The sequence below is a fragment of the Solea solea genome, chromosome 7, assembly GCF_958295425.1.
Source record: "Solea solea chromosome 7, fSolSol10.1, whole genome shotgun sequence".
NCBI lineage: Eukaryota > Metazoa > Chordata > Actinopteri > Pleuronectiformes > Soleidae > Solea > Solea solea.
The window spans coordinates 1088337-1159792 of NC_081140.1; the positions used below are offsets into that span (position 1 = coordinate 1088337).

General features: G+C 40.9%; 5 protein-coding genes and 1 long non-coding RNA gene across 11 annotated transcripts in view; 4 read left to right on the forward strand and 2 right to left on the reverse strand.

Annotated features, from left to right (window-relative positions):
* Positions 1-3238: 3238 nt before the first annotated feature.
* On the forward strand, positions 3239-7684 carry dmac2 (distal membrane arm assembly component 2). Its single transcript, XM_058633247.1, has 6 exons — positions 3239-3305; positions 3908-4098; positions 4465-4545; positions 6110-6249; positions 6722-6884; positions 7213-7684. Exons 1-6 carry the CDS (start codon positions 3288-3290, stop codon positions 7418-7420), a joined length of 801 nt encoding a protein of 266 aa, XP_058489230.1. The 5' UTR covers positions 3239-3287; the 3' UTR covers positions 7421-7684.
* On the forward strand, positions 4564-5415 carry LOC131462219 (uncharacterized). The gene is made up of 2 exons (XR_009240857.1): positions 4564-5165; positions 5222-5415. It is a non-coding gene; the product is annotated as an uncharacterized LOC131462219 (long non-coding RNA).
* A 1363-nt stretch (positions 7685-9047) lies between the features above and the next one.
* Positions 9048-16406, forward strand: sirt2 (sirtuin 2 (silent mating type information regulation 2, homolog) 2 (S. cerevisiae)). The gene is made up of 16 exons (XM_058634866.1): positions 9048-9402; positions 9550-9596; positions 9786-9828; positions 10332-10442; positions 10517-10558; positions 10678-10784; positions 11731-11787; positions 11910-11978; positions 12044-12173; positions 12281-12340; positions 12452-12507; positions 12602-12678; positions 12776-12827; positions 12946-13013; positions 13876-13942; positions 14753-16406. The coding sequence occupies exons 1-16, from the start codon at positions 9387-9389 to the stop codon at positions 14891-14893; spliced, it is 1143 nt and encodes a 380-aa protein (XP_058490849.1). The 5' UTR covers positions 9048-9386; the 3' UTR covers positions 14894-16406.
* A 1833-nt stretch (positions 16407-18239) lies between these two features.
* Positions 18240-33079, forward strand: rinl (Ras and Rab interactor-like). Of its 5 annotated transcripts, XR_009240967.1 has the most exons (12): positions 18240-18521; positions 18708-18891; positions 25315-25429; positions 26296-26368; positions 26476-26564; positions 26646-26728; positions 28076-28298; positions 29380-30090; positions 30167-30484; positions 30839-30970; positions 31192-32167; positions 32225-33079. XR_009240967.1 is itself a non-coding variant. In XM_058635048.1 (11 exons), the coding sequence occupies exons 2-11, from the start codon at positions 18712-18714 to the stop codon at positions 31629-31631; spliced, it is 2364 nt and encodes a 787-aa protein (XP_058491031.1). In that variant the 5' UTR covers positions 18240-18521; positions 18708-18711; the 3' UTR covers positions 31632-33079. The 5 variants fall into 5 exon arrangements, 4 of the variants coding, with proteins under 4 accessions (XP_058491031.1, XP_058491032.1, XP_058491034.1 ...); XM_058635048.1 differs by having other exon boundaries at positions 31192-33079; XM_058635049.1 differs by having other exon boundaries at positions 18726-18891; positions 31192-33079.
* An 11166-nt stretch (positions 33080-44245) lies between these two features.
* meis3 (myeloid ecotropic viral integration site 3) lies at positions 44246-59053 on the reverse strand. Of its 2 annotated transcripts, none has more exons than XM_058634638.1 (13): positions 58472-59053; positions 58136-58223; positions 53838-53977; positions 53272-53446; positions 53135-53185; positions 53006-53056; positions 51092-51241; positions 50816-50924; positions 50255-50400; positions 48285-48361; positions 47212-47270; positions 46985-47071; positions 44246-45204 (listed from the first exon to the last, which is right to left on the reverse strand). In XM_058634638.1, exons 2-13 carry the CDS (start codon positions 58145-58147, stop codon positions 45005-45007), a joined length of 1257 nt encoding a protein of 418 aa, XP_058490621.1. In that variant the 5' UTR covers positions 58148-58223; positions 58472-59053; the 3' UTR covers positions 44246-45004. The 2 variants fall into 2 exon arrangements, with proteins under 2 accessions (XP_058490621.1, XP_058490620.1); XM_058634637.1 differs by having other exon boundaries at positions 58512-59052.
* A 10693-nt stretch (positions 59054-69746) lies between these two features.
* Positions 69747-71456, reverse strand: part of LOC131463080 (thymus-specific serine protease) — a 24563-nt gene continuing 22853 nt past the window's right edge. Inside the window, exons 11-13 of the mRNA XM_058634754.1 lie at positions 70695-70874; positions 70457-70611; positions 69747-70019 (exon numbers count right to left, since the gene is read on the reverse strand). Coding sequence (XP_058490737.1) covers positions 69948-70019; positions 70457-70611; positions 70695-70874 — 407 coding nt within the window. The 3' untranslated portion in view covers positions 69747-69947. The remainder of the gene's footprint in view (positions 70020-70456; positions 70612-70694; positions 70875-71456) is intronic.

Consider the following 71456-nt stretch of genomic DNA (forward strand, 5'->3'; position numbering starts at 1 on the left):
AGTAAGAGAAAAGCTACTGAGTGTCGGTTCCGATTTGACGTTGGATAAAGCAATAGACATTGTCAGGTCTCATGACATGGCACAAGCACAGCTTAAAGCTGTAGCTAGCGGCAACAGTGGCCTGCACGAGCAGACTGTCCATGCTATCAGTCGCCATTACTCAACGCACCAGGACAAGACAACAGGAAATATGGAGAGCACCTACAGACCTGATGGGGACAGAGAGCGTCATAAAACTTGTGGCTACTGCAGAAACAAGCCTCATGGAGCAAAAGACAGCTGTCCAGCAAAAGGTAAACAGTGCAAAATATGCAGCAAATGGAATCATTTTGCAAAAGTATGCCCCTCAAAGCAAAGTAAAGTGCATAGTAGAGTGCACACTGTAAGTGAAATTGACTCACACAGCAAGACAGACAATGAAGACTTGTTTATTGATGCAGTAACACAAGGCAGCAGTGACAAAAGAGAAACTGAACAGGCATATGCAGATGTATTGGTTGGACCAAGTAAAACTACTGTCACCTTTAAGCTAGACACTGGAGCCTCAGCTAATGTCATTCCCACTAATGTTTTCCAAAGGCTTGGGATACAGGACACACAACAACACACCCGCTCTATGGCTATGGGGGTGAGAGGCTACTGTCAGAGGAAAATGCAACATTAAATGCCAGTACAAAAACATTCATCTGACATTAAAGGTCCACATCGTTGAATACACAAGCTCCTCCAGTGCTAGGATTACAAGCTTGTTTGAACTTTGGACCCATTAAACTCATACTGTCTGTGCACAGCTAACCTGAGACATCGGTTATGGATGAGTTTGCTGATGTGTTCACAGGAATAGGACTGTTGAGTGGAGAGTGCACAATTCACATTAAACCCAATGCAGTACCTGTAGTTCACCCACCTAGGCGCATCCCTTTGGCCCTCCGTGACCGCCTCATGGAGGAATTACAAAACATGGGAAAAAAAAGACATTATTGTGAAAGTCACTGAACCAACTGAATGGGTTAATTCAATGGTAGCAGCAGAAAAACCATACACAGGAAAACTGAGAGTATATCTTGATCCAAAGGACCTAAATAAAGTCATCAAACGCCCGCACTACCCCTTACCTACCCTTGAGGACACCACATCCAAATTGGCAGGAGCCTGTTTCTTCAGTGTAATGGATGCAAGGTCAGGCTACTGGGCCGTTAAGCTCTCAGATGAGTCCTCAAAGCTGACAACCATCAACACTGTTTTTGGACGATACAGATTCCTCCGCTTACCTTTTGGATTGATCTCTGCTCAAGATGAGTTCAGTGTAACGTTGACGAGACTTATGAGGGTTTGCAGGGTGTCACGGCAATAGTTGATGATATCCTCATCTATGGCAAGACTAAAGAAGAACATGATACCAACCTCCGTGCCATGTTGCAGCGTTCCAGGGAGCGAGGAGTCTCCTCGCTCCTCCTCGCTAGATAAGAGTACAATCTGTGCCACTGAAGTCAGCTACTTTGGGCACAGAATCACCAAGGATGGAATCAAGCCTGATCCAGCTAAGATTGCAGGTGAGCTGGAAACAATCCTTGGCATGATTAACTATTTGTCCAAATTTGCCTCTGGACTGTCTGATGTCAATGCACCCATGCGTCACCTGTTAAAAGATTTGAGTGAATTCAGATGGGATGCACAGCAGGAGGAAGCATTCGAAAAATTAAAGAGCTGCTCACTCAGGAACCAGGTCCAGTGTTAAGAAACTTTGACCCGAGCAAGGAACTCAGACTCCAAGTTGACACATCAAAATATGGATTAGGGGTAGTACTGTTACAAGAAGGAAAGCCCATAGGCTATGCATCTAAGTCACTGACTGATTGTGAAGTCAATTATGCACAAATTGAGAAGGAGCTATATGCTATTCTGTTTGGATGCAAGCGCTTCCACCAGTACATCTGAATCCATTTTGCGGAAACCACTTGCAGCAGCGCCTCCAAGGTTACAAAGAATGATGCTTCAGCTACAGAGGTATAACTTCACCATCACCCACAGACCAGGCAAAGACATTCCTGTTCAAGGGGGGAAAAATCATCATATCCACCTGCGCACAGAGATGTTATCCCGTATCCATGCAGGTCACATGGGCATGGAAAAGTGCAAACAAAGAGCGTGTGACATCATCTTCTGGCCTGGGATGAACAAACTGATTGAGGAGTTAGTTGGGAAATGCCACATCTGTAATGAACATAAACCGTCAAACATAAATGTAAATGATGCATATGTTTTAATTGCTGGGTGTGTACTTGGGATTGGTGATTTATGTGACTGCTCTCACCAGTTCAGCGGACAAAGAGGGCGTGCGTCGATTGATTTAGAGGAACTTCCATCCCAACAGTCTGTATAAAATGATCAGGTTTGTTTGTTTATTTATACAAACATGATAAAAAATAAACAAAATTAAATATTATGTGTGCGCAGTGAAAAAGAAATATATCAAAAAAGATAAAACTGACAGACTAAATACAGACCTTTACCTTTTTGACCTGGCTGGGATTCAGCCACGTGTTCTTCCTGTTACAAGAGCGTTTTTGAAAAATATCTTGTAATGTTTCATTAGCCTTGATTTGTCTGTTAAGCCCTTCGTAACATTTGTTAGGCAATAAGCTATACAAATAAAGTGCATTATTATTCTTATTGTTCTTATTATTATTATGATTATTATTGTTGTTATCATTATCATTATTATTGGCAAAGGCTCGGTGTCTCAGGCTGCACGGTGGCTTGTATGGGTATATAGCTACGCATTGCTGATACGTAGCTAGGGGCCAAACGGATATGAGCTTTAAAAGTGATCAGTACAATCCTAAAATCAGTTCTAAAAAGAACAGGAAACCAGTGAATGGACTTCAGGACTGGGCTGATGTGAGATTAGGGGTCTGCAACCTCTAGAATCAAAAGAGCCATTTTTGTCCCCTCTCCACCCAAACATAATTCATCTGGAGCTGCATCATCTTTATATCTTTACATAGATAAAAATGAACTATAGTTTGTTGCATTTATGAAAGTTAAGAACAGTATACAATTAGAAAACTGCTGATTTTACCTGTTACAAAAACTGTAATGTGACTGTGCTTTGTTGAATTGGCACTTCTATCCACTATTTAAAATGTCAGGTTCAATCTGTACATAACGAGAGCTGTGCATTGAGCGCCATCCTGTGGGAGACAAGAAGAACAACAATATATTTAAAAACGCGAAGGCGAAAATGACCTTTTGTCCTTCACGACTTGCTGTTGACCTGCGCTGTGATGTCGGCTCACTTGATGGTACGTTGCCCTTCAAAAGTCTACTAATAACCACACTTACCAAACTAAAAGATAGTGATATTTATTTTTAAAAGAGCGAGAATACTGTTGCTCATGTTACAGGTTTGTAGCGGAAGCTTTCGTCAGTGTTTTGTTGGAGAACTGTTGTGACGCTGAATGTAGCTCATGTTAGCTAACACACAACACGTCTGTTTGTAAATGTAAATGTGAGACTTTTAGAATGTAGTTTACTCATACAAGTTACAATACAACTCTTCCCTCAATGACATCCAAATGAACAACTCTGTCTGTTATAATGTAAATGTAAGACTTTTAGAATGTAGTTTACTCATACAAGTTACAATTCAACTCTTCCCTCAATGACATCCAAATGAACAACTCTGTCTGTTAAAATGTAACTGTAAGACTTTTAGAGGGTAGTTTACTCATACAAGTTACAATACAACTCTTCCCTCAATGACATCCAAATGAACAACTCTGTCTGTTATAATGTAAATGTAAGACTTTTAGAATGTAGTTTACTCATACAAGTTACAATACAACTCTTTAAAACACTAGCTCTTCCCTCAATAACATCCAAATGAACAACTCTGTCTGTTAAGTCTCTACACAGATGCTGCCTGCGGTCAGCTCGCCTCCTTGTTGCTGGGCGACCATTGAGCTCCAGCTCCGTTTCTTCACCTCCTCTGCACACAAGGCTTCTCCTCTTTCTCACACAGCGTTTCTATGATGTGGAGATGCTCCTGAGGTGGAGGTCTCAGCAGGGCCAGAGGAGGGTTCAAAAGAAGAACGCGTAAGACGAGTTTTGGTTTTGGTACAGTGAAATAGAGAATATGTGTACTTTTTATTGCAGGTTTCTGTTTCAAAGTGATAGTTACGGTTTTTGTGAACTGTAGTTGTTTGTCATATGTAAAATAGGAAAAATGAAGTGCCAGCACTTATCCATATTCTCTCTGCAAGGCAAGAGCGCTAACCACTACATCACCGTGTGGACTGAAGTAACATTAGGAAATGGATTCTGTTTTGCTTTTATGACCATTCAATTGTTTCGCTTTGAAATAATGGTCAAATACTTTAGCCTCATCACGGTGAAGTTTATTAAGTTCCTTCTATTATGATGACCATTATGTGACGTTTTCTTCTGTACACACATTCACAGGTACTACAGCTACACTCAGCACTTTCATGGAGCAGACATAGCCGCAGCGTTTTATGTCTTGAGCCTTAAAGGTGGATTTAGGTAAGTACATTGTTGCCATGCCGTTGCTCATGTTAATTCTTTTTTATTTACTGTGTGGGTTTCTTAAGACAATCATTAAAAAGTTAGTCATGTGACCGCACAAAATATATATTAATTAATAATTACAGACATTATATTTTGTGAAGGTCACTGCAGTCTGAACCTGGTGAATCAAAGAAAGGTTTTTTTGGTATGAAATAAATTGTGTGTTTGTTTGTGGCAACATGGCATAGAGTGCCTGCTTAGCAATGGACAGCAATTGCTTTGTATTGCAAACAAAACGTTTGTTGTTCTTCTTCTTTTTCCTATTCCGCCCCAAATTTCACTGCAAAACTTAGTGTGCTATGACTTTTATAAGCATTTTGGGTAACCATGGCAACAACAATCGCAAAAAACTGAAGAATTTCACTTGTTCACCTAAATCATCATTTTGGTTCATATTATGGTTTTTAAACAATCGCAGTTTAAGTTTTGTCCTTTTTTTGGACGATTTTATAATGAGTGTGTATTGCATGGCTACAGTGGCACACTTAGCTGAGGAGGAGCAGGAATCACAAACATGTGTGTTGTTTTCATATGGCTTGAAGTTTTAAAGCTTGATTCCACAAAAATACTTCTTTGTCTGAATGCTTCAGGTTTTAAAGGTTCAATCCATCCAATCAGCAGCAAGAAGAAGCAGGCCTGGTCCAAGTTCTCTGTGGAATTTTCTAGTTTATTTAATAACTGATGAATGCTGATGGTTTGCTTAGTTAATTGATTTGTTAAATGTGAGAGCATTATAATGAAAATAAAACTTGATAGTTTCCTATAGCCTGGACAATTCTGCTGGTATATTAAAGCTGTAGTGTGTAACTTTTAACGTTTAACTATTTAAGAAACGTTGAGTTCACTGTTAGTGTCAGACTCTAGATTTGATAAGGCTGTTGAAAGGTTGCAGGCTTCTTTTTCATTTGACTTTGGTTCTGTGCTTGTTGTTGTATTATCTTGCATTATTAGTAAAGTCACACAAGCCTCAGCACACACACTACATCAGTCACATGGAAATAAAGATGGTTTAGAGCCAGAGGTGAAGACCTGCCCCTTCTCTGTCTTTGATTGGTTCTGACCACTTGGCATCCTTCCTTGCAGGTTCAGGCACATGTTCATAGAGAACGCCGGCTTTGATAGACATTAGGGAATACACAAGACAATTTTAGGTACACCAGTTCGACCTAAGTAAAAAAAATTATCTGCACTTGAAATATATTTGTCCACAGTCTAGAGCCGTGCCTGTTACCAGCATTCAAATAGTGTCACATCATTATCGTTCATGAAGACCAAACAGGCAGAATAATAACGTCAACAACAACAACAAATATCATCAAAGTTACCAACTGCAGCTTTAAAGTTAGTTAACATTTTCAACTCACCCATTGCTTTCCTCTGGCAGCTATAAACATAATATAACTAATAATAAGTATGCAGCATTATTGTTGTCATGCTGTGTCATAGCCGTGACCTTACACGGATCCAGATCCTGGATTCAGATCCAGTTTCCATGTGATCACCTGTGCTGTGTCCTCAGGTATGTCGGTCAGTCAGACTGGTTTCATACTGACAAGAGGGGTCAATTCAACTGGGACTTCTTAAATCACAAAGACACACCTCTGGAAGAAGTCGACATGAGCTACTCTCTCATCAGTTACTCAGGACTGGAGAACCTTGGTACGGAGCTTTTTCTTTTCCTTTCTAAACTCATTTTCTCATGGTGCTTTCCATTTGTAGTCAGACCTCAACACAACATTCTGTGCTGCTTCATAGAGCTCAATAGAGGCTGAGCTTCCACTGGTTTTAATTTGCCGTGCTGCTACGAGAATGTATGAGAAGAAAATCAGACAATTAGTGATAAACAGCTGATTCTAAACAAACTAGTCATGTAGTTGATCACGTTCCAGCACACTTTTAGTAAGGAAATGTAAATACATCAGTACATAATATGTTTCAAAATTAATATTTGACCATTTATTTATTTTAGAGGATCTTGGAGCAATCGTCTGTGTTTTAAACATGAATGCAACTTATGAGTTTCCAATGAACATTAAAGGCAGCATCAGTCGTACTCTGTCAAGGACATGTACTGTTGATTCATGGTCATAATGTGAGTTCAGTGTTTATAATTTGGTTTGTCTTCCCTCAGTGGGTCAGCAATCTCTAAGGACTCTGTCATTACAAGGGTGTCCTGAAGTAGATGACTGGTTCCTGGCCAGACTCCATGTGTTCCAGGACTCTTTGGAGGAGCTGGATATCTCTCACTGCCCACGCATCACCACAGGAGGCCTGACTGCACTGAGGAACCTCAAGTAATTATCCAAACACTCACAACATAGTTATTACTACACAAATACTGCAGTGTGTAATGTATGTCATTTCTTGTTTTTTTTAGGTTTTTATTTAGACTCTTTATTATTGCAGATGTCTTTAAAGCATAAGTCGGTTTTGATAGTTGGTGCTCAGGAAAACTGTATGTACAATGGGTGTAGTGGTGTAGTGGAGCAATGAATAGGTGCACATGCCGCTCTCTCTCTTTCTGATTTAGCCTGTGTTTTGATTGGTCAAAGCCCCCCTGTGTTAACAGGCTATGGGACATTAAAATGCCTCTTTTTTTTGTATATTGTGTGTGTTCTGCAGGGGGCTGCGGCGTCTGGACATGTCCTCCCTACCTGGGATTTCAAATCCTGGATTGGTCATCATCCTACTGGAGGAAATGTTACCACAGTGCCAAATCATTGCTAGTGGATATGACCTGAGTCTGAGTCAAGAGGGCGTAGAGGAAAGGATTGAACAGCATGAACAGGGACATGAATCAGATAAATCAGAAAAACAAGCAATCTACTGAGATGGATATTCTTTTACAGGAAGGGCAGCAGAGTAGTGTTCAAGGGAAACCAAATCTTTTGTTTATACAGCACTGCAGTAATCATGGCTTCTACCTTTAGATAAACCCTTGACTGATCCAGGAGTGTGAACCATGTATAGATACAAATTTGTATATAAATCACCTTTCACATCAAAAGTTATCCCATTCATATTGTAAATGTGGTGATGGTTTATTTATTGTTGATATGTAAATATAAAATAAAGATAGAATTGTTCAATGTCATCATTCTATGGTATTGTATTTACTAGATGTTTATGAGCCGCAGACAAAGTAAGAGATGCAGTCAATCTTCAGTGTTGCTGTATGTATTTATACAGTAATCTTCACTGTCCAAGCTTGTGTGAGGAAACTAAATCCTTTAATCTAGTGTGAGCCTTGTATATCTGAAGCAGTGTAGGAGCCTACAGTGGATTGAAGAAGACCCAAAAATTGGGAAGAATGGGAATAAGGTAAAATATAATGTTTGTTTTTTTGTTTCAGATGCAGATGTTTCTTTGTCTATCTATTATGGGTTTGTTGAACACATGCTTGTTAATGTGAGATTTAAAGGTACAGTGTGTAAAATATTTAGCAATATTTGAAGTTGAGTATCCTACACCTCACCCTTCCATTCCAACTTATGTAGCCTTCATTTAGCACAGAGGTCTCAAACCTGTGGGCCCCCAATCAATTTCATGTGGCCTGCCACTTAATATCAAGTTATGAGTTTTTTCTGTACGGTTTTTGCATCATAAATATATTTATATTGATATTGTGAACTATTTATCATTCCATATCAAAATGAAAAGTTTTATTTTGAAATGATCTGAACTATCATCAGAAATATTATTATTTAAATGTCTTCTCCTGAAAAAGTTGGACCTTTTCTAACTTGACCGACGCCTTACCAAACTAGACACTCAGTGGCCCCGAGGTCATTTGAGTTTGAGACCCCTGATTTGGCAGTTAGTTTTTCCTTGTGGGCTATTGTAAAGATTCAATATGGTGGCTTCCATAGAGCTACCATAGTTGTACCAGAAACCTGATGAACAAATAAGGTTTCTGATACAAATGGGGTAGTGACATATGTGCATAGAACAATATGCACATATGAAATAAGACTACGTCTTGGCAAATCTATTGAAAAAAAAAAATGTATGTTAACTGTTTGGTAGTAATTTGAAAAAAAGAAAATACATGTTTTTACTTTTAATTTAGTTTTAGTGGTGTATTCTTATTATCAGTTTATGTTATCTTTCGTTTTAGTATTTATTCTTAGAAAATAAAATACACATGTTTAAGTTGTCTGAACGGTCACGTGCACCTATTCTGTTACCAGCTGAACGGACTTTATTTTCTTAATACACTTCCTTTCAACCTGGCTTTAATACTAGCCACTGCTTTTTATACACTTCGTGTATAAAACTTTTGCCGTAAAAAAAACTTCACAAGAACAATAGCTTACAGTCGTTATCCTTATAAAATACTATAAACGTTTTATGTCATATTTAATTATTTTACTTAACTCTATTAAATAAGTGACACGTTTTTTGTCATCTTGTTTGTAGTCAGTCCAAAATGAGATAACAGGAAGTAAAACAAATCGGGTTTCCGGGAACAGGTCGGGTAGTGACACCTGGCTCCTGATGTAATTATAAAATGCTCATTCTGGGGTAATGAACAACGATGAACATACAATCAGGTGGTTGTAAACCGATACAAATGTGTGTTATTATTTTAGTTTATCTAAATTTTTCACACTTGAGGAAAAACATGTCGGAACTGCCTGTATCATATCAAACACGGACCTAGTTTAGGACGGACAATAACAAGACGGGGTAGCTGCGGCCTTGCTGTGTATAGATGATAAATGTATAGATAAATGTGTTAAATATTGGATTAAAACTCGTTGTCGTTCCTGTGGTCGGGGTCAGTAGACTGATAAATGGCTGACGCATCAGGTGAAGTGGTTTATCGATTGAAAACTGGCTGACAATTTGATTTAATATCATTTTAAATAGCTTATTAAGCTAGCTAGCTTTGTATCTAACATGGTAAATACACACATAGATGTCATTGAACTTGTTTGACAACTCATGTTTTTATAGAACTCCCTAAAAGCAAAGAAGAGAAGCAAGCTCCAGCTAAACCGGAGGTAAGAAATACGTCTGCTGGTGTGAGTTCAATGAGTCAATGCGAGCAGCTAACCCAGATCTCATTCAGTCAAAACAAAGCAGTCAGTCACTGTGTGGGATAACGTGTTAATAATCCACTTCAGTCTGCTTTATTGTGATGAATTCATTTTGTTTCAGTTACTTATTCAGATACTTATTATCATTTGTAGGAAGAAGACGACGTCAGCAGTGAGGAAGAGGAGACAGAAGACAGTATGTGAACACCAACGTGGCTTTTCTATTTTACATTATAAAATGAGCCTCTCTTCGCTTCTTTATTGCAGACACTTTGACAGGTCACAATAGGTAAAGCACGGGTGTCAATCAAATACATGATGACTGATTTCTAGGGTGCAGATTACCATAATTTATAGTTTTAATAATCTATTATACATCCATTTGAATTATTCATTAATTTGAATCATCATAACAACCTCAAACGAACACTTGTTTTCACCAAGCCAAATACATTTAGTTTTTTTCTGCTTGTTATGGAGGAGCAAAGAAACTGCTTATTGTGGTAATTGATTAATCCGTTAATCACTGTAGCCATACTGAGGGTTAGTTTTCTCAGTGTCAAGGTGCATGCTGCCTCACTGTCCTAAATCCTTTAAACTAAACAAAGTCATTGTTAATGATATCAGTAACACCTGTGATTTTCCTGCATACAAATATGTCCAGTACACTCCTTTGATCTTCTTCTGTGTTTCTGTCAGTGGACTTCCTGCGTAACCTCTTCTCCAGGACTCTGGGTCTTGACTCAACAAACAAAGTTCTGGATGAGCTGACTCTGGAAGGTGTGGCTCAATACATACAGAGCGGCAAATGTGAGTCTTTGTGTTTCCGTTCAGCATGTCCATTAGCACTGAGCTTAGTGGACTGAAGGTTTGTTTCCATGCAGGTAAAAATATCATCTGCATGGTTGGAGCAGGAATATCCACATGTGAGTGCTTTGGTTTTAATATCAGGAAATTAATATTTAATACTAATTGCAAAAACAGTAAAACATATGATTGTATGTTTACATAAGTCTCTATTGGTGTAAACTTTTTCTCTTCACAGCGGCTGGAATCCCAGATTTCCGCTCACCAGAGACGGGTCTATATGCAAACCTGCAGAAATATAACCTGCCTTACCCAGAGGCCATCTTCCAGATAGATTACTTTAAAGTAAGTCAATATGAAGCATGTGGTCCTACAGCACAGTGTCAGGGCCCTGAGACAGCTGAATGTTTTTGAATTTTATTTGGATTTTAGTAGCAGAGGGATACCAACACAAGCCCTTCACTGAGGAGAAGCTTGAGACACACACTTGGTCTCAATGGAAACATTGCTGTGAGGAGACACAAGGAAAACGGATTGTTACCACTTAATAAAATGCTCACCCAATAAAATATACACCAGCAAGTTTGCAATATCTTAAGATTATATTTGCTGGTTTGTTTTGTTTTTTACTGTTACACAGCCTTTTTCTCAACTTTAAACTGGTTTGTGTCACTATGTAAACTGCTTACTCCTGCACCAAAGTCCATAGAGAAAAACAGCAATTTTGCACAATCACACACACACACAGGTTGTTGATCCACTGCTGCCTCCATCAGTAAGCCCACATGTGCTATTAAAATATTATGTGTTAATATTATCTAAGTGACACAACCCACCGCTTTCCAGGTGGAGAATGTTGTTCAAGTCGACTGGCTGACTGTAGGCAGGTTCACATTTGATCAGGCAAGTCTTTTGGCCCAAAGAAGACAAAGAAGGAGAAGTCAAGTCTTTTGTTAAGTGGCTAAAATCAGTTTTCCTTGTGTCCCTCCCGGCAGCCATGTTTTCACTGAGTGAGCATCTGTGTCTCAAGCTGTTTCTCATGAGCTGTACATCATGATTCATTTAAGGTTAAAAAGTTTTTGGTTAGAAATTGTTTTGGTTTACTTTTTGGTGAGAAATTCAGACTTTGTCAAATCTATTGCTACAAACTATTACTCCTACATTGCTGCTTTGGTTTGCTACTTATATTCCCTCTAACTTTCAAGACTGATGCCAGTTTTATCTTATATGACCTATATTTTTCTCTCTTAGCACAATGACATTGTATATTTTTGGTCATATTCTGTTGCAGAAACACCCAGAGCCATTCTTTGCCTTGGCTAAGGAGCTTTACCCAGGACAGTTTAAGGTACACAAGGCACTACCTGCCAACCGGCATCATGTGCTGATGAATCGCTTTATCCCTTTTAAAACTGCCAGCTGCTTCACTTGTGTTTCTTTTCTCCTGTTTTGACTTGTATTGGTGTTTAGCCGACAATCTGTCACTACTTCATGAAGATGTTAAAGGACCAGGGTTTGCTGAAACGCTGCTACACACAGGTAATTTCTTCTTATGAATATAAAACACCTTTTCTACTCTGATGTTAATGTGTGAGTTCCCTCAGAATATTGACACCCTGGAGCGAGTGGCTGGACTTGTAGGAGATGATCTAATTGAAGCTCATGGAACCTTTTACACATCCCATTGTGTGAGTTTCTGCTGCCACAGGGAGTACAACCTGGACTGGATGAAAGGTGAATGTTGCTTCTATTTGGCTTTACATGAAAATACAAGTATCAAAGATTAGGGAGTGTTTTTTTTTCATTTGTGACTTTGAACTCCCTTTTTTTCCTCCTTGTAGAAAAAATATTTGCTGACGATATTCCCAAATGTGATAAGTGCAGCAGCTTGGTCAAACCAGGTTAGTTGATCTTTGTGTGTTTTTCTCATTCCCTTCGAAAATCCCTTTTCTGCACTCTCTGCATTTTACTAACGGGGTAATCACACCATGTTTGGATCTCTCCTCACCCAGATATAGTCTTCTTCGGTGAGAATCTGCCTGCCCGGTTCTTCTCTTCAGTGAAGACGGTGAACACATGCTGGTGATCAGACGGTATGCATGCATGCAGAATTGGGTGAACTGTGTTTGAACCTCTTCTCTCGGCCTTTACTTTCCTGTTAGGATTTCCCGCGCTGTGATCTTCTCATCATCATGGGGACCTCGCTGCAGGTCCAGCCATTTGCAAGTCTTGTCAGCAGGTACAACATGTTTTCTTCTTTGTTTTGCTGAACATATTCAGCTGCATTCGCCAAGTAATTGTTGCACTTTCCCCACTTCTGTTTTCTGGTTATTTAGAGTTTCAAAAAGTTGCCCTAGACTGCTCATTAACATGGAGAGGGCAGGACAGGTGAGCTACCAATCCATCAGTCCTTCTTCTATCTTTGTGCTGAGTTTTTTCATTCTATAGATTAGTTTATTGGATTCTGTGTGTGTGTGTGTGTGTGTGTGTGTCTTGATCCGTACAGGCTGAGCCTCTCCTCGGGTTACTTGGTTTTGGAGGTGGGATGGACTTTGACTCAGACAAGGCTTACAGGTGACAGATAATTGACATCCTGTGATTTAATGTGAAATGGCCATTCAAAGCTGCTTTACCCCATAGATTTGCCACTCACACATACATTCTATGTGTGATTCATTCAGACATCTTTCACACCCATTCACACGCTGCAGGTGTGGAGGTAAGTGTCCAGGGACACATTGGCATGTAAACTAGAGCTGGGATTGAAACCGACAACTTTCCAGTTGAGAGACGTCTCACTCTACCATAATCACCGTCGCCCAATAAAAGAATCCAATACTGACGAGCCAATCCACCCAGCAAGATGTTTCATTGATAAAATGGGTTTGTGCCACCAGAAGACGCCAAAGCATAATGGAAAATAATAAACTTAATTTACCTACTCACCAAATGGTATTTCTCAGTCGTCACCAAGACATTTAAAATGTGTCACTGTCAAACGTCGCCTCTGAAAAGCAAGAAAAATGCTTCATTACCGTGTTTTGAGACCCAAATTTATCCAGATTCAATACTTGAGGATTGAATTTTTGAACCAGCCTTCATCCTTAGTTTGCGTGGTGATATACGATATAACTATGATGTGCTAAAAGATCACTTTTATATGTGAGATGTTACAGGAATTTTTTATTGAAAGACTATAAAGAAAATATGACAGGTTTTCTTTTCCTGCTTAACGAAGCTCAGGTGCGTAACATTACAAACTCAGGAGTCTGTCTGGACCCAAATCTTCAGATCATATCTGAAAACAGCTCTACTTTTATGTCCTGTGACCTCCACACTATAGGAGGCAGCAGTACCTGGGAGCACTATTATCAGCATGTTATTGGTGTCATGGAGTCCAGCTCAGGTCGTAACTGGACGTTTGTCTTCCCTTCAGAGACGTGGCTCACATCAGTTCATGTGATGACGGCTGTTTGGCTCTCGCTGACCTGCTGGGATGGAAGGTAAGTTACATAATAACTCAAGTTACAGTAAAACACAGCAGCACATTGTTTGTGATGCGAGGTTCTTTCCGTTAATGTGGGTCCTCGTCACTCCAACTCATGTATAATAATAATAATAATAATAATCATAGGAACCTGTCCTCATTTAGATGTCTTTGTATTCTTTGTGCTGGTGGACTTTACCTCGTATAACTTCAATCAACTTTCCATGATTATTCTGGTCTCTTTTCACCAAAACATGAACATGCCACCGACTGGACTAGAAAGTGTTGTGCTACAGGGAGCATGTGCAGTCCGCTTCACATTTTAATTTGAAGGTTAAATGTTGGCTCAAATCAGACCAGAGCTGTTCTCACTTAAGCTTAACTTACTCACGCTCGCAGTCCATCTTGAGTGTTCAGTTTGCCTAATCCCCATATCTGCATGTTTTTGGACTGTGAGAGGAAACATGGCACCCGTGCCCCCACGACCCTCCTGTCGAGGATAAAGTGGTCAAAGTTGAATGAATGAATGAAAGGTGAATTGTTATAATTGTATGTGTTCTGTGATGTATTTCACTGCGTTGCATTGCATTTGCAGCTTTTATTATGATGTATTTTACAAACAAAAGTCTAACTAGAGACTGGATAAACTCTTTGTGCAGCACATCAGCTCCGTGCTCTGTCTTAGAACTATGTTTAACTGTGTTGTCCTTAATAAATGAGTAAAGTAAGTTATAAATACAAAACTGGAGGTGTGTGCAGATCATGTTATGATCCACTGCTCCATGCATTACTAATGGAAACACCATGTGCTTTCAACTCTCTCCAGGCAGAGCTGGAAGAACTGGTGAAGCAGGAACACGCCAGGATCGACAGCCACGACAAAAAGGAGAAGGCCAGTGAGAGCAGCAACGCTGCAGCCAACAACAGCTCTGCATCAGTGGCACCAGAGCCCACAAAGAAAGAGTAACTGATTCAGCACTTCCTTTTTAAAGCCACTGCACCCTAACCCCAGATTATTATAGTTTTGAAGGTTACAAGTGACAAGTGTCTGACACGCTTCATTTTAATCTGCTTGCATTTGATTCCTCAGAATCTTGCTTTCATTATATCAGCTGTTTGCACTTTACAACAGGAATACTTTGCATACTGGACTTTATAAATGTTTTTGCATTAAGATAAGAGAGATGTACAGTATGAAGAAAGATAAACTTAAAAAATGTTTTTTATTTTGCAGTCTTTTCTAAAATATCAATTAAATATGTGAAAAATGTACATGGATTTCAGATCATGTGTCCAACTGATGCAGTTTTGTCACAGCTACCGCGTGGATCTGTGGAAGGGCATTCATTTCTCCAACAGCTTCATCTGTTGAGTGATTTGCGAACGTTTTTCATAATACAAAATAATGTAATGATCTAATATCTATAAAAAATGGTTTTTCACTTTTTTTTCATCCATAAAACTTCCTGAAATGTACAAAAAAAAGTATCTATAGTAGTAACACCAGGGAAACCGATTTTATATTAAACGTCTGCTGCTGTTTTAACTCATTTCTATTATTTCTTCAACTCTATGTTCAGAAGTCTCGGGGATATAATGTCATGTAACTGCACATAATGTACAAAACATCATAACTCTTTGCTGTCTGTGGTTCAAAGTTGAGTTTTGCCTTCTCAAATGTAGGATCTTTCCAACGTTTGAGAAGAAAAAACAGGCAATACTGTGGTGCAGTGGCTAGCAATGTTACCTCACAGCAAAGGTCACTGGTTTGGTCCCAGTTTTACTGAGGGCCTTTCAGTGTGGGGTTTGCATGTGTGTGTTAATTGGACAGTGGATGTTTGCCCTGTGATGGACTGGTGTGACCTGTCCAGCGTGTGCCCACATCTTTTGTCCTATGTCAGCTGGGATTGGCTCCAGCTTCCCCTGCGTCCCTCATGTGGAGGATAAAGTGGTTGAAATTGAGCGATTGAGTGATTTTTATAGTAAACTTCAGAGAAAAAGACTTAAAATGAGTCCCTCTGTGTTCAATTTACCACCATAAGCAACGTGTTTTATTGATTGTTCATGCAGATTACAATCTAATTGACACTATTGTGATACAAACTTATCCCATTTACTGATTTTACAATAGTATAATCAGCATTGTTGCTGTGATGGAGCAGGGTGACATGAGGAGAAACATGAGGAGAGCAAACTGCAGGCTACATACCCACAGTGCAGTCGCATGAGCAGCTGTCGAAACACACTGGCAGATTTGCATGTGACAGCACAGCTTCACTGCTGTATGAGAATACAGAAGAGCATTTGTACTGGAATGGCTTTTTGATTGATTGGTGATGGTGGTTTCAACTGTATCTGCTTGTAAGAGAATATGTATGTGGTTTTTTTTCTTTCAATTGAGACAAAATAACACTGAACATTAATATCTACAGTGTGGTGTAAACACATTTTCTGCAATAAATGTACCCTCGTTAACGTGATCATGTGACTATGTACTGTTTGTTTAACTACATGTGTGTGGACATTTTTAAGCTTTAATTTATGGTTGATATTATCATTGTCTCATAATAATCAACACTTGCTCAGACATATACAAATTGTACACAAGTGTGTGTCTCTTAAAATAACCAGGATTGTACAAGCTCATCCTCACTATTAGGATGAGCTTTTATTTACTATTATTATTCTAATTCTTCTTCTTTCAGCTTTAATTTAATTTATTGTTCATTTGGAAGGGATAGTTCATGTTAATGAACATTTCAAGAACGTAAACACACCAGATTATAGCCAAAGGCTAGTCTCCATCTATCCATCCATCTTCTATCACTTTATCCTCCTCATGAGGGTCGCAAGGGGTGCAGGTGCTAATCCCAGCTGACATAGGGCAAAAGATGGGGAACACCCTGGACAGGTGGCCAGTCCATCACAGGGCCACATAGAGACAAACATATTATAAGGATCCCTCTGACTCTCCACCAGGACGTTGGTATCTCCTTCTTTTGCCACACAACTCTCATCACAGGACATCTGGTGCATTTTTGTAGAGCCTGTAGAGAACACTGTTGGGACCTGGAGATGATGCGGCCCTTGCTCTATGCACGGTTTTGTCCACAAAGGATAGAGGTTTTTTATCAAATACTTTCAGTGCTTTCTTTTAAAGTGCTTCTATAGGTTTGAGAGTTCAACAAACAGTATGCAAAAAATTTGCACATTTTGAGGAGCCCTCTCATTTGTCATGATTAAATTAGATGGTTCTTGACTGCGCCACAGTGGATCATCTGCCTCCATCTTGTCTTCTCCCTTGTGTCCTCTTCTGATACACACACTGTCCTCACGTCCTCCTTCACAATGTCCATGAACCTTCTTTGTGGTTTCTTCTTCTCCTCCTGCCCAGCAGCTCCATCTTCAACATCCTTTTGCAATATAATCACTATCCCTCCTCTGCATGTGACCAAACCATCTCAACCTGTGCCACTGTCCAAGCCACACATCATAGCAGGTCTCACCGTCTTGTAGACCTTCCCTTTCACTTCTGCTGCTCTCCTTCTGTCACACACTCCACCCTTCCTGCATTCTCTTCTTCTCCTCTCTTGTGATTCAGCACTTCCTGTCTATTGCTTTGTATGGCCAACGCCGGGTATTTAAACTCATCCACCTTCTCTACCTCTACTCCTTAACCTTCATATCCATCGAACTCCAAAAAACACAACATTTGTGAAAATTAAAAAACTGTTCCAATTGTGTCAACATTAAGAGGAAACTCACTGTATGGCCTTTACATACTGTATGTATGAATGTTGCCTTATCTCACATTCTCACATTTTCTGTCAAGCAGAGAGTAAGATACTTGTACTTTCACTCTAGTATCCCTTTTAGGTACTTTAGACAAGACTGAAAAATACTATAAATAGTATTTTCAACAGGCACTTTTGTATAGTGTTGTATAGTTTATAATCTCCTGGCAGTTAGTTCATTGTATGTCACTTATCAGTTAAATAATCTAAATCTGTTGATACGTGATATTGAGTATTTGTCGATTACTAATAGAGAGTCAACAATGGACTTTCAAAATAAAGTGCTACCCTGTGAAACATACAGCTGTGGTTTGATGGAGACTTCTGGGCGACCAGCAGAGCGACCTGCACATGTTTATATTTAACGTAAGAACACCTCACATCATCTGAGAGTTGTGGTGAAGCATTTTAAGACCTGTCTACGCTCAACACTAAGCTTCATCACTTCAGGGGGAGGAGGAGGAGGAGGATGTGCTGCAGACACTGTTGTGTTCACCGATCACATGCACAGAGAGAGGTTAACCACATGCACTGAAGATGCAGCCCTGACAGTTTGACTTCAGCTTCAGAGGAAAACTGAAAGTGCATTCAATGCCAGCATAAGGAAGCTGCTTGGATTTTAAAATACAACATTCTGAGTAGAATGTGCATCTGAGGAGCATTGAATCTTCCTACTTTTCTATTTTGACCTCTTGTGCAACATTTAATGCTGTGAAGAAAGGAAGAGCTCATCAGAAGATTGCAACATGTGGAGAAATGTGTTAATAATGTAGAGAAGAGCGAGAACCAGCCCTAACACATGTAAGTATCACCCACACATCAACAATGTAATCATCGAGAAATGTTTTCAAAGGGAAAACACATTTTAAAAGTCTCAAAGTCAAGTTCAGATTTAGTTTGACGGTTGCAAATGAAAGTCCACACCTTTGTTTCAGTAGTTTTTTTTTCACTTTTGCACTGATGTGTTGTTCGTATTCATGTGTACAGACACATGTCTGTGTCCAGGGCAGTTCACAGTCCAGTTAATGGGACCACAGCCATCCCATGGAGGAACAGCAGGAGGAGGCTGTCACTGCTGGAGCAGCTGAGAGGCTGTCAGAGGGCCTGGTGCCCCGCGGCACCATGGGATAGAGAGGAGGCCCACGCTGCCCTCTGTGGAACTCCTGCAGGGGTGAGCTCTCCCCTTTGTGTTATTATGGTTTGTCACAAGCTAAGTCATTATCGTTAAGCTTCCAAAAATGTAAATTTAGTTATGAGTATATGAAAAATATTGCCAAAGTCTTCCTTTTCTCACTCTGTATTTGATTGATTGCAAACACAAAACTTATGCGTTTGTTTACTTAAACTTATGTCTTTGCCATTTTTTATTGTCTTATTTTTTATTTATTTTAATTTTTTTTTGGGGGGGGGGGGGGTCGTCTAAATCCAGTCTGATCTTCACTGTCACTTCCTCTTATATCATCGTTGTCTATACTATCAGCTCTTTGCTAAAGCTCATGCTAAACTTTGCTGCAGGTTTAGCATGAGTTTACATTTATTACATTACATTTACATTGATACGAGAACGTAACAACATCAATGTCACTGAAAAAAATAATAAGAATATGTTTTTCTTCAATTGGTAACAACGAAACTATGTTTATTCAAACAAGGCAAAGATGTTTTTGTTGGTGGATTTTGTTTGAATTAACTGAATTCATTCAGGTGAATTAAAAATTCAAATTTTAGAGGTTGTTTCAGTGCAGGACTCACAATATGCAACATAAACATAACAAAAAAAACTGTTCCAACTGTGTCATTCATCGTGGAGATGCCCCTGGTTGAGTGACCAGTGACTCCTGATGGTAAGCGTTCACGATTGGCCTTATATGCATGGGCAATGGTGTCAACAATCCAATAAGACAGGTGCTGCTTTGAAAGTACATGACTGTGCCTAGGACTGCTGTGACACACACACAGCTGCTCTGATGCTGGGTGGGTGGGTGGGTGCTGTGGCACTGATATATGCCCCAAAGGCCCTGACTTAGCAGGACAACCCCAAACTCTCGCCATCTGGTGAGGGAACACATTTAGCCAGTTGAACAGGCTGATTTGGGGCAGCCCGTGGCCAAGTGGAAAGGGAACTTGGCTTGTTGCTAGTTCAAGTCCCCACCAGGTCAAAAGGGCTGGGGTACCCCTGAGCAAGGTACCAAACCCAAATTGCTCCCCGGGCGCTACTCAGTGTGGCAGCCCACTGCTCCTAATTCTAGGATGGGTCAAAAAATAATTGGAAATTAGAAATAATTTCCCGAAGGGGATTAATTAAGTATAAGATTTAGATTTAGATTTAGATTTAAAGGCGACATAGACCGGAAGCTCCAATTAATGCTGCGTTTGTGTGTGTATCTGCGTCATGACCTTGTTTATGAAACCCTCAAGTTTCAGAACAAACAGTTCAGCCACTGCTGAGAAAATAGGCTTTTATTGTTTTCCTGGGCTCTGCGAAGTGGATCGGCACTTCCGTATGTTGATGATGTCATCAGTATACCTCACCACTCCTCTCACCACCGTAGCGCCTCCTGGTGCGGGCACTAGTCCGGGAACTACTCTCGTTGTAGCTGCTGAGATGCAGAGCATCCACCGTGCCAGAGGGGGAGCTGTGTATCTGAGAGCTGGCCTACCAATTACGTCACTTCCAGGTACCTGGCCAATCACAGGACAGTGGGAAAGCTCTCGTTGGCTGGCCAATCACAACCCAGTCCACGTTCTGGGGTGTGATTTTGGTCTGAAACAGCGCGGCTGACGAGAGCGTCAGTGAGGAGATATTCGGCTCGTTTGCAGCGACTAGGAGGTTTTTTTTTTACAATGAAAACAAGTTAATATATGTAAGTAGACCTCCATAACTAACATATATGTGCGATACAAGCATTCGATGTCACCTTTATGGGGCCAGCATGACGGAACCTTCGGGAGGAGTGCAGCATTGGGCCACAGAGCCAACCTTGATCCATCAGAGTTCCATCTCAGGCAAAAATCGATAACAGACAAGGCGTGCAGCTTGATGACACGTTTGGCTGAAACTATAGCCAGGAAAAAGGTGGTTTGAATTGAGACATATCTGATTGATGTCAGATCTACCCCCCTAACTGGGACAGGAGATGCTTCCTGTTGGGAAGGGGCCACGGGACCTGCAGCAGAGACTGCACAGCAGTGGGAACAACATCCTCAGTCTGATTCTTCCTCCCTGGGAGATACATTAAAATTAAGGCTGGTCAATCGGGGGGGTTCCCAGGTCAGTAGATCGTGGGAGACCTGCAGTAGCCACGCCGACTTGGTGCCTCCTTGATGGTTGATATGATACACAGTCAAGGTGTTGTCTGATGGAATGAGAACATGTTTCCCCTCTACATGGGGTAGGAAGTACCACAGAGCCTTGTGTACAGCATGTAGCTCCAAGACATTGATGTGGTCCCTTGCTTCTAGAACAGACCATTGACCATGGACTGTCTTGTTCTGCCACAGTGCTACCCACTCAGAGGTGCAAGTGTTGTGACAGTTACCGGGCGGGATGGGATGGAGCCCATGTGGACGTCCCCCATCAAATCAAATCAAAAAGACAAAGCTGAGACACCTTGAGCTTCCTGTGTCTGTGCCACTTGGGGTCCAAGTGAAAGGTGTTCAGCAACTGCTGAAGAGGTCGCAGTGACAGTCGACTCAGAGGAGCAACTGCTGAAGAGGTCGCAGTGACAGTAGACTCAGAGGAACAACTGCTGAAGAGGTCGCAGTGACAGTAGGCCCAGAGGAACAACAGCTGAAGAGGTTGCAGTGACAGTAACCCAGCTGAGCTGTGACTGTAGTGGAAGCAGTGCTGTTCCCACGCACCTGGTGAACACATGTGGGGACAGGGCGAGGCTGTGTGTTGTCCTTGAAAGGCAAAATGTAAAAAGTGTCTGTGGTGAGGGGCAATGGGGACATGAAAGTAGGCGTCCTTCAAGTCAATGGACGTGAACCGTTCTCTCCAAGTGACCGTCCACAAGACATCTGCTGTGGTCAGCATGTGGAATGACATCACTTTGAGAAACCTGTTGAAATGCCTCAAATCCAGAACTGGGGGTAACCTGACAGTCTTTTTTGTTACCAGGAAGTAAGTTGAGTGGTTCTATTACACCCTTGGAAAGAAGTGTGGCAAATTCTTGCTCCAGGGCAAAAGCTTTCTCTGGGTTGTTGAGGATGGTCACTCTGACCCAGTTGGACATTGGGGGCCGACATCGGAAATGAAGGTGGTGCTGTGATGGGTTAGGGTACCATGGGTCTGACGTGTGACCCAAACAAACAAAGGATTTTTAGCTTCTAGGCTCAAACATGCAAATACTTCACTCTGTCAATGAAGTGGAGTGTGGACACGTGTGTGACATGAATGCAGTTCCTTCTTTCTGCTTCATGTGATGTGATGACAGAACAGTAGTTGTGAGGGTGAGTGCAGCAGCAGCACTGGACACCAACACATGCACTTCAGGGAAGTTACCGTCAACAATGAATATGTCTGCTGCTACAAAGAGACCATGTGAGTAGAAAACAAATATTCAGGGTTACATGCGATGGCTTCCTGGGGGAGTGACACACACACACACACACACACACACACATTTATTCATGTAACTTTTATGTTATTTAGCTGTCATACTGTGTGTCTGTGTTCAAGGATGGGTGAATAGCAATGAACATGTCTCTATTTCTGGACACACTCACAGTGAAAGCCACTTCCTCTGAGTGTGTGTGTGTGTGTGTGTGTGTGTGTGTGTGGTATTGTGCAATGGTATTTGACAGCACATCTTCCTTCAGCTGTGGTGCAGTTAGATCACTGTGAGTGTGATTGCATGTGTATTGTTTTACAAAAGTATTTATGTCCCAACTAACGGCTTTGTTGCGTTTCTGTCAGTTACCAAACACATGAGAACATCTGTGCAGTCAAAGCAACGATAACAGGAGAAAAAACAGATCTTTCAACAGATCTTTCCTGTTACAGAAGTGTCTTCTGTACAAGAGTGAATGATTAATGAATAAGCAGCCAATGCTTGTCGTCAAGGACCAGGCAAAAAAAGGTCGGACAAAAGTGTAAAATGATTATTTTTATTTTCTTATATTTAATTTAAATTTACAAAAGTAAAGAAATCCTAATAACTAAAGTAAACAAATGAAATGAGGGCCTAAACACAAACCAAGGTCAACCTTACAATGCATGACATGAGTGTGTGTCATTACTCAATGTGTTTTGCATGTGCAAAGCATGACGACCTCTTATTAAAAGAGTTTACGGCATAAAATACATACACATTTACATACAATTCAATTCAACATCAACTATGGCAAACACTAGGCATCAGTGGAGAGAGAAATCTCAGCATCAGCATCTGCCTCGACCGGTTGGGGTGAAAGGAAAAATGGGGGCAGAGGAGAGGAGGGGGAGAGAAAGGACAGAGACCAGGAGCAGATACATCAAGTTATAAGTTTAGACTGGACAGTTCTGAGTCAGTGATGACATGTTTATAGAACTACGATGTCATTTGTATAAGCAGCAGCAGCAGCAGAGACTGTTGATAAAGGCGTTATACACGTTTTATGTTATCGCTCATTTTTATCTTATGAGACAATGTTGTGTACGTTTTTGTGTCATCTTTGGTTCTGGTAGTGTAACCGAGTGGTTGTGTTCACCTACATTGTGCAGCTGAGGCTGTTAAGTCACCATTATGTCTTGCAATAAGGAAGCACTGTCTACAAGTTATTTACCTGTAGATTTGTAATTTACTTGTAACTTCAGTCTGTTTGATTACTGAAAACCGAGAAGGATCATGTCACATCATCCTGTTTCACTACTTTGTGTCGACTATAAAATTCTTGCCAAATCCTTTGCTATGCATCTTGAGAAGGTGAACAGGATTCATGTAAGGTAGACGTTACTTCACTAACATCTGTCCACCTTTTATTCATTATTATATTCTTGCCTCTGTACTAATGACATCTCCTCCCTTGACTTCCCTCTTGACAGAGGAACCAAGCATGGACGTCCTCTTTCTCCATTACTTTAGAATGTAGTAATGGAAGTACTAGTTATTTCACTGTGTCAGTGCACAGCCTATGAAGGAATAATTACAGGGGGCATCACCCTGATATAGTGTGTCTATATGCGGATGGTCTTCTTTTGTATATATCCAGCCCCATACTCTCCTTATATCCTTATATCCATAGTTAAAAAATTATTTTTATTATTATTACAATTATGTTGCTGTTATTATTTTTCTTTTGTGTTCTTTTTATGGTTCAAATCTCAAAGACTTTGACAAACAGAGAACGTAACAATCAAACATCTCAAATCTAAGGTGGCTGATCGTCCTCCCTCCTTGTCTTCTTCTCCTTCCTCTGGTGTGTTTAGTTAATTAGTTAATTTAGTTAACAGCTCTCAATATTCTGGCTACATTCAAGGTCAGCTTCATTTATAAATACATAGACCTTACAGTCTCACGTTCCATTCCATCAAATATTGAAGCTTAAAATGTGCATAATGTGAGCATTCTCTGCCTTTATCAGTGGTTGGTCACACAAATCTGATTTAAAAAAACTAACATTATTCCTGCACCTGTTATATTCAATAATTACCATTTAAAAAGTTTATAAATGTGTATAGGGTTTAGAAAGAAGTTTCTGTGTATTTGAGCTGATGAATTGTATCCTGTTTTCAAAAGTTCAGATAACAACTGTATATTCAAGTAAGTATTTAGTTTCATCAGTTTCATTTTTAGTGTATTTTGGAAAAGAAACAGCTATAAAAACAGAAATGCAGAGTCAGCAAATAACTCATCATCACTTACCAGCACTGAACCTGTTTATGACTCAGTTTCTCCACTTCCACAAACTACCATCATGACTGATATCAAACTCATTCAAACCTGTCACAGACAGTAGTTGTAGTTGTTGTTGATTTTTATATATATATATATATATATATATATATATATATATATATATATATATATGTGTGTATATAATTATTATTGTTTTTTGTTTTTTTTGGCTTCTTCCTGATGGAACATTCCCATTATTCTGGGCTTGGGACCAACTCCAGAAGTGTTATAACGTCCTCCTCTTCCTTACCTTATAACATGATTGCTAACCATGAGTTATATGTTATATGAAATCAGTTGCCACCACCAGTTGACCTGATGGGGATTCAAGACAACACCCATCTGGTTACAAGCTCAATTCCCTTCTACTCAGCCATGGGATATTTTTTATTTGATTTGACTGCTTTTCATTCTCTACACCAAACCAACACTGTCTCAATTATTTCTGTTCTTCTTCTTTGGCTTGCTGAAGCTTCCTGGTTCATGGTTATGAATATTACTCAATATTATTTATTGAGGAAACCATCAATAAATAGTTTCAATTAAAACATAAAACATCAGTAAATTGAACATTTCTCACTGCTTCATCTCTTTCACCCGTTACTGTGAACATGTCTGCTCGCTCAACAAGCTTCTGTCGTACTTCGCCTACTGAAATGAGTCATTGTGTGCACGTGTGTGTGTGTGTGTGCGTGTGCGTGTGTGTGTGTCTCCAGAGTTTCCTTGTTGTGCGTGATTGTAGAACATCTCTGTCCAGCCTGCTGTTGTGTGTGTCTGCTGGAGGAGACAATGACACCGTCCTAGATTATCACATCACAACCAAAGACACAGGTATGACAATCTCTATCATTGTGTGTGTGTGTTATTTATGTTATTTATACAAATATGATCAAAACATGAAATCAAATATGACGTGTGTGTGTGTGTGTGTGTGTGTGTGTGAAAGAGAGACAGAGAGAGAGAGAGAGAGAGAGAGAGACAGACAGACAGACAGAGAGACAGAGAGAGACGGACAGAGAGAGAGAGAGAGAGAGAGAGACAGACAGACAGACAGAGAGAGAGACAGACAGACAGAGAGAGAGAGAGAGACAGACAGACAGACAGAGAGAGACGGACAGAGAGAGAGAGAGAGACAGACAGAGAGAGAGACGGACAGAGAGAGAGAGAGAGAGAGAGACAGACAGACAGACAGAGAGAGAGACAGACAGAGAGAGATCCACTTTTAGTAGATTGTTCATGGCCAACACTCAAACCCGTGCAGTAACGTCACCACAGCACATTTCTTGAGTGTATCCTTGAGAGCAGACAGCAGGTAGTTTTGTGACACACCTCTTCCAAACTGCAATTTCAGGTTCCTTCAACTGTTCACACCCTTTACTAGTGAATACGTCCCCTCCTCCCATGTGACACATGCTGCTCTTCACATGCATAAAGATTGGTGACACACACACACACTAACTCTTCAAACCTGTCATGGCCCTGCTTATCATTAGAAACCACAGGGTATTCAAATATAACACACTCAATAATAGACTAGTGACGCTATTGTGATCTGAACTGAAAAGACTGTCACACTTTGCTGAACTTTAGAAGTCCCCATTTCATCCTTCCTGGTATGAATTTGTTTCTTTGTTTCCTGTAATGTCTCTTTCATGAGAAGAAGACGTCTAAAAACACCCACTCTTTGTCTTTGTCAGTTTTCCAGCTGTCTGAGTCTCTTCTGTCCTTCTCTGACTTGTCTCAGCTGGTGCTCTTCTACTCTCTGACAAGGTAAGATAACCTGCTCTGTTAACCCTTCAGCTACTACTGCCCAGGCTTCAGGGGGAATCAGGAGACTCACCATGTGATATCCTTTAAGATGTGTTCTTCTCTGACAGGGATGTGTTGGCCATGTGTCTGTCACTTCCTCAGTGGATCCACAGTGTAACCGACAAGCACAGAGATCGTCTCAGTCCACTCGAACCCAGTAAGTGTTTGCAGTGAATCTGAATCTGTCTCTGATGATATGTCAAATATCAACTTTTATTCATAACATTCTCTCATGTAGGAATGTGGCTCAGCTCAACGTCGGATCAAGAGGCAGTTGAATTGCCCCACAGGGTGCCAAGCACTGTCATGTGCTCCATACAGGTGTGTGTGTGTGTGTGTGTGTGTGTTCATGTTCACCACCTTTATGAAATGGTTCAAGAGTAACTAAACCCTCTCTTCTGAGGCTAACTCTACCCAATGCCTGATTTTGAAAAATGCCAGTGAGTGGGCTGAGAGCTGAAGGAGGTAGAGTGTCCGATGGACAAAGAAAGCCAATGGCAAAAATGTAATGTAGCAGCTGGTGCTTGAAAAGAGAGGCAGTACATGTGCCATTTCTATCACTATATTTATAATTTCCTTTACTTAAGTGTGAAGATTTGCACCTGGATCAACAAATAATCAGCTTGGTAAACCCTACCCTTGATTTCCTAAAAAAGCAAACCAATCATAAATCCCTGGTGCACTGTGGGCTGAACACAATAACCACAACATCCAGCACATTTGGAAATATCCATCATGGCGGCCACTGAGCAGCTGTCATTCGTTTAGACTGTTGTTGTTATTTCGGCGCTTCCCAGGGCAAAAGTCGTTAGAGGGCATTACTAACTAGTTAACTAACTAACTAACTAACTAGATAGATAGATTCAGTTTCAGAATTTTCAGGCCCAACTTTTTGTACCATAACAACATGTATGCTGTTAATGTTGCAGACGTTAAAGTAGGTTTATTAAGGGGTTTCAGCGTGGTGGTATTAGGCTAAATTCATTATATTTTTGTTTAACGGATGAAGTTAAATAGGCCATGAATTTATTTAACTTAAGGTCTGAGACTTGATGCACAGGTGCAGTTATAGACCTCCAAACTTTTTATCTGAGCACTTTTCTTTCATTTCCTTTCAATATTCCGCTTATTTAGAAAAAAGTTTGAAGCATTTTTTGGGTTGTTAAATGGATTATTTAGTTTTTTGAAGCGACTGACTGCTGTGCACAGTTAAACTGCATATCAACTGTTATGCAGATCAATACGTTGGCTCGTCGTCAGTGGTTTGTAATGAGTTTAAACATAGTCCAGTCATTTGCCTTTCCCCTCTGGTTCTCTATTGTTGTCAGTTTATTTGTGTTGGGTCGTGGGAGTGAGCTCCATGTCAGGTGTGAATCTCAGTGACAGTTATGTGAGTGATGTGGAGCCTGAGGGGCCCTCAGGCTGTCAGGCCCCCCGGGCCTTGGGCTCCAGTGCAGGGCTCTATTCTGCATATGTCATCCTGATCATTGGCCTGATTGGTTGTAAGTTTATCCAACTGCATACATAGACATTTGATGTATGTCTGTCTTTCCAGATTCATACTCAAACATCATATCTCTTGAGATTGAGACAAAAAGTGGTTTAGGAGTAATGACTAATCTCAAGCCATCTTACAGCATGTCCTCACTGTGTTTGTGTTTCCCTTAGTTAACGTCCACCAATGGGGCCCTGTGTATCATCAATCCCCTGTACGTACATGAGCATGGAGATGATTGGCTGACCCACAGACAGATAACGAGACAGTGCACCACACAGTCATCAAGATACAGACAAGAGCGTCGCCTCAGCACCACGCGTCCATGGTCGGGGGCGGGGTTGCGGTCTGTGTCACTGGACCAACAATCCTGTTCTGCCAGGGAGGAGAGTTCTGGTGAGTACAGCACTCACTTTAACAAGCTACTTACTTTCTCAGTTCACTGAAGAGATGTCTGACCACACTAACGTTGAGATACACTCTAACTAATCTGTTTGATAACACTCTTGTATGTGTAAATATGTGGCAAGCTTAGCTTAGCACAAAGACTTGGTAACAGGATGTTTTTCAGGTTTGGTTGTAGTACTATACTACATAGTACTGTATAGTGAAGTACTAACACATATCCCAACTTCAAACCTCCTACTCTCAGGCAGAGAAAATGTGTGACTGCTGCCTCCACTAATAAATGAAGATTCCACTCAATAACACACACTTACTAAGTGAGGCAGGAGTCTACCCTGACAATGTTCTCTCTGTACTGTGGTGTATAGAGTTTACAAAGTCACACAGACAGCTTTCAATCAGGACTTATGTAAGGTGAGCCTTTTCTTCAGTGCCCGTGGCAAGGGGAAAGTAATTGGGCTTGTAACCAGAGGGTTGCTGGTTAAAATTCCAGGATGGGTCAAGAGCTGGGGTGCTGCAGAGCACGGCACCATATCCCCATGGATGCGTGATAAGTGATGCCCACTGCTCCTGTACCTGGATGGTGTGTGTTCACGGGGGGTGACGGTAGGTCAGAGGTACAGCGAGTCGTCTTTCAACTCGAAGGCTCCGCTAGTCTACATGCCCACGTGTCCTTGGGCAAAACACTTAACTTCATGTTGGTCCTGACGGCTGTGCCGGCAGCGTGTGAATGGATATGAAACATGAGTGATAGAAAACGTGCTGCTGTATGAAAGTGTGTAAAGCTGTAGTGTAAAGTGCTACAAACCCTTTACCATTTACTACTAGTGTGTAATAAGCATGGGTTGAAGAGGTCAAATTCACCATCAGTTATTGGCGTGTGAGCAAAAATAACTCATTCTAATTCTAAAAGGAGTTTTTCCCTGAGTCCTGCTGTCAGCTCGGTAAAAGAAACCTGAGCTGTCCCTTTAAGGCCAAGGTAACGGGGCCAGAGCCAGTCTCCTGTTTCTCATCCTCTATAATGCATTAGGTGCTTTTGCCAATGTGGTGTTCATAGCCTGTCTGTACTCAGGTCTAACCAGAGCAAAGTCAGCTGATTCACCACATCAACACCCTTCAACACCCACTACGCCAGCTTCTCCAGCAGGAGTCATCCTCAGGAGAGTGAGCCGCTCTTCTGCCTGTAGCCCCCAACACAGAGTCAGTACAGGAACCCTGTCTTCATCTGCGCCCTCCTCACCTGATAGTTTAAATCCTGGGGCTCCTGACCTGCAGCACCATGGCAGCCCCTGGCCTCAGCCTCCTCACAGGGTGTCCTGGATTGAAGACGGTGTCTGGCTTCCTCCACCCAGGCCCTACTCTACGCTCCTGCTGCCGTCTCTAGAGCTTGACTCACTGTCAGTCAGCAGCACAGAGGAAGAGCTGGAGTCCCCGATGCCAAGCCCCACAATCCACCTCCCCTCAGCACACCGTCTAGCTGACAAGGTCATGCATCGGCTCTCCGCAGTCGGACAGGCACTGGGCGGGTTGGTCAGTCAGAAGAAAAGACTAAGCAACCGCGTGAAAGAGCTGAGCGAGCGGAAAGGCGGCATTTTCGCAGAGGCTGTGAAAGCATTCGTGGAGACGACTCAGAAAAGAGGAGCTGATCCCACAGGGGTCACAGGGTCAGAGTTCTTACAGGAAGTGAGGTCGTCACTCACATCACTGAGGGAGACATTGTTGGACTATTCAGAAATCCAAGCATTACTGGACAGCATGACAGATCTGAGTGACCAGGAGATAGGTGAGTGAGCTGACGTTGTTGCGTTTGTTTAGCAGCTCAGTGGATCAGTGGTGAACGCTGTGCTCTTTCTCTGTAGATTCATTGGTGGAGCTCTGCATCCACAAAGTGGCTCTGAAGCCCGTCTCCACCCACCTGTACTCCTGCATTCATGCGTTCCGCACTGATGACGGCAGCTTCGAGTGTCTCCAGAGGAAACTGCCTGTGCTGGAGAAGAACGGGGTGGAGGAGCTGGGAGGGTCAGAGGGAGTTGGAGTTCCTGACTCTGTCAGCCTGGAGCGGATTCAGCAGAGGTGGACTACAATGCATGAGGCCTACTCCCCAAACAAGAAGGTTCAGATTTTGCTGAAGGTCTGCAAGAGCATCTATCACGGCATGAGTGTCAATGCAAGCTCAGGTAAACCACCCTGTTTATGGTCATCTACTCTCATGTCTTTGGATATGTCCAGACAGACAGACTGACTGACTGACTGACTGACTGACAGCCAGACTGACAGACAGACAGACTGACAGACAGACAGACAGACAGACAGACTGACTGACTGACTGACTGACTGACAGACAGACGACTGACAGCCAGACTGACTGACTGACAGACAGACAGACAGACAGACTGACTGACTGACTGACAGACAGACGACTGACAGCCAGACTGACTGACTGACAGACAGACAGACAGACTGACTGACTGACAGACAGATGACTGACAGACAGACAGATTGTCTGTTGATATAATGTCCACTGTCTCCAGGTACAGTATTTGGAGCTGATGATTTCCTGCCCTGCCTGACATGGGTGCTGCTGCGTAGTGATGTGGTCACATTGCAGGTGGACACGGATTACATGATGGAACTGCTGGACCCCACACAGCTACAGGGAGAAGGTAAAGCACACTACGTCACTTTGTCACACACACACACACACAGCAGTGGGCAGCACTTATCTGTGCACCAAAACTTACATCAATAATAGTTGATATTCTTTCTAAATGGAAGTTTGACATGAAGGTTTGTTTTCTTGTTGTATCAGATGTTACGTTTCTACTATTCCTGTAGATATTTCTGAGGTCTGACGTCTTCCTCTCTGCATTCCTCACATTAACAGGTGGCTACTACCTTACAACCCTATACGCCTCGCTCTACTACATCAGCAGCTTTCGCCCACGACTGGCAGCTCGTCAGCTCAGTGTCGAGGCCCAAGACTCTCTGAATCAATGGCACCGCAGACGCACCCTGCACTGTAACCAGTCCCGTCGCAGCAAGCTTCGACGGACTATTCGGAGGCAGACGTGTCGGGAGATGGAATCGCAGGACTCGTGCACAGGGACTGCGCGTGAAGAGGACAGTGGAAAAGAACATTATTGTGTTGATGCAGATGAGTCAGCGCAGCAGAGAGAAAGGAGTGCAGAGACTCTACCGCAACTGAAAGAGGAACCAAGCAGGGAACATGAAGATGAGGACCAATCACTGACGTCTTCTCCTGCATCAGACTGTCACCAGCAAGAGTCAACAGGAAGCCAACAGGAAGACAGGCAGTCTGTGTGAAGACAGTAGGGTGGATCATCATGGAGAGAGGAAGTGTTACACAGGGTTATTTTATTCCACTTGCATTTGCATGTGGATTACTTTTCAATAAAATGATCTTAAAGCTTTTAGACTGGTGCCGTCATAGTCAACCCAGATCTTTAAAATAACTTCAGCTGTTCACCTCGACAGACGTATATGCAAGACATTACAGAAATCAGATATGTTCAAAAAAAAGTTGGAGATCTGTACCTTTACATTTTTGTGTGGATTTAAAGTGTGCATGAACTCTGACAGGTCCAGCACCAGTAGGGTTGCCAACTGGCCCGTATATTATCCCGTTTATTGACTGCGACGCTGATCTAACCACTGAATGATACAACAACGACAGCAGCAGTGCTGATCGCGACACCTGTCATCATCCAATCACAGTGTGAGCTACATCTTATACTTTATTAATCCCCTTAGGGAAATTATTTCTCTGCATTTGACCCATCCTAGATTTAGGAGCAGTGAGCTGCCACACTGAGTAGCGCTCGGGGAGAAATGGGGGTTGGGTACCTTGCTCAGGGGTACCCCAGCCCTTTTGACCCCACCAGGTCAAAAGGGCTGAGGTACCCTTTCCACTTGGCCACGGGCTGATGATGACAGGTGCCGTCACACCTCGTGTCAGTTGGCCACACAGATGGTGCACATTCTGAGTCACTGCTATTTTATCCCTCTGCAAAACTGCTATCATTATGACAAATGCCTTAAAATAATACAGTGTGTAACCGAGATAAAGGCGTCTACACTGGGTACGTAAATAAACAATCAAAGGACACGAATGGCCGGTGTTGACGCCAACAGCGTCTCACTTTTATTCCACTTCCTTTTTTTTTTTTTCATGTAAAACAACCCTACTTCCCGGCAACAACAACCGCGTCACTTCCGGTCTACCCTTCACAATAAAACTACACATCAGGTATGAGAAACAATACCTGACAAACTCTACTAAGAGCTGCCATAATAAAAAAATATGTTACACACTGTTTATTCACACAAAACCATACTCGTCACCTTTTGTCCCTTATAGTGACAAGGTTGGCAACCCTAAGCACCAGCTCTTTTGCCACATCTCAGGCTGCCGACACGACAGTTCATACAAAACACATCAAGTGACATCCTGAGCTGTAGAATCGCCTCAACTTAAATAATGCAGCATCCTCATGAACAGGGTAACAACAGGAATGACAAAACTGGTTTATAACCAACTAACATAAACTTATTGTATGAAAGGGGATTTATGAGAAGCAAAATAATTTCAGTGGGTAAAACTCCTGCTGTATAAAATACATCACAATTAGTGTTCCCCTCATAGTTAATGATGAAGTGATTTATATTTGATAACTGATCACCTTGATTGGTTCCTAACAGTTTGCTCTGCATTAATTCACCTGAGAATAAACATCAACATGGACTTGGAATCACATTGTATTTGTGTGTGGAAGCTTTTTTGAGCGTTTACAACATGAGCTGGAATTATTTCAAATCAGACATTTTAAAGGTTTAATTATGTGAATATTGGACAAATACTGGACAAAAAACTGGAGTCAGTTTTGTTATGTAATTGCTCTCCCAGCATGTTACTTGCAGTTATTTTCAGCTCCGATATCCTCCTGATTCTGTCTGTCTGTGTTTAAACCACTAGAGGGCAGTATTGTAACTCCTGTTAGTTTTTACAGCATTTACCCATTTTAGACTACAGATTTGATTTGTAATTGAGGCAGTAAGGTAGAGTACACACACATGCACAAAATGACCTCACATACATTATTGTTGTATAAGAAACAGTTGTGGATCTGAGGTTAAACCAAAAGGCTGTTGAAGCATCATTAAAGTGGCTGTTTGAGCACTGAGAGGAATTTAATCCATTTCAAAGGCAGTCCATGAAACTGATGTTGGATTAAATGAATGGATTCATTGTTGGTGGTGCAGAGGAAATTCTGGAAAAACTTGAAATTGAAATGAAAAACTTAACATACTGAGCCAGTAAACCTGATAAAGGTCTTGCAGTGACAAATATCTGAATTTAAACCATTTGATTTGAGCAATGCAACGTCTTATCATTTTAACTCTTTAACAGTATACTTCTGTGGTTACATCCACATTTGTTACTTTCCTTTATTGTCTTTCTTAAAAACACATGTGAGTTATCAGTGTGAGAAGATTTGCTCCTAAAATATATATAAATAATTGTAGAAGCAGTTCAAGCAACAGTATGTTTATGTAAAGTTAAATAATAAGCATTAGTGATGAAAGCATATAATGAGAGTTAAATTATCAATGACTTCAATTCAACAGAAATAAAAGGTATTACATGGTAACAGTTAACTAACTAGACTGACATTGAAAATGATAGATGATGATAAATGATTTAGGAAAACACCCAGAGGTTTTATGTCAGTGTGGACATCCAGAGACCATTAAACATGCTTCATTTTCATGTGGTAGATTGAAAAGAGAGCAACAGTGTCTATTGAACTGGATGACGGGGGCTTTCATGTTTTTCCTTAAGATCAATTTTCAATATTTAGAACAAACTGTGACATTTTTAGAAGATGAGGAGGCGGAGGAGGAACTTCATTGTGGAGGACAGCATTACACCTCTCAGAGTACAGCCTGCCAGGTATAATAATAATAATAATAATACTAACAACAACAATACTAATAATAATAATAATATTAAAATTAATAATGATAATGATAATGATAATTATGAATGACCTGAACCTTGTAATAACAATAACATATTACGCTAACATATTTCATGAATAAACACACAGTGTTAAGTCGTAATCAAGAAAAAAGAAATACAAATGAAATACTAGTTTCCAAATATTATGCTACAGTTTGACTTGTGAGGGGCCTATATTTAGGCACAAAAGTATTTCTTTGTAGAGATGTGTAAGTGTACATATCTCAGCTTATTAACATGTGGTGTTTCATTTTTTATTATTATTATAAACCCTCTCCTACGGTAATGTTGGCAAGGTCCTTTATTTGGAAACAGAAAACTGAATAATAAATATAAAAACAGATAACATGTCATGTAACAAGATAAAGAAGAAATATACACTAAATACAAAAATGCCATATAGTAAACTATACAACAAACATAAAGCGTATACATTATTGTTTGAACTAGTGTACGGTGTCAAATGAACTTTCGACCCATTCATTTAAATATCTCTGCAGCCCATCTGATGTTTTCAGACTGTACTCCCCCCGGGTCAAAGGTCATCTCCCTGACCAAGTCCTGTGTCTTGTACAGGGAAAACACTTTTGCAGGGCAGTATAAACTTCCCATCAGGGACATCAGGGAAACAGGCTGGTGACAGAACCTGCACAAATGACCTGTGGGCACCTGCACTTCCTCTGTATGTTGAAGCTCTTTAACTGCAAAGCACATTATTATCTCTTGATGATTAAGATGTGATATTATAGTTGTTTACTTGCATTTCTGAACTGACAAATGAGTTGTACTTTCTGAATTTTCAGAGACACACAAAAGACTGTCTCCTTACTGTTGTGCCAAGAAACAGCGCCCCCAAATACATAAAAATGTATTACATCCTTAGTGTTTAAATGATTATATTTATTTTAAATGTGACAAACACGTCTCAAATAACAACTCAATGTCAAACGTCGTACAGTAACGCTGTAACTATGATCTAACTCTATGATCTAACTCTATGATCTAACTCTATGATCTAAATCTATGATCTAACTCTATGATCTAACTCTATGATCTAACTCTATGATCTAAATCTATGATCTAACTCTATGATCTAACTCTATGATCTAACTCTATGATCTAACGCTATGATCTAACTCTATGATCTAACTCTATGATCTAACTCTATAATCTAACTCTATGATCTAACTCTATGATCTAGCTCTTTGATCTAACTCTATGATCTAACTCTATGATCTAACTCTATGATCCAACTCTTTGATCTAACTCAATGATCTAACTCTTTGATCTAACCCTATGATCTAACTCTATGATCTAACTCTATGATCTAACTCTTTGATCGAACCCTATGATCTAACTCTATGATCTAACTCTATGATCTAAATCTATGATCTAACTCTATGATCTGACTCTATGATCTAACTCTTTGATCTAACTCTATGATCTAACTCTTTGATCTAACCCTATGATCTATCTCTATGATCTAACTCTATGATCTAACTCTTTGATCTAACTCTATGATCTAACTCTATGATCTAAATCTATGATCTAACGCTATGATCTAACTCTATGATCTAAATCTATGATCTGACTCTATGATCTAACGCTATGATCTAACTCTATGATCTGACTCTATGATCTAACTCTATGATCTAACTCTATGATCTAACTCTTTGATCTAAATCTATGATCTAACTCTATGATCTAACGCTATGATCTAACTCTATGATCTAACTCTTTGATCTAAATCTATGATCTAACTCTATGGTCTAATGCTATGATCTAACGCTATGATCTAACTCTATGATCTAACGCTATGATCTAACGCTATGATCTAACTCTATGATCTAAATCTATGATCTAACTCTATGATCTAACGCTATGATCTAACTCTATGATCTAACGCTATGATCTAACTCTATGATCTAAATCTACGATCTAACGCTATGATCTAACTCTATGATCTAAATCTATGATCTAAATCTATGATCTGACTCTATGATCTAACTCTATGATCTAAATCTATGATCTAACTCTATGATCTAACGCTATGATCTAACTCTATGATCTAACTCTTTAATCTAACTCTATGATCTAACTCTTTAATCTAACTCTATGATCTAACTCTTTGATCTAACTCTATGATCTAACTCTTTGATCTAACCCTATGATCTAACTCTATGATCTAACTCTATGATCTAACTCTATGATCTAACTCTATGATCTAACGCTATGATCTAACGCTATGATCTAACTCTATGATCTAAATCTACGATCTAACGCTATGATCTAACTCTATGATCTAAATCTATGATCTAAATCTATGATCTAACTCTATGATCTAAATCTATGATCTAAATCTATGATCTATCTCTATGATCTAACACTATAATCTAACTCTATGATCTAACTCTTTGATCCTAACTCTATGATCACTTTGAAACACTTTGGAACTTTGAAACAAACCATAAACGTTTTTGTTCTCTCTGATCTAACTCTATGATCTAACTCTATGATCTGACTCTATGATCTAACTCTTTGATCTAACTCTATGATCTAACTCTTTGATCTAACCCTATGATCTATCTCTATGATCTAACTCTATGATCTAACTCTTTGATCTAACTCTATGATCTAACTCTATGATCTAAATCTATGATCTAACGCTATGATCTAACTCTATGATCTAAATCTATGATCTGACTCTATGATCTAACGCTATGATCTAACTCTATGATCTGACTCTATGATCTAACTCTATGATCTAACTCTATGATCTAACTCTTTGATCTAAATCTATGATCTAACTCTATGATCTAACGCTATGATCTAACTCTATGATCTAACTCTTTGATCTAAATCTATGATCTAACTCTATGGTCTAATGCTATGATCTAACGCTATGATCTAACTCTATGATCTAACGCTATGATCTAACGCTATGATCTAACTCTATGATCTAAATCTATGATCTAACTCTATGATCTAACGCTATGATCTAACTCTATGATCTAACGCTATGATCTAACTCTATGATCTAAATCTACGATCTAACGCTATGATCTAACTCTATGATCTAAATCTATGATCTAAATCTATGATCTGACTCTATGATCTAACTCTATGATCTAAATCTATGATCTAACTCTATGATCTAACGCTATGATCTAACTCTATGATCTAACTCTTTAATCTAACTCTATGATCTAACTCTTTAATCTAACTCTATGATCTAACTCTTTGATCTAACCCTATGATCTAACTCTATGATCTAACTCTATGATCTAACTCTATGATCTAACTCTATGATCTAACGCTATGATCTAACGCTATGATCTAACTCTATGATCTAAATCTACGATCTAACGCTATGATCTAACTCTATGATCTAAATCTATGATCTAAATCTATGATCTAACTCTATGATCTAAATCTATGATCTAAATCTATGATCTATCTCTATGATCTAACACTATAATCTAACTCTGTGATCTAACTCTTTGATCCTAACTCTATGATCACTTTGAAACACTTTGGAACTTTGAAACAAACCATAAACGTTTTTGTTGAATAAAAGTGAAATAAGTAGTTTAATACATGCGATGTGCCAAATGAGACCTTGTCTGTATTTTCTGTACTAAAACCTCTCTACACAGAGATGATGTTCACATGTTGAAGTTTAGAGCTGCAGCTGCATCATTCCAAAGAGATACTCATCCTGAAAGTGCTTTTTGTTGTGCGCCATCTTCATTTACTCTTCACCAATATCACATGCACTTACTGTATATTTACACATCTGAACAAATCCCACACACGTTCCCTTTACTATGACACCCAAATTATTCAAATTGACCTTGTGGTTGCCGAAATATACTCATTTCATTATGAAGCAGATCTACAAAATAGGCCGAGGGCTTAAAGGGAAGAAGAGCCAGGTTTGAGCCTCAGTTGAAACTAGTTCCTCTCTGCATGGAGTTTGCATGTTCCCCCCGTGTGTGAGTGGGTTTTCTCCAGGTTCTCCAGCTTCCTCCCTCAGTTCAAAAACAAGCAATTTGGGGATTGGGTAAATTGGGCACTCTAAATTGACCGTAGGTGTGGGTGAGAGAGTGGATGGTTGTTTGACTGTGTGGCCCTGTGATGGACTGACGAACTGTCCAGGGTGTGACCCCGCCCCCGCCCCCCACGACCCTCATGTGGAGGATGAAGCGGTAGAAAATGGATGGATTTATAGAAGAAATTGTCACCTTGTTTGTGTCATTTTACAATTCTGAACTAGTCAGAATATAGCACAGATTTGAATTTTCTGATGGAGGCAGCAGTAGATCAAAAATGTGTGTGAGCTGTGATGTAAAACTGCAGATTTTCACCGTGGACCATGGTGCAGAAGAGCAACTGGTTCACTGACCTGTCTGTGGAACAGCAAGAAGTGGCAAAACAATTCTGAAGATTCCACAGACTTCAGCAAGCATGGGTTGTTTTTTTCATGAGCATTGTGTTAAGTGGCTAAACTACATTTGTCTTGTTCAGAGTGGCAGCCACAGTGATTGTCTGGTTCTCTTTTATTTTACCCATGGCTTATTTTGTAAATTGAGATTATTCTAATGATGTATCCATTACATCTATTTATATCGTTTATGTGGTGCTTTGTTTTGTAATTACTGTGTAATCCACTGCATGTAAACAGATAAAGAATGCACATATGTCGAGTATGTGCATATGTTAATAATTGTACAGGGGGCCTTTTATGTAAATGTACACATACACATATGGAATGTCTCATCGCTGCATTTAATGACCCAAATTTACCTCATGAGACATCTGGCATTTTGCCTGCATGTGGATGTAAAGCCAAGAAACAGCTGGGCCTCCACACACACACACACACACACACACACACGTGCACACACGTGCACACACGCACGCGCACGTGAACGCACACACACTCACGCACGCACGCACACACACACGCACACACAGCTGTAGTCAAGACTACAATGGCCGGTGAGCACCACACACAGCTCCTTCACATACATGTCATACATTATGCATACATGCTCACCATGGCCATTAATTAGATATGTGGCAGTGGAGGAGGCCGGAGAGGAGGGGCTAACAGAGAGGAGGAGAGGAGTGTTTGTGAAAGGAGGAGAGGGAACAGATGGTTGTGGCCTACGGCATTTAAAAAGCTACATACACACACACACACACACACACACGCAGAGTACGGTTTACATGACTTCATTGACTTGCATTAATTACCTGACGACTTACTGTAACCCTAACCATAACTACTACTGACCTAACCCTAACCATAACTACTACTGACCTAACACTAACTATAACTACTAATGACCTAACACTGTTTTGATCAACCAGAGCAGGCTGTAGATGAGATGTGGAAAGTGTGTTTTCCTTTTGAGCATCGCAAACCTGGGACTGATCACCAAGTGCAATACCTGAACTCTTCTATAAAATGTGAGAGTGCAGGCGAGGGAGGAAGAGCGGTATTATGTCAACGCGGAGGGACAAGTGTGCTGTTGGTGGCTGCACAGTGGAGCACAGTGTTTTACACAAACTTCCAGCCTCAGAGGATTTTATATATGAAGCTAATGTTCCGGATAAAGTCAGCAAACGTGTGTTTGTGTGTTCGCACCACTTCACATCAGACTGCGGCCAGCGGTCGCCGTATTTAGTCAGCGACCGTATTTCACCGACGTACAAACACACACATGTTTAAGAAAAGGTCACATAGAGGTCATAACTGACCATTCTGACACGTCCTAATTAAACATATGTGTTCAGTACGTCCTCCATGACCGGAGCACAGACTCAGTCTGATACAGTCACATACAGCGATCAGTGGTGCTGTCACTAAGTGTTTTTAACTGATTTACAGTTGGTCAGTGTTCGGCTTGATCCTTGTGTCGGACGTCTCTTCCTGTGACGACACTCTCGCTGCCATGTTGATATTGTCAGAGAACTAGTGGAGGGAGGGGGATTGTAAGTCACTTTGGATAAAAGCGTCTGCTAAATGACATGTAATGTAATGTAATGAAAATCTTTAAACAGGATTTCAGACACATTTGAACTTACTCATCGACTGCTGTGATGTAAAATCCCAGATTTCCTCTATGGTGTAATTTGTTTGTTTGTTTTAACCAAATATCAGTTTTCCATTGGAAAAAGCTGGTTGTTATTAGTTAGTTGTTATTGTAGACTAACCCTCAGGTCACACTGACTACACTAACATTTAGAAACATTAACTCAGTAATAAAAACATGCAGAAACAGCCATTATATTGTCATCAGAATCAGGTTTATTAAGTAAAGCGTTCACAATACAAGGAATTTGTTTGTTTTTTTAAAAAAACAGCATAAACACTCATAAAAAATATAAAGACTATCTAATGTACTTTATACAGTATATGTGTCTATTATAGACCAGTGGTCAGCAACTGGCAGCCCAAGAGCCAAAACTGTCCCGGCCCAGTAGATTCATCAGAATGAGGCAAAGAGCAGTTTTAAGACACTAGTAATATTCAAATGACTTTTTAATCCAAAATCTCTCAAATGTGCCATTTGTGTTGAATAGTTTCAATGAATTAGTAGAAAAAAAGATTTTGCCTGATGAAGATGTTCAAATGCGTAAAAAACTGTGCATGCTGACCCCTGTTATAGGCAATATTAATATAAAATAAATAAAATGTGCTGTATGAATACTGTCGAGAACTCATCTATTACAACATTGTATGAAGGTATTAAAACACACAGTTGACTTTAATACAAATAAAGAATGTTCAGCTTAAACCTCGTCCTCCCTCAGTTTGAATGATGCAGTGACTGCAGTGACTTTGGCTTTGTGCTCCTCCATCACTCGTACGTGTCGTTGTCTTTACCGCAGCTGTCACACGCTCACACACACACACACACACACACAATAAAACTTTCTTTCTCTTTACAACCACACAAGCTTTTTTCATTCACTCTCTGTGTCTGTCATTAAGTTGGTCCTCTGCTGCATTCCTCCGTCCCCCTGCACCCTCCTGCCCTCTCTCCCACTGTCTGAACTCTGACAGGTGTGTAATTCAATGATTAATGACCACCAGACTAATGCACACGCACACACACACACACACACGCACACACACACACGCACACACACACACACGCACACACACACACACACACACACACACACACACACTTTATGTTAAAATGGAATTGTGCATATTTATGTGCGCTGACACTCACACGGGCATTGGCATCACACGTGTGTTCATTTACTCTCAACAGCCACAAACGGTCAAATTCAAACCAAGGAATTGATTCAAAAAATAATAATAATAACATCATAAGGAATGTAGTGATGTACACTCAGAACATGCAACATCCTGCACACACTGTGCAAGCACACACTCATACACACTGTTTCACAAAATGACTCAAGTCATGTGGATTTTATTTAAAAATATATATATATATATATATATATATATATATATTAAAATGATTTAAACGTCAGTGACATCTGCTCTGAGGCTGAATGACCTGCTGCAGTATCACTCACACACACACACACACACACACACACACACACTCTCCTCTCTGTTTGTCACCATAAACACAGATTGTATGCAGAATGATTTCCACCATCTAATGGAGTCAGTGTTGGTGTGAGAATCACAAGCTCAGGTCTTGTGAGTGATGATTGTTCATTATAGGACTGTTGTTGTTGTTGTTGTTGTTGTTGTTTTGAAAGGCAGATTTCCATCACATACAATAAATACAACTGTAGTCATTCAAGGTCTCAGGAAAGGATGGATGCAGAACAAGGACTCTTACATGTTTTAAAACATTTGAATCTTGTTCCGTATATTCTGTGAGTGAACTGGTCTCACCCTTTCATACCCATTCACATTCTGCTGCACAGACGTCAAAAGCAACGTGGGGTTCAGTGTCTTGCCCAAGGACACACTGGCATGTCAGGAATCAAACGCAGAACCTTCCAACTGAAAGACGACTCACTCTACCACTGAGCTATACCGTTATGTCTTGTTATAACATGGGGATGGTTCCTGTCGTCACGCAGCTGGGGTTGATCTCGCCCTCACTGGTGTGCAGACAGCACCTGTGATGCTCAGGGGTGACCCTTTAGTTAAGTCCTAAGTTTAACTGGCGGAACTTTTGGACCTCTCTGTGTTGTGTCTCAAACATTTGTACAAATGTTATTTGTACAACAGATTATTGAAAGAAAAGTGAAATGTTTCTTCTAATATTGATTCAATAAATGTTATACTTGACACATTGTTACAATTTCATGGGAAATTTCTTCCTCACAAAAAGTTTGAGAACCACCAACTTAAAGTATAAAAGTGCTGTAGATATTTGCATTAGACAAACTTTAAAACACTTTACTTTAGTGTCTAAAATGCCATTAAAAAAGTCCATCATGTGGAGGAACCTGTGAGTGGTGTATGGACCGTGCTCTTTCCATTAATCAGCCTGAGACACAGACTTGTGTGTCTGTGTCGCAGACTCACACAATCACACACAACAAATGATCCCTTTAACCTTGGTTCCCTTTTTTCCCTCAGTTCAAGCTCAGCTTATATATTATAATAATAATAATAATAATAATAATAAACCACAGTCACTTTCCAAAGTTCACATGTTGAAACAAAGTGCACGGTTTCACATGAGAGCAAACGCCTGAGTGGAAGTGGGAGGATGAGTGTGTGAGTGACAAAGAGAAATGAAAAGTGGACGGTTGCTGAGATCAGGACCCGGGTGCCACATTTCCTGGTGACCTCTGTCTGAACTCTGGCCCCTGACCCTCCAACCACCCGGCCCTAATGCCCTGGGCTGAATGGGGGCAGGGGGCGGTGGTTCGGTGTGTGGAAGTCAGTGGATAAAAGTTGCTCACACATCTTTAATTTATAGTGATAAACTATCAGGAGAGAAGCGTGTAAAGACTTGAAAACTGAGCTAGAAACATGAAAAGGTATTAGACTTGTGATAATCCAGTGTGTGTGACAGATTACTGCGGCTGTGGCCTGCAGTAATCTGTCAGAGGAGGAGACGACATGACTGATGACACAGAGATGACACCAGTTTTCAAGAAATGCTCCTTTGATAGTAAAGATTTGCTTGAATGTCTCATGAAGGAATTCATCATGTTCAGCAGCTGCTTTAAAACACGAAGTCTTATCTGTTTTTGAATTGAGTGCATTTAGTCTTTATGATATTGAATAGAAACACATGATATTCAAATACATTTGGTGGTTTATTTGTCAGACACATGAAGAACATGTGCTGCACAGAGCAGCGATTCCCTCTTTCCAACATGAAGAAGTTACTCATTTACAAACAGTATAAACCAACATGGCAAAAGTAAAAAGTTTCTATTCTACTGTAGATGACAGCGATAGTTGCACATGAGACCTGGCCTGATATTAAGACTTGATTAAGACCATAGTCCAAATGTAAGTATATCAATGTATATTCTTTCATATACTTATTAAAATGACCAACTCTTCTGTTAACTTATATATTTGATTTCATTATAATATAATTATAAGATAACTAAATGACTGTTTATGTCTTCATTATATATTATATTCACACACATATATAGATACTATACTGTATACACTCTCACTATAATGCTTTTAGATTATTTAAGATTGTGCTGTATCAGACTGAATTGTGTATCTGCCTGTAAGTAGAACAATATGTATATATATATATATATATATATTATATAGATAGAAATATATGTAATATAAATAACAATTGTTTCATTACATCATATTTTATTCATATTATGCAAATGTTGTGTAACTAACCACCTACTCCATTTATCTAACAGCTGTTTTCAGACACTGACTCACAGACACATGTTAGAAAAACACATTTTAATACTTTAACGATCATCATTCAGAAATGTTTCAGTGGTGCAGGCAGAGTGGGAGGGGCTCAGTGTTTAAAGAGGCCTTTGGTTGCAGCTCCCCTCACACACACACACACACACACACACACACACATTAGAAATGCTTACAGAATCTTTTGTGTGTTTGTGTGTGTGTAAATGGCTCTCAGTGTGTGTGTAAATGGTATGTTGCATGTGTGTGTGTGTGTGTGTGTGTGTGACATTCATCGTGTTTAGCTTCATGCTGAGAAAAAAAAACACGTTTTCAACAAGCTATTATGAATGTGCCGAGACACACACACACATAAATATAAAAATAGAATAAGAAAAAAAAACAAGTGGTGTGTGTTTGTGTGAGTGAGGAAGGATCAGAGAGCCGCTCAGTCACGTCAGTCATGTGCTGTTGTCTGAGGGCAAATCCTCGTCCCGTCCTCTCCTCCTGTGGTTTCAGCAGGCATGATGGGAAATGGAGTTAAAAGCATTGGTCTCACCCACATGACAAAGAGGAAGGAAGCACTTTTACTCTGGCAGAGGTATGGCTTAAACCTGTGGGTCCAGACTCGACGCGTGCACGTGTGTGTTTGAGGTCAGAGTCTCGCAGTCAGGAATGTAAACTTTGGAGCAATGGTTGTTTTTTTAAATAGTGTGTGTGTGTGTGTGTGTGTGGGTGTGTCATTATACATTATACATTATACACACACACACACACACACACACACAACCCCTACAGCTAGTGTGCATGTATGTCCAGAGCCTGCGCGAGCAGCGGCTCAGCAGGGTGTGCATGTGGCGGTGGGTGGAGCAGCATGGCGGGGTGAGGGTGGGCGCCTGGGTAAGGGTGAAGGGAGGGTCCTGGGTGAGGAGGGTAGCCGGGCTGGGACAGGAGAGCACTGGAGTAGTCACCCTGCAGAGAAGACATGGCCTGCAGACCTGGAGAGCAAAGAGAGCAAACAGTAAGTTCACTTTATTATGAATAAACTGAACTTGAACTACTAAACTGTAACTGTACAGTAGAGGCAGGGCTAAAATCTTCCATCCATCCATTTTCTACCGCTTTATACTCCTCAGCTGACATGGGGCGATAGGCGGGGTTCACCCTGGACAGTTCACCATCGCAGGGACACATATGGCGCATTTCCACCGGCTCGCCTTGCCTCGGCGCGGCACGGCACGGCACGGCACGGCGCGGCATCTCCACTACAATAAGTACCTACTTAACGTGGGCGGAGTCATCACTGCACGGCTGAGTGAAACTGCAGTGACTTTGTTCTATCCGCGACGCACACACACGCACACACACACACACACAGTGACTTTACAGCAGACTCCTGTAGTTGTTGGAGATTAACCCACGTTGTTAGGATTGTTAAGTAGTTTTAAGTGATCTACAGTTCAACTCTGTTCAGCTTGATTTGTGTGTGAGACGTCTCTTCCTGTGACGACAGTCTGACCAATCATCGCATAGTTACTTACTCAGCGTGCTTTTAGAACCTCGCCTGAGCAGCTGCCGGTGGAAATGCACCAATACTCTCACACCTACGGTCAATTTAGAGTGTCCGATTGACCTAATCCTAATCCTCATATTGCATGTTTTAGGACTGTGGGAGGAAGAATCTGGACAAAACCCACACACACACATGCAGAAAGGACTCGATGTTACCCCCCCCCCCCCCCCCCCCCCCCCAGATGGATATTCTGTCATGATAATAACGATATTTGTGACCACATTTCAAAAGTGTTTGGTTCACAATAAATAAACACAATAAAAATGAAATTATTCTAACTTGATATTTAGTGGTGGGCTGCTTTAAATCAATGTAAACAAATAGACTGAATGAGACGCTTTTCACACAGACACTAGAAAAGCAGCAGAATGTGAACTTAGTGACAAAATACACTGATGTTATGACAAATGATGTGTTCAAGTGCAACCACCTCCAACACATCACTTGGTGAGTCCCTCTTAATTCCTTGTAAATATTGAAATAATAATAATAATCTTTGTCTCTTTGAGGCCATAAACATTTTAACAAAGCAAAAGTTGATTATTAATGAAGTCAAATAAACCTTATTTCTGGGAAATTGTTTTTCCCAGAAGCATATTCTAGAATGAGCTGGTAATATAAGTTGTCTTAAAATAATAACATTTGTAGTTTAAACCAAGCTGTAATATCTTATTAAGATAAAGTGAAATATGTTTTTTTTAACATTAGATGTTTTTGTAGTGCAAAACTTGCTTGGCAATTTTTTTTGCTGTTTAGACAAAAATTAAGAGCAAATTCCCAGAAATGAAGCTTATTTTACTTTCTTGACGAGTTAAGTATTCTAGCTAAGGAAGAGTATTTCTTCTTAAAACAAGAACATTTCATTTGATAATATTTGGCTTTAGATTTAGTAATAACATGAACACCTTAACATTGTCTTTTTTCTATTAAACCTAATTTTCTTCTAATCAAAACTATCCAACTATAATTGAGTAAATGTAAAAAGTAAGTGACAGAATCTTTCTTCAGGATAAAGGCCCAGAATTCTGGATGAAATTGTTATTTTTGTGAAGATGAACAAATCATTTAAAAAACAATGGATGCCACTGACACACCTGCACATGCTGATGAGGGTGAACTGGTGTGAATGATGTCTAACAGTAAAAAGAGATTTGTGAATGGGTGAATTGCAGAGCTCTCCAGTGATCACCTACAGGCTTCCATACCTGCTGTTCTCAGACCGAGGTGGGCCTGTCCCTCGAGCCCGTAGCCCCCGAGGGCCGCTCCCTCTGGACTGTAGGGGCCCCCCTGACCTGTGAGACCACGCACACACACACACACACACACACACTGTCATAATCTGCAACTGTTTTACACACAGCACATGTTGTCATTGTCATTGTGTGTGTGTGTGTGTGTGTGTGTGTGTGTGTGTGTGTGTACAGTCACTGACCTGAGCGATTTGTCTGGTCAATCATTGGCTGGACTATTCTCCTCCTGGCATTTATGAACCTGCACACGGTCCAGAGAGAGACAGAGACAGAGAGACAGAGAGAGCGAGAGACAGAGACAGAGAGAGCGAGAGCGAGAGGGAGAGACAGAGACAGAGAGAGAGACAGACAGAGACAGAGAGAGCGAGAGACAGAGACAGAGAGAGAGAGGGAGAGAGAGAAAAAGAGAGAGACAGACAGAGACAGAGAAAAAGAGAGAGACAGAGAAAAAGAGAGAGACAGAGAGAGAGAGACAGAGAGAGAGAGACAGAGAGAGCGCGAGAGAGAGAGAGAGAGAGAGAGAGAGAGGTGGAGCGTTAATGAAGGAAAAGGCCGACCAGGAGACAGTTTAACCCTTTGAGAGGTCAACATAAATCAGGGCAGAGCATGTATTGATCCGCGCTGTGATAATTGATTGATCTGCATTGATTAGGTCAGTAGGTGTGTGCTTGCTGCAGCAGGAGTTCAAACACAAACAGTGCAATTTAGCAGAGTAGAAAACGCACATCACCTGTGAGTGTGTGAGTAAACGACTGTCGTGTACAGTGAAGCAGCACTGAAGCAGCACTGAAGCAGCACTGAAGCTCCAGATATTTATATTTATATAGCTCAGTATTTGGTAAACATGAGATAATAGGAATAGCGTGTGTACATTGTAAGGTTGTTATTCCCGGGATCCTCTGTTCACCAAACTCTGAAGAATGTACGGATCCAATTCTCCAGACAGAATTCAGAATTCACGTCTGAAATGTTTTATGTTTTTCCTGTGAATGCATGAATGATCATCTGATTATTGGACAGTGATTTGCATGAAGTCAGTGGATTGTACTGGTGTGCAGCTTCACAAACAAATGCTGAGTGAGACATGTTGTTGCCATGTTTGTGCTAAAATGTGATCCCGCCAACCTGCTGTTGACGTGGCAACGGCCACGCTGTCAAAGTGAAAGTCGACGGCTTCCATTAAAACAAGGCAGTTTAAGTCATGATTGACGAGCCCTCAGGTGAAAATGACTATATTGATTGGAGGTGCACTGACCAGTTGTTGACCTGCAAGATGGTCAGTCCCGTGTCCAGTGACAGCTGCTTCTTCTGCTCCTCAGAAGGGTATGGGTGCTGGGAAAGGACATAAAGGTAAGGGTTTAATGTGGGTGAACTCTCAGTGGGAATACTGATGAACAATCTGGATTCACATCAGCACACACACACACATACTATGGGGGGCAGGGTTTTATGCCAGCACACTATACTAAAACGTCTTAACCGTGTCACCTTCGCTGCATAAACACTGAAAAACACGCGTGCGATATATTGCATTATATAAGTGTTGTGTCACGTGTGAATGCAGCGGACGCCTGTGTGCACGCTTAATTTAATTTGATTTAATTTAATTTAATTTAATTTAATTTAATTTAATTTAATTTAATTTAATTTAATTTAATTAATTAATATTATTGATTATTTATTTTTATTAAAATAAAATGATTTATTTTAAATAATTATTTAATTATTATTAATTCATTGTTTTTAATTATTTTAATTATTTATTTCTTTACGGAATAATTTCAGCTGCTTACAAATAAAAATATCCTGATTAATCTATAAGTTGTGCTTTCTTCTCTCTGTGTTACAGCTGATCTGCAGAATCACTGTCAGGTCCTGATGATCCAGTGTATAAAGTACACTTTATACACTGGATCACAGCCTCTTCCTGAGCGATGGTTCAGTCCCTGATATTCCTTAACATCCCGTTAATGGCGTGCACACGCTATAGGCGTTAACGCGTGTGTCACTATTGTACTAAATTGTACTAAAGCCAACGCTTCAGGCGCCTTAACGTGTGCACGCGTGACTGACACTCTCACACTCAGGGTATGAATATGACTTTTTATATGTCATTAACCTTGTCTCTTTCTCTCCCTAGTTTGTGTCCTTCCTTCCTTCCCTCCCTCTCTCTCTCTCTGTATTCTCATCTTGCAGGTTGCAGGATCCAGATCCAGTTTTCGAGGCTATCCATATCATACTTATCATCACCATTATTATTGTGCTATAATTAAAAGTCGATATCATTGACTGTATAAACTTGTAACTTGATACAGTTGTTGTGTATCTGCTCCTGGTCTCTCTCTCTCTCTTCTGTCTCTACCTCATCTCCCTCTTGTCCTTTCTCTCCCCCCTTTCTGTCCCCCACCTCTCCTCTGTCCCCCATTTTCCTTTCACCCCAACCGGTCGAGGCAGATGCTGCACATGTGTGAGTCTGGTTCTGTCAGAGATTTCTTCTTCTGTTAAGAGGGAGTTTTTTCTCTCCACTGATGCCTAGTGTTTGCTCATTGTGTGAACTGTTGTGTTTCTCTGCTCTCCTTGATGTTGTCTATGTACACACCTGAGATCATGTGTGTTATGATTTGGTGCTATACAAATAACATTGAATTGAATGGAATTGATGTCATCGCAGAGACGCTGTATACACGTTTTTAGTATAGTGTGTTGACATTAAATGGCCCCATAATGCACATGCACACACACACACACACGTTAGCAGAGCTATTCTTCTGAGGACACTGCATTGACATCCATTCATTTGGACAGCCTTAACAAACCCTGATCCCTAACCTTAACCATAACCAGTCAATACCCAACCCAGTTCCTCAGAAATGAGGTTCTGGCTCTTTAGGACCAGGCTTTGGGCTCCATGAGAACTACTGGTCCTGACAAAGTCAACGTTTATGCCAGATAAAGGTCATAAAGTGTATAAACATACACATTCTGTAATAAATGGAGTAAAGTACAACTAAAGAGGCAGGTGTGACACATTCAACCATCCTCTAATGTAACTGCTTCACTTCCGCTGTTATTCATTGTGGAACATATTCACATAATCACTGAATCCCCTGATTTTTCATTTGATTTCATTGACCTCCATTTGAACAGTCACTTCACCTCTCTGTCTGTTCTCGTCTCATACTAATCCCTTTGCTTTATGACTTGATGCTCTCGTCTCTCTCTCACCGACAGGTGCTGGAAGAGCCACGCTCTCATGATGTTTGTGGCCACTTTTGGGAAGATCCCTCTCTTCTTGCTGTTCCTCCTGTCTCTGTCAGAATCATCATCCTCTCCTGTGCTGGGGGAGGCCACTCCTCCATCCAGACCATCACCTGCAGGGCCACACAACAGGGGGACACTGTGTCTTAGGGACTCTAACTGGGTATTAGTGTGAAATGATATTAGGGATGAATAGATAGAAAGCTAAGTAAGAATTGTATTTGTATCAGTCTCCAAGTGCAGATTCCACATTTGTTTGCCTGCTTGATTTTCTTGTTTTTCTTTCTTCACAATATTGAATTTGCTCGTTTTAATGTCGTCTTTTTATTGCCTATTTAGAAAGAGGTGTTTTTTTATTTAAATGCCCTGATATAATATTGTTATTTCTATATTATAGAAAAAGATATCGTGATATACAGTTTATTTAGGCTGTTTAACTGAATGGAAGTTCAGTCATTTAGAGAAATATTGTTACCAGGTAACACAGTGTGTGTGTGTGTGTGTGTGTGTGTGTGTGTGTGGCTGTACCAGTGTCACTACAGTTGTCCGCTGTGCTATGTGAGGGCAGGCCACAGGTGCCTGGTGTTCCAAGAGCAGTAGATGCACAGTCATCAGGCTCCCTGAGCCATGACATGTTCTGCAGGAGAGAGAGAGAGGGACAGAGGGAGGGAGGGAGGGACGGAGGGAGGGAGGGAGGGAGAGAGAGAGAGAGGGACAGAGGGAGGGAGGGAGGGAGATAATTCTGAGTATGGAAAGCTGCAGAATTCCCAGCAGGTAAAGAGGGAACAGTGGTTCTGGTCTCACCTGGTCTGACAGACTGGTGCAGGATCCAGTGAAGTCCTCCATGTCAGACTTGGAGCCGCCTTCCCGCTCATCGAGCACCAGGTCTGTGGGCATTTTGCCCTTCAGACAGGTGATGTAGCGATGGCAGAAGTTATCACACAGGTCATGGACCTAAAGACACATCAGTGAAGTCACTTCCTGTGGTGTGTAATTCATGTTTCATCAGTCTCACAGAAATATTAATATATAGTCATGTTGGAAACTCTGTAAATGTTTTCTTTAATGTCTTTCAACGTTTGACCAAACGTCTAAATTGAAAGGCAAAGATTCCTTTTGTTTTGTTCATTATAATTTATTGATTCATTTGTTTCTGAATTGATTTATTCATCGTAAAACTGTATTATTATTTTTTTTAAATCTATGTACTGTAGATTAAAAGTTATATACTTTTATATAAATCAGATGAGTGTTTCAGCTCTTTACCATCAATCCATAATAATAATACAGCAACTTATATATCATGTTACAGGCTGGTGTCAACAGGACGCAGTAGTTTCATTAGATTTATAAAAGTCCACTAACAAGAAACAACAGTGGAGAAAGTGTGTTATTAAACAGACACTCAGCGTCACAGTAGTCACAGTAAATGCTGTTGATTGTCATGTTGTGTTTGTGGGGAAATCTCCACCGTGATGACGTCCTTATCTCACCTCTGTCTGGTGCTTGATTCACTGTTGCTTATCTTTGTAGATGTCAGGTCTGGTTTATGTCCTATAGCGTTTACAGCACGGCTGTCAAACTCAAATCCATCACGGGCCAAAACAAAAATGTTTTAATTTGGCTTGTTTTTGTCTTTCCATAAGAAATCTGTACTTTAGCTTTTACATCGGAAAAAAGACTATAGGTTTGTATTAAAATTATTTCTGAAATAAATAGATTTTATAGATATAAGTTTATTATTTAAAAATGACAAATGTTGTTCTATTTGATGCTCGCTCAAACATTACCTCGAGTTGAAAAATTTTGGGCTCGATCTAATTTTTAAAATATGATAACTGATTAAAATATTGTCTAAAAATAAATGACCAAAAAATTAAAAATGTGTATGTGGTGTAAAGGCAGATTGTACTGTTTTTTCTTAATGCACAAAGAGTTTTTTTTATCTGCATCAATCTTTTAGCTCCTGAACATTTAAGGATCATTTGTGGATATTTCTCAATCTGCTTAATCTCACTTGTAGTAGTAATTAAACACTAATGTAAACACTGCCATCTATTGGCGGAATGCCGTCATTTCCCGGATAATAACATAATTGCCATGCATTGTGAAAATGTAGTTTATAGTCAATGAACTATTTAAAGCAACATCGATTTATTATAAGGCAACTTTTTTTAAGATCAATTAAGCACATCTGTCCTGGGGGCTTGATATTCACACATGTATATTAGCCAAACAGGCGCTGTATAAGACCAGCGGGTCCACTCCAGTGGTCATTCGTTATGGCCTCGCGGGCCGGGGGGGCCAGAGTTTGACACCCCGGGTTTAGAGTCTTTTTGGGGGTTTATATATATTTATATATACATATATATATGTATATATAAATATATATGAATATGTATATATATATATATCATCATCATCATCATCTACCGCTTTATCCTCCACCAGAGGGTCGCGGGAGGTGCTGTGCCAACCTCAGCTACATCGTATATATATATGTATATACACACATATATATATATATATATATATATATATATATATATACATACATACATATAAATGTATGTGTATATATATATGTATATATATACACACACACATATATATATATATGTATATATATATATACACACACACATATATATATATATATATATATATATATGTACATGTACGTGTTTAAGAAGAAAAACATGGCGTGCATCCACCAACCTTCTCTAACTCCAGCAGATGAAAACGAAGGACCTGTATGGCCTGGATCATCTGAGTGGAGGAGACACATAAGACTTTATTGGTACATGTGTGACGATGTACTGAGTGTGTTTTCAGAGTGCATCATACCAAGTTGTCCAGCTCTGGGTTGGAGGAGAATATGGGCTTTTCTGAACGGATCTGCAAACACAAGTTCATCCTGTTACATACAACAAAACAGAAAACTGAGCTGTGCTTTGTGATTGGCTCTCCTTGCTGTCACTCACCTGCTTAGCAAAAGCAGCGATGTCATCGTTGAAGGAGTCAGAGGAGCAAACGTCACTGTGGTTGGTCATGCCTGGGAGGTGGGAGGTGGCAGAGAGGGAGGTGGGGTCTCGAGGGGAGCAGGTGGCCAGCTCGCACTTCTCAAACACTAAGGCCAGCAGTGGAAACAGTGGGTGTCTGCACGCACACACACACACACACACACACACACACACACACACACACACACACACATTGAGACGGTTAACGTGCGATACTGTACAAAGACACACTGCACACACACATTTACAGAAGGTGTAACATGAGAGCTTCATTAAAACAGCTGTAAACACATTGTGTGCATGTTGTTGTTTTCTCTTAAACATAAATCACGCACACACCGTCAGGGCTACATGGCTTCAGAAGACATCACCTGGAGACTTAGGCTAACCCTTAACCATAACTAGTACTGGCCTAACCATAACCTCATCCTAACTTCAACTTAAAATGTAATCATTTGCTTAATGTTATCCATAATGTGAACAACACACACACACACACACACACACACACACACACACACACTCACCCATAGATCTGGTCTTTGTGGTGTTTGAGTGAGTCTGGGATGGTGGGTCCGTACTGTGGGTGAGGAAGCGGCCTGACGTCGTCTCCGTACCCCCCCACCGACATGACCTCTGACCCAGAGTAGTGCACCAGCTCTTCATACTGAAACACAGGAAAACACGTCACGTCAGATTGTGATGTCATGAGAGAGCCTCAGCCTGACATGACGGAAATATGGCTGAACTATGTGTGTGAATTGAAACGTATGGAGAATTACCAAAAGGTACCTTTGACTAATTGAATAATCAATTAATCACCATGAGGTTTGTTTATTCATTCATTTTTATTATTTTAAACGTTTCACCTTCTCACCTGTGAGTTAAATGAAATGTTTTTGTTTTTGTTAGTCAGAGTAAAACTGTTTTATGATCCAGTCACAGATTCATCACCTCACTGTGTTTTCATGTTTTATTTACAGTCACTGCAATCCTCCCACTAACTAATCATTGCATAATGAATTATTGGAAGAGAAACAAACATCAACATGAATAATTCAGGTGCAGTGAACGAGATGACGAGAGCAAAGTTGTTCACAATGTAGCGACGTCTTCAATAAACAGTCGGGAAAATGTTGCAAATTTGTTTGGGTTCCCAAAAGAAATGTCCTGTGACCCATCTGGGGATCTGGAGCCAGACTTTGGGAACCACTGCTCTCATGTGAGAAGTAGCTAGTAACCCTTTCATAAACATTCAGATAACCTGAGAACTCCTCAGACGCTGATGTTTCATGTGTCCTGTAGACATGACATAGTCCTGGTGCTGCTAATATTGTGTCCTTGCTTCCTCTGACTGGACAGGACACAGCGTAACCTTACCTAACCTTAACCAGTTCCTCAGAAATGAGGTTCTGCCTGATTAGGACCAGGTTTTGGTCTCCTTGAGGACTACTGGTCCTGACAAAGTCAGTGTTTATGACAGAAAAGGTCCTAAAGAGGTAACAAATACAAGAACACACTCACACTCACACACAGACAAACAGCAGCATGTTACACACAGAGCATGATGAATATACATGTCTCACACACACACACACACACACACACACACACACACACACTCTCTGTGTTATGGAGCTAATCTGTGGTTGACTGCAGCTCAGGTCAGCAGATCTGCCTGCGTCTCTTCCTGCTGGACTCACTGGGCTCACACTGACAGGAAGCACCCGCTACAGTGACCCTTATTAACTCTGCCATAGAAGGTCTGATGTGCTCCCGGGCAGGTCACACTACACACGACAACAGGCTGTGGTAATTCAAGACAAATGTTTCCATTAGTCTCGGCCTGAGCAATAGTTCAAGATATCAATATAATATATAATGGTTCAGTCTGGTGCAATGACGAACACGACAAACAAGACAATAACAGATTATTGCTAGTTCATGAGGACAATATCATATCTGATATATACACAACCATACAGTAAAAATTAAATGTTTATGAATACTGAAACTTTTCACGTGTAATTTAAATACAAAATGAAGATAAAGAATAAAATGAAAAAGACAAAATAACAGCACATCCTGTCATTTACTGTAAGTGGACGTGGATTGATAAAAACAGATTGTAATTACAGAAGAACACGTCATATTTATTGATTTGCGATTGCTATAATGCAAAGCTGATACTAATCACAATGAAATCAGGAGCTCAACTCGATCTTATATTACCTGACATTTTATCAAGATAACTCAAGATAGACTCATTTCAAACTTCTCCCCTTGCCCTGAAGATACAGACATATAAGACATTAACAGTCTTGTGAAGTGTTTAATGGTTCCGTTAAACCACCAGGACTCCACACAAACTATTATCAGATATGTTATTTGTGTACAAACTGTTAGATGTGTTAGTTCTGGACGTTGACTGAGAGAATAAAAAGATATCGAGTGTATGGAAGTGGGAGGAGATAAGTCTTTCTTCTCCTGTGTGTTCAGTGTTTGCTCTATGAAGAGAACCTGTGTGTGTGTGTGTGTGTGTGTGTGTGTGTATAGATCCATATTATTATGTCTTCATTCTGTTTAACATGCTCAAAATAAAGCTTTAATGCAAGGGTGATTATTTTGTACATATATCTTGACCTGTGAGAATTGAATAACAGCTGATTTAAATGAGTCCTCCTGCAGGAGAGTCTCATACAGAGAGCACCGCTATCGGATCGCTCGTCTCTCTTTCCGCTCGGGTCACTATCGGGTTTCTGCGCGTCACGCGGATCAAAGCGTTCAAGTCATGATGACAAATATTCACTTGCAGAAAAAGAACCCAACACTCAGCAGAGGTGGTCCACGGGCTTTAGACGTAATCACAGCTTTTTAAATTGTTATTGGAGCAGACACAGTTCCACAGTATCACAGGCAGAACACCAGTGTTTCATTCACTTTGGCCAAAGATCCAAAACTCACCAGCTCTTCTATCTGATCCATTCATAATTGACTTTTGACAACATTAAATTGCTGAAAATTAATTCATTCAATTTGATGGAAATCCAGTAGAGACTATTTAACAAGATATTGTGATTTATCTTTTTTTGACAATGTTCAAATATATTTTTTCATATTTAAAAAAAACTAAACAAAACTCTTTAAGGATTTTATAAAAAAAAAAGCAATAAAGAGACATATTAAATCTGGAACTGTTGTTGAGGTTGTATGCAAAGTAAAGGCTGAAACTTTTTTAAACTCCACAAACATCTGCGCAAATTTGAAACTGTAATTTAGGCCTATTATATATTATATATTAGTATATACCGTACAGCATCATTATACATAACAGACTCTGTGGTGCATTAACTGACACTGTCATCCAGTAAAATCCAGGACATCCACACCCATTTGATTTGTGATATCCATATTTCCAAACACTGGGAGAGTCTTGCTCTCCTGTGGGTGGGCCTGCAGCCACCAGCCTGTGCCCTGCCTCTGAATCACTGTAGCAAAAAAACTGACCTACTTACTGAGCTGCAAGAGCTGCAAGAGCTGCACGTCCTCTCTCCTCTGCCTCTTAATGATTACTCTCTAACCCTTATGTGCCATTAGAACGCCTCACTGACACGACATCACACAACAATAATCTTGGTCTGAGGAGAGCTGAGAAATAAACTCCTCCCTGTTCTCACAGAGATACAGTACGATGCGGAAGGTGCATTAACCTCCACTGAATAAAGGCTAAACACTGGTGACTGTGATTAAGTTGCTTCTCACTTCATAAAGACATGTCTGCGTTTGTTTAAAGGGGATTAATCAGGTGATTTTGGATATCGTATATAGTTTTAAAGACTGTTGTTGATAATCATCATATTTATTGTATTGAATACATTTGTGAAATACACTAAATATTATACATTTAATATATATGTACATTTATATATATATATATACATATATATACACTATATTGATAAAAATAAAAAATACACAGAATTGACTAAATCACATTAATAAGTTCACTTCATGATAACATTTTTATGTTAAGCTTAATTATTTATGTTATAGCAGAACTTGACCATAGAGAGTCAATTTCATTGTTTTTAAATATCCTTCATTTAACATTAAAAAGCCAAAGAAATAAAGCAGGTATTATCTGAAATGAAAGGTAATAATTGTATTTTGAGATCATAAACAGTAGTATTTTATTGTACAGTGTTGTCTCTCTCCTTTGAGAAACAAAACATCGTTTGTGTTCAGCTTTATATCTGCATTTAACCTCATTATTTCCCAGCCTTTACACATAACTGCTATTAAATGTTTTGCTTCAGATTTGTAAAATGTTTCTCACTTTAACAAGATTTTTTTTTTCTTTCCATAAAGAATTTTAGAATGACAAAAAAATAAAATAATAATGGATGGTTTCCTCAACTTTCACTCAGCACACTGTGGACAAAATGACCCCAAATCTCTAATTATCTATCTAATCACTGCAATAACTAGTGATTCCGACGGACTTTAAACTAGTTTTCAGCCACCTCACATGTAGAACCAGAACCGTAATCCTCAGGGAGACCAAAGCCTGGTCCTAATGAGGCACAACCTCCTGATCAGGTTAAAGTTAGAATAAATGCATTTGCTGGTTATGATGAAGGTTTAGTGATAAATGCAACGTCCTAACAGGACCTGCACACAAACCTGTGTGTGTGTGTGTGTGTGTGTGTGTGTGTGTGTGTGTTAGTAATTCCTTTTAAATATGTGTCTTTATCCTGAGCACACTGTGAAACACATGAACAACAACAACAACAACAACAGCAGCAGCAGCAGCAGCAGGACGTACCCTCTTCTCCATGCGGCTCGACAGCCAGTCCTAACCCGGAGATGATGATGCTGAGCTGGGCTACAGTCTCTCCTCTGTCCTCGCACTCCTGGAAATCAAAGTACATGTGTTTCGCTTATAAACTTGTAAACACGATTAATACACAACACAAACGACCTGTGACACACACACACACACACACACAGTGTCCATCGTGTCTTACAGGACAACATCACGACGGGACTGAAGGTTTCTGAACCTCGGACTGTTGACATTGTTACACATTGTTACACATTGTTACACGCGGAGCTAATAAACGCTGTAATAAAGCAGCTTCATGCTGATGCTGGTTCATACATCATCTCCATGCTCTGGTAAACGCTCTGAAATGTCCCACCGAGACGGAAATATGTGCCGTATCCACTCCAGTCCTGTCCGGGCCGGGTCGGGTCTTATCCGGTCCGGTGTATCCAGCAGCTCCGCGGAGGAGGAGGAGGAGGAGGAGGAGCACGGCAGCAGCAGCGGCGCCTTCTTGGACTGGTGCGCCCCTCTCTCCGGCTCGCACAGCCTCTGGATGCTGGGTGTGTGGGTGTGTGTGTGTGCGTGTGCGCGCGTGTGCGTGTGTGGAGGACAGAGAAAGAATAGCGTCCTCTTCCTTTTTGGCTCCTCGCGCTCGCTGTCCGCGCAGCGCACGGACACAGACTGGCAAAATATCACGGCTGCGAATGAGCGATGGTGTTTTCTGAATCCAGAGGAGAGAAAGAGGAGGAGGAGGAGGAGGAGGAGGAGTGATGGTGGTGGTGGTGGTGGTGTGTAGGTTTCCGAGGGTCAAAACGCGACGGGGTCTCTTAGCTCCCCCCTCCTTCCACCCCTTCTCCTCTTCTTCCTCCTCTACTCCTCCTCCTTATCGCAGACAAACGGCGAAGGAGAATGAGCGAAAGAAAAAGAAGACCCCCCTCTGTCGTTTTATCTCTGCCCTCTGTGCTGATATCACTCCTCCCATCATCCATCCGCCCAGCCTTCCCTCTTCACCTCCTCATCCTCACTGCAGCTGCACTATTATCGTCTGTGAACTCTCTCTCTGTGAAATAAAGAACAGGAGCGTCACCACGGGGGCCCTACATCGCATTTCACCAAGCACCCCCTGAAAGATTATACATCTAGAAACTGTTAACATTCATACTTTGTCCAACAAACAAACAAACAAACAAACAAACAAACAAACAAACAAACGTGTGTGTGTGTGTATACAGCCACTCAGAGTCATAGGATCACTTCATGAGGTCATGTGATCTGGAGTCTGGACGTATTCATGCACAGTTTAATCAAACTAAGGCTGTAGTCAGACTGAGTTAGGTAATCCTGACATCCAACAACCTGCAGAGTCCAAGTATACATGCGGAGGAGAAAATCATGTATCCTTGCGTACTGAAGCAGTTTCCTGAGGTCAACCCTCGACATCACAGAAAAACAAAGAGCCAACAGTCACATTCTAGAGTAGAAATGGTGTTTCTTCATCAGTTCTCTGCCATCGTGTTGTTTGGTCTTTTCCAGCAACAGTACTGCAATTTATCAACCTCTCCTTCTACTTCCGGGTCAAAGACCGGGGACTGGAGTCAGGACTAATCTAAGAATCACATTATTCAGGGATGTTAGTCTGACTTAGACCAGCTCAATTTTAGTCAGACTTTTAACACTTTTCTCCTTATCCATATGAAGCATGTATGTCTGTCATAAAACACACTCAATTATAAAAATCTTCAGTAAATGAAAGATACCACAAGATGTAAGTGATGCAACATGTTTATTTAAATATTTAGTCAATATTAAAATAACTAAAAACTGGAGTTATGTTACACATTTTGACAACTTGTATGTTTAGATCGTCTTTAATATTTCCAGCAATAACTTAAACTTATAAGTAACTCCAGGATAGTTTATATTGTCAGGTTTACTCTGACTGTTCAAAACACGTCTCTTGTCTCTCTGAAATGACCTGTATAAATAAATGTTAAATCAAAGGTTGCTGTTTTTTTATATATATTACTTTTTAAATGGAGGAACGTTGTGTCTGTAAACACAGGCCCCTGCAACCTCATATGTCTCCTTATTATTCTAATAGTTGTTTTAAAATGATTAACAGTTGCAGTTAAGCATACTGGACAGAGCTTACGTCAACTTATGTGCTAATTGAACTTCACATCACAATGAACTTATTATATTGTAGTCAGTCATACAGTTTAAGTTTAACTTGCTCCACACCAAACTGTAATTTACTGGGGGGCCCCTTCTTAGTTTGGGGCCCCATGCTATTACCTGATTTTACCCCGTAGCAACACCCCTGCACACAAGCAGAGTTACCCAAATGTGGAGCCACTTTTTATCCATCGCAAACTCATGGGACCCAAATCACAACATAAACCATTCATTCACCAAATATCAGTTTGAATTAAAAAACAAATCATTCATTTAAAACATATACACATAGATATTAACTAAAGTGTTAGAAACCCAAAGCAAAATCTCAGTGTTTGGGTTAGTGAATTACCAGGAACTATATATATATATATATATATATATACATATATATATATATATATATATGTTTTAGGTGTGTGAAGATAAGAAATGTTTTCTTCACCACAAATCATTTTGAAGCAGGTTTCATGTTCATGTCCATGTTTTAATGTGTTTGACTGTGTTTTAATGTGTTTAACTGTGTTATAATGTGTTTTAATGTATATTACTGTGTTTCAATGTATTTTACTCTCTTTTATAGTGTTTTATTGTGTTTTAATGTGTTTTAATGTGTTATAATGTGTTTTAATGTGTTATAATGTGTTTTAATTCAATTCAATTCAATTAAATTTTATTTGTATCGCGCCAAATCATAACATACATTATCTCAAGGCACTGTAAAAAGACAACATCAAGGAACATAGACAACATCAAGTTTTAATGTGTTTTACTGTCTTATAATGTGTTTCAATTTGTTTTACTGTGTTTTAATGTGTTTTACTGTGTTTTGCTGTGTTTTACTGTCTTTATTGTGTTTTATTGTGTTTTAATGTGTTTTACTGTGTTTTAATGTGTTTTACTGTGTTTCAATGTGTTTTAATGTGTTTTGCTGTGTTTTACTGTGTTTTATTGTGTTTTAATGTGTTTTGCTGTGTTTCAATGTGTTTCAATGTGTTTTAATATTTCACGGTTTTGTTGTGTTTTACTGTGTTTTATTGTGTTTTAATGTATTTTAATGTGTTTTTCTGTGTTTTACTGTGTTTTATTGTGTTTTAATGTATTTCAATGTGTTTTACTGTGTTTTAATGTGTTTTTATGTGTTTTACTGTGTTTTATTGTGTTTTGCTGTGTTTTACTGTGTTTCAATGTGTTTTACTGTGTTTTGCTGTGTTTTAATGTGTTTTAATGTCCTTTTGTCAGTTTGTTTGTTGTTTTTAACACAGCCCAAATTTCTTTCTCTGCTCCTCAGGACAGTTTGTTGATTGTGAGAAAAACGGTGAGAAAAGAAAACTATTATTGTGAGAGAGTTTGGTTTGAACCTGTCGGAGCATCTACAGTGTCAGTGTTGTGTTGTGTTGTGTTGTGTTGTCAATGACACCTGAGTAACACAATCATTATTCACGACGCTCCTCTTCCCTCGGTCCCGCTGTGATGCACCAACAGGCGGCTGCACTTCAATTGCTGGTCAGCGCGGAAGAGCACGCCGGGGCAGGGGTCTCCGTGGGCGGCAGGGAGTGTGAAGTTGGGGCCGCGGCAGCGACGCTCCTCCCCCCGCAGCATCCACGCTGCTCGGTGGCTCTTTGAACTCTGCAGGGAGCTGGTTCCCTACAGGAGTGATCACAGCGCTCTGTGAGCCCCGCTCCAGTGTCAATGGGCTGGAAACGGCTTCTTTTCACCGTGTTAACAGGTTGAATGAGAAGGGATTAACATTTTAAATGTGCAGCCATCTGACCAATCCATGTTAACAGGGATTGGGTTTGTGTTTTATCTCTTTGTGGGAAACAAAACACATGATACTTGAGTGTTTGGTGACAGCAGTGACTTCACAGCAGCTTTCTTCAGCACACTTCAACTTGATGCTCGAGTTGGACCATAAATCCTCAAATAGACTCTTATCTAAACGTGTAGATTACACTCATTTACATCACAAACACTGAGGGGAGGGGCCACTGGGTCAACACCATCATCTGACACAACATATGTTGTTAAGTTTATGCTAAAAGCGTGTTTATGGAAAACGTTTTCAAAACGACAAAGAAAAAAGAAAAATATTGTGTTTATTCTGTTTCTGTGTGGGTGGAGCCTCATGTCCCACGTTGATTTTAGGAGGAAATCATCACACTCGTCATCTTTGCTCACAAACTTGTTCTAAATCGGTACATTATTAAAATATTGTATGTTGATAAAACATTTAAATTTGATTAATGTGTGATTCAGTCTGTAGGAGAGGGCAGCAACGTATTTTTATCTTGTTCATTTGAAAGTCTTAATAAATCTGCTCTCAAATGTTCTTGATTGCTTGAGGAAATCTGAGTAAAGAAACACTTTGTCTGTAAAGTGCAAACTTCACACAGAAAGCTCTGAACTGGGACATGAGCTGTGAACCTTCTTGCTGCGAGGCAACAGTGCCAGCCACGGATCTCACCGTGTGGTTCCATAGACAATGATGTATGGATCAGTATCAGGATGCCAATAAACTCTCGTTTAAACGTTGTTTATTTTCACGAATTTTACTGTTTCGTTATAACCACAAAAACGTGTTGCTTGATTATTCTACACGTTTTCATCTATAGGTTTTTGCACCATTTGCTCCTGTTGTAAGAAACTGCCTCCTGCACCACAGAGGAGCATTCTGAGAGTCAGGGCTGCTGCAGTTATTTGTCACACCCTGTCGAGGCTCCGCCGCTCCCTCCTCTACACCCACCAACGCAGGAAGGAGTGTGTGTGTGTGTGTGTGTGTGTGTGTGTGTGTCCATGTTAGTGTGTGTGTGTGTGTGTGAGAGAAAGCAGGGAACAACAGGAGAAGAGGGAAGTGTGGATGCATTTGTCTTGCAACTTTGCATCATCCTCATGTTGCAGTTGCTTCATTAGGAATATGACACATCCAGCCACTGTGTGTGTGTGTGTGTGTGTGTGTGTGTGTGTGGTAACACGTCATGTGCAAGGTGGAAAACAACAAGCTACAGCGACGGTTGGTGTGTACTGACTTGACCAGGGTGAGATGGAGGTTAGGGTACAGGGAGGCCACCCAATAACTCTACTATTAAGATAATATGGCTGCTTTGACCTCTGGTGACCTCACACAACCACAGAGAGAGAGAGAGAGAGAGAGACATGAAGAGAGGTCAAGGCAAAAGGAGAAGATGAGGAAAAGAAACCATGAGGGTAAATGAGAGGAGTATGGTTTTATGCCCCTCTCCACCATGCCAAGCAAATCCACCCTCATCAACCTGCTCTTGTTGCCAGTTTGCAAACTTTGCCTCCAGCTTCACTTCCACCCATGTCATTCCTCCTCCTCTGTCTCCTCTGTCTCCTCTGTCTCCTCCTTCCTTTACCTCTCCACCATCTTTCCCTCCATCTCTTTTTGTTTATATTAAACCAACACTACCTTTTCTCCCCTCTGTTATTTCCTCCCCTCTCCATTGCTCCCCTCCCTCCCTCCCCGCCTGCCCCCTTATAGATGGAGATTAACTGGGGAGTGCAGCGCCATCCGTCCTGGTGACTGTTTGTTGTTAAGGAGATGGATGGAGGCTCCCTCTGCCAGCCCCATGCAGCCACAATTACACCAGCCGCCATGATGGATGGAGGGGAGCAAAAGGAGGGGAGATGGAGAGAGGGAGAAGAGGGAGATACAGAGAGGGGCATCTATCACGCCCCTTAATCTACCTGTCACTGCAGAGGCTTGGATGGAGGAAAGGGGAGGGGCGCAGGGTTTGTAGGCTTTTCCTTGACTGCTGTTTAAATGTTTATTTTCTTCCAACTAAATTTGTCTCTTGGTATTTTGGAGAGTTCGGCCTGTGACTCATTAAAAGTCTTCATCTGCTCAAGTGATTTTCTAGCGCTTATTGCATTCTATTGAATCCACTGTGTGTGTGTGTGTGTGTGTGTGTGTGTGTGTGTGGTGATGATGTATATGTATACAGTATATAATGGTTAGATGCTCTGCATGAGATCACACAGCCCATAATAGCCAGGTGGACGAGGTGTTGTTTATTCCAGCACAACTTAATCCTAACCTTATCCTAATCATACATTATCTTGGGAATGTACTGATTTTCATTATGGGGACTGTGACCGTGTAAACTCTTTCTTCCTAACCTTAGCTTGCACATATTTAATACTCTTACTTCATTATCACATTTCTATTTGATTTGTGCTGCTTTAACACTACAAATGTCCCCACGTGGGACAATAAAGGAATATCTGATCTCATCTTATCTTTTTTAGGTCCCCACAACATGAGTAATACCTGGATCACACACACACACACACACACACACACACACACACAGAGTCTTCATCCTGAAACCTGTTGAAAGGTTTCCATGAAGCAACCGATCATGGAGTAAATCTGCATACATTACCTGATACACTCCTCCATTTCTTCCACATTACTACAGAAATATTATGGAAAGTAATCTGGGGGTTTGTGGGGGGGGGGGGGGTGTCTACCCTTTACCACTCCTCCATCCACCCCCTCACCCCCATCCCCTCCTCCATCTCCTCATCTGTCCAGAGGAGTGAGAGATGGGATAGAGGGATTAATACTCTTCCGCCCAAGCCAACCCTGGAAATGATGGATGGACAGATGCAGGAAGGGAGCAGAGGAGGAGAGAGGGGGAGATTAAAGGAGAGAAGTTGGAGGGTTCATAAATCCAAACTGGGAGACCTGGTCCCCATCACACACTAATAAGATCTGCAAGAAATCCATGATGGGGGGGGGGGGGCAGAGAGGAGAGAGAGAGAGATGAGAGTAATTGCATTAGATGTGATCTAATCATGGCAATAAGATGTGAATGGATGAGAATGAGCGTGGTGATTATGCAGAAGAAGAACGGCAGTGTGTTGATGAAGCTCTGAGGTGTGAGAACAGGCCTCACATCAACTGGGTGATAGCTCTGCAGCAAAGTCATTCTTCTCTGCCATGATTGAATGAAATCAGAAGGATTTCACCTGTATACCTGCTGTTTTAACACACCTGGCTGACCCCTGGATGACCCCTGGATGACCCCTGGCTGTCCATGGTTTATTAAAGATTTTTGGAAACAAAGTCTCCACTCCACTGTTTGTTCTTTTTTTTTGAAATTCCATCCTGGTTTCATCTCTCCACACAGCTCTAACCAAAGTCACCAATGACTTAGTGCTGGTGGCTGACTCAGTTTAAATCTCCCTGAGTCTTGATCTACCATCTGCAGAATGTTGTAATATTATTGTCTCTGTATCCATCAATCAACTGTCAAGTCCAGTTGATCCTCTGGTTAATGATTGGAGTTGACTCTAGGGTTACATCACAGTATTTGACTTTTGTTTTACAGTGTAGTTAAACCTCTAAATCCCTTATATGGATATAGTTAATGTTATTTGTTGATCCAGCTGCAAATCTTCCGTTAAGCATTTCAATTATAAACTCAACTTTCCTTCTGCCTCTCTCTGGTTAAACACCAGCGATTGCATTCACATGTTGGTTATTTTAGTGCTTACGTCACTGGTTCACTGCGTCACTGGTTCACTGTGTCACTGGTTCACCGGGTCACTGCGTCACTGGTTCACCGGTTCACTGCGTCACTGGTTCACCGGTTCACTGCGTCACTGGTTCACCGGGTCACTGCGTCACTGGTTCACCGGTTCACTGCGTCACTGGTTCACCGGTTCACCGGTTCACTGGTTCACTGCCTCACCGGTTCACTGGTTCACCGGTTCACTGCGTCACCGGTTCACTGCGTCACTGGTTCACCGGTTCACTGCGTCACCGGTTCACCGGTTCACTGGTTCACTGGTTCACCGGTTCACCGGTTCACTGCGTCACCGGTTCACTGTTTCACTGGTTCACCGGTTCACTGCGTCACTGGTTCACTGCGTCACTGGTTCACTGCGTCACTGGTTCACTGCGTCACTGTTTCACTGGTTCACTGCGTCACTGGTTCACCGGTTCACTGCGTCACTGGTTCACTGAGTCACTGGTTCACTGCGTCACTGGTTCACTGCGTCACTGGTTTCTTACTCTCTTGTCTAATCAGCTGGAAGCTTGTTGTCCTTAGACAGCTGTAACTGTGTGTCATATGTCATTACCAGACCACACCCCCTCACTGCTTGTCACAGTTGACAGCTGACAGAGTGGTGCACACTCTGGACCAGTGGCCAGTCCAGTATTCACTCTCACACCTATGGTCAAATGAACCTGACTGCAGGAGAAAACCCACTCACACATGTGAAGAACATCCAAACTCCACCCAGAAAGACCTTCGGCTGTGAGGCGACCGTGCTAACCACGTCGCCAGTGTGTGAAAAACCAGAGAACTCTAGTCAGTACCTCACACAACCTGGACCATGCTTTTCATGTTATGGCTGATTGGTGCATGTTCTCTGTGATTCATGTTGTCATCTGCTGTTTCACACTCTCAGGAGTGGAACTTCTTTCCCTTGCAAGAAGGTCGAGAGGTTCAATTTCTAACTCTGCTACTTAACATGCCAACGTGTCCCTGGGCACAGATGTGTGTCACCCATGACATCAAACGCAACACAACAGACAACAATGAACAACAATGAAGGACGTCCAGCAGCTGTCAAAGCTCTGTATGCTATTTATATTTGTATGATATCGCCCAGTCAGTCGCCCAGTCAGCTGACTGTCATGGCACCTGACTTTACTCTGGTACCCCGAGGAAAGGTAATAAAGAATGGGACGGTGGTTATTTTGGTTCTATTACTAATGGAAATGCAAAATAACACAAATAATGTGCCAAACTGTCCACACAGCTTAGGAGTTGTGTTTTTGTCACTCTTGCCAATTCTCCCCAAAGTGCTATATTAATGAGAGTGTAACAGGTGAATGGGTGTAACTGTAGCTACTACTACTGTAACTGTAGTGTAAAGCTACTGTGAGTGTTCTATAAATACAAACCCTTCATGTATGTTACACTGTTGCCTTACAGCAAGATGGTCGCCAGTTTGAATCCCAGTTGGCCCTATAGGGCTTTTGTGGGTGTGTGTTCTCTGGGTTCTCTGAGTGTGCCCTGCCTTTCACTCTGTGTCAGCTGGGATTGGTATGTCTGCCTGTATGAAGGAGTATTAGAACCACATGGAGAAACATGTATTTCACAGACTTCGAGAATAAAGTCTTCATTTATGAGAATAAAGCCGCAACATGTATGAGATTAAAGTGGTAATATTCTAACCTGTTGTTTTAGAAGAGGAGAGTTGTTCAAATGTGGCCGTGGAGCATTTTGTGGAATTGTATCTTCCTTTTCTTTTAAGTATCAGTTCTTTGGTTTTGAAGAAACAATACGACTGATATTTAAGATCCAGAAGGAGTCGAGGTCCGGCGAGCAGAGACCTCAACGCCTTATGCCATATGGATTCATATGATAAACTAGAGAAACCACACAACCCCTCTGAATGGCTGCTGATGCATCCACCAATAACCCTGCAGCTGTTTCCCCCTCCACAAAAACAACAACTTCATCCAAGTCCGCCTGGTTCTTTCTGTGGAAAAGATGCGTTTTCTGGCTCATACTTTCAAAGTGCTGATACTTATGACAATGTGATGCTGATGTGCCAAAAGATGAAGTATCGCCTTGTTTGTGAAACTTATTCTAAACTAAATTCCACAAAATGCTCCACAGCCTCATTTTAAATACTCCCCTCTTCTAAAAGAACAGGTTAAAATATAAGCACTTTATTCTCATAAATTAAGACTTTATTCTGGTAAATTTAGACTTTATTCTCATAAATTAAGACTTTATTCTCATAAATTAAGACTCGAAGTCTGTGAAATAGTTTTTTCTTTATGTGGCCCAATACTCCGTTGTACTACCTGTGACCCTTATGTGGAAGATAAAGCGTTAGACAATGAATGAATTTATTAATGCCTTCATTATCATGACTGAAAGTTGTGTTAAATTGCACTTCCTGAAACTTTTTATTTGGTTGTTTTTACAGAAAGGAATCAAGTATTTGTGTCGTACAAGAAACATACACCCATGTAATCGTGTGTGTGTGTGTGTGTGTGACTGAGTTGTAGAGCTGTACTCTGACTTGCATGTGATTGAGTGCTCCTTCACCTCCCACCCCTCCTTCATGAACCATCCACCCCCTGAGTCCCCAGCCTCCCCTCCATCCAGCAGGTCACATTTTTCACAGTGCAGCTGTCCGGGGGCAGTGATTGGTTGGCCCAGCAGACAGATAGCCGATAGGTTGTGATTAATAGTTGAGGCCCAAGAACTTCCTCATTGATCAACAGGACAAGCTGTGGGAGGAGGAGGGGGAGGAGGAGGAGGAGGAGGGGGAGGAGAGAGAAAAAGCATGAGCTGTCGCTCTGCAAACACCGGCTGATAACCCTGATAGCAGTGTGTGTGTGTGTGTGTGTGTGTGTGTGTGTGTGTGTGTGTGTGCGTGTGTGTGTGTGTGTGCGTGTGTGTGTGTGTGTGTGTGTGTGTGTGTGCGTGTGTGTGTGTGTGTGTGTGTGTGTGCGTGTACCTGGTATTCCTTATGTTGTGGAGACCTAAATCTGTTACACAATCACATTCTGGGGACAAAAATCAAGTCTCCATAACATCAATTATTACACTGTAAGGTGAATGTGTGTGTGTGTGATGTGTGTGTGCGTGCGCGAGTGTGTGTGTGAGTGAGTGTGTGCGTGTGTGTGTGTGTGTCCTGCTGCTGCTGTCCAGCCTCCAGTTGAGTGATTGATGATCTCCCACTCCCCACAGGGTCATTGGGGTCATGACCTCCAACTTCTGACCTCTTACTGAGAGGGTCACACACGTTCATGTACATACACACACACACAGTCTCTCTCGCTCACACACACACACACACACACACACACACACACACACCAGACCGTAGAGAAACAGATGGCTTTAGGTGAGCTGGTGCTTGCAGCAGTCTCCACTGCTTTCTCACTGTTACCAACACAACAATACAAGTTTCATATTCACTGTTTCATCATAATACGACGTGATAAGAAATGAATGCCTTATAATGACAAAGATTTTTGTGTTGTCTTTTATTTACAACACCCGATCATATCAGGGTCAATCTGATGTGACATTTGATCGCAGAGGACGAGGGAGCATGAGATGTAGCAACACTGCGCCCTAGTGGTAAGATGAGGTTTAGATAAATGATGAATACAAAGTCAAAAATGATATTGTATATGTTGAAAACAGCCATGAAATGATTGTTCTTATAAAATAAAACTGTTCAATCTAAAAGAGAAATGAACATGAAACACAAATGAAAGGTTGGAAAACACACAGATACAGTATAACTGCACAGATCAAGTGCAGAGCTGTGAGATGGTTACAGCAGGCAGTCACACCAACACCAACTTAGACTGCTTCACCTCCAGGAGACAGTGATAAGACCTGGTCCGGTTACATTGTGGCTTATAAAATAAAACTGTTCAATCTAAAAGAGAAATGAACATGAAACACAAATGAAAGGTTGGCAAACACACAGATACAGTATAACTGCACAGATCAAGTGCAGAGCTGTGGGATGGTTACAGCAGGCAGCCACACCAACACCAACTTAGACTGCTTCACCTCCAGGGGACAATGATAAGACCTGGTCCAGTTACATTGTGGCCTCATCACACTCCTTTTCTCTGCTTCTCCTCGTGGGCAGCGGCCTCCAGCCACCACGCCACATGTTTCTCAATCTCCTGAAAGATGAACAACAGGGAACGTGATTTATTCTCTTTACTCAAGTATGGACTGACTATCAAGTCTATACTATGTATATTCTGCTAACTGTCTATAATGTACATTCTACATTCTATTTTGAACTCGTTTTTTATAGTCCACGTGTTAATATCTTTTTATATTGTACTCTTCTTTTTTGGTAATGCATGTTTATTATTTATGACCTTTATCTTTACTGTCTCTTTGCTGCCGTAACACTCTCGTCCTTCAGTTTCCCTATTGAGGGACTAATGAAGGATGATCTTAAAGTTTACTTGTAGTAAATGTAAATATCTTTTCACGACCACTATGAAGAGATGAAACACATTTACCAACACATACGCTTGTCTATCATAGATCAGTGACACTGACTCATATATCCCTGATGTCTGTGGACCTGTATGTGAGGACTGTGTACCTGTCTGGCTCTCTTCAGTGAGCCGCGGTCTGTGACTCTCGGACTCATCATGTCAGCACAGTGAGCTGTGTCTTCAATGAAGATGCTCTGATCTTCCTCTTCTCCCTCACTCCTGCCATGGACCACTGACAGCGCCCGCCATGGGTCACCTCCACCTGTGGACAAGTTTACTGTCCAACTAAATTCATTTGTTGATATTTTTCTTGATTCCTAACATTTACTGTTAATCCAGCCTCACCATTGACATACAGGACCCTGTGTGTGTGGGGTGTGTCTCCTCCATAGTAAGTGTTAGTGAAGCTAATGTGTGCCGGCAGAGAATGCTGGGAAATGCCAAACAGCAGCGTGCAGAGCTGAGTACTGGTCTGCAGGGTCAGCATCCCAGAGAACGGACAAGTGTTGTCCTCACAAGTCTGGTCTATACACACACGCACACACACACACACACACACACACACATACACAGATATTATGAGCAGCATTATTATTATTATACTATTATTTTATATAATAGAGTGATGTGTGTTTACGTGTGTGTGAACTTTTGTACTATTGTTACCTCTTTAGGACCTTTACTATAAACACCAGTAGTCCTCATGGAGACCAAGACCTGGTCCTAATGAGGCAGAACCTCATTTCTCAGTAACTGGGGTGTGTGTGTGTGTGTGTGTGTGTGTGTGTGTGTGTGTGTGTGTGTGTGCGCATGTGTGTGCGTGAGCGTGCAGGCGCATGTGTGTGTGTGTGCGCATGTGTGCGCATGTGTGTGTGTGTGTGCATGTGTGTGTGTGTGTGTGTGTGCGCATGTCCAGGTATTACTAATGTTGTGGGGACCTAAAACTGTTTACACAGTCACATTATGGGGACTTGTCTTCCTTGTGGGGACAAAAATCAAGTCCCCATAACATAAATGACTACATTTTAAAGTGAAGATATGTTTTAAAATTAGGTTGAGGTTAGGATTAGGATTAGGATTAGGCCAGTAGTAATTATGGTTAAGGTT

Coding starts and splice junctions, on each gene's coding strand:
- dmac2 (XM_058633247.1), top strand. Junction 4,546..6,109: donor AGCCTTAAAGGTGGATTTAG/GTAAGTACATTG, acceptor CTGTGTCCTCAG/GTATGTCGGTCAGTCAGACT. Junction 6,250..6,721: donor CTCAGGACTGGAGAACCTTG/GTACGGAGCTTT, acceptor GTCTTCCCTCAG/TGGGTCAGCAATCTCTAAGG.
- sirt2 (XM_058634866.1), top strand. Junction 9,597..9,785: donor AAGCTCCAGCTAAACCGGAG/GTAAGAAATACG, acceptor TATCATTTGTAG/GAAGAAGACGACGTCAGCAG. Junction 11,979..12,043: donor TGAAACGCTGCTACACACAG/GTAATTTCTTCT, acceptor GAGTTCCCTCAG/AATATTGACACCCTGGAGCG.
- rinl (XM_058635048.1), top strand. CDS start 18,712: ATGTCTGTGTCCAGGGCAGTTCACAGTCCAGTTAATGGGACCACAGCC. Junction 26,729..28,075: donor CTGTCATGTGCTCCATACAG/GTGTGTGTGTGT, acceptor TGTTTCCCTTAG/TTAACGTCCACCAATGGGGC. Junction 30,485..30,838: donor GAGTGTCAATGCAAGCTCAG/GTAAACCACCCT, acceptor CACTGTCTCCAG/GTACAGTATTTGGAGCTGAT.
- meis3 (XM_058634638.1), bottom strand. Junction 53,186..53,271: donor TCGCTGCTTTTGCTAAGCAG/GTGAGTGACAGC, acceptor TTGTGTTTGCAG/ATCCGTTCAGAAAAGCCCAT. Junction 45,205..46,984: donor CCTCGGTCTGAGAACAGCAG/GTATGGAAGCCT, acceptor TTTGCTCTCCAG/GTCTGCAGGCCATGTCTTCT.